Genomic DNA, 72,089 nt, shown 5'->3' on the forward strand with positions numbered 1-72,089 from the left:
ATACAGTTATACACACACAAGTTCACTTACTCATAAAAATACTACCACATTCTTACGCTCTTATACAATTACTGATACAAGCCCACACTCATCCATACAGCCACTCTCACAATCACACACTCTCACATATACCCAGTTATATACTCTTACACACATATACCCTGCCTTTCACATATGTAGTTACTCACACATGTACCACTGAGATATACATTCAATCACTAACACACCCATACATACACTCACCCAACAATACAATCCATCACAGATGCACTCTTAAAACCATGCACCCATAGAATCACCCACTCACACATCTATGCACAGAGTCACACACACCCTACCCACACAAACACTCAGGCACCCATACAGATACTCAGACAACCAATCAATAACCCATATAGACACTCATATAGCTATTCACAAAACCATGTAGCCACTTATACACCAACAGACAGACAGATACAGACATTCACACAGTTTAGTCACTAGTCTGCAGTAAGATACATTTAATGACTCACTTATAGAGTCAGTCACACACCTAGAAAATCATCCATTCACACACTTATACACCCACTCATTCTTCCATCGGTCTTTCCCTATATATATATTAAACATATTAAAACTCTACAGAAACACAGACTCACTGATGACGTCATCAGTGACGTCATCAGTGATGTCATTTGAGATGTCATCAGTGAGAGAGAGAGATAACAATGTTTATTTAGACCATAGTCTTTAAAACCATACACAGCATAAAATCCTCATAGTAATAAATTAACAAAATAGAACCACAATATATTTTATCACAATTTACAAAAGATATGTAGATCCCTAAAATTCTCATCCATAAAATTCTCACTTTTGGGAGGACATTATAAATCATCATCCCTTTTTTAGTTTCTCCTTTATAAAGTCATGTGTTGCTTTCAGGAACTTCCCTAAAGCAATTGTAGTATCTAGGGATGACAAATCCATAAAAAGACAAGCCGCTTGCGCACATGAGTTCACCCTATATTTTAAAAATATTGGTCGTAAAAATACTTTTCATATCGCTAAAATCAATGTGCAATCAAGCAATATATGCAAAATATCATTTCTTACCCCTATTCCACATTTACAAATACCATCCATTTGGATCAATGCTGCTTTTGTTTTTCCATCCGCCTTCCAAGGGTTAATACCCACTCGTACCCGTAAAATGTTGTGTCTTAACCATTTATTGGGCAAAAAGTCCAAATATGGGAACCGGTCCTCCCTTTCCCATGCACTCCTTACCCAATTAACTGAATTTTTCACCCTCAGATACTCAAGGTCTTGTGATCTAGAGAATTGTAGGCCTTGAACCCTAAGTATTTTCTTTGTAAAGAGTGTGTCCATGGATGGCTGCGAGAGACTCAACTTTAAATGCGCCGCTACGGACTGAAGGGTTTTCCTTACATCACATGCCCAACATAGGCTACTAGTTATAATTTCTTCTCTACACCATGTTGAGATCTTTTGCATACCCCCTAACTCCTGGCGGTTCCAAAATCTTAATAAGGACATTTTAGTCTTCACATTCCAGGCTATTAGCCCTACCTCTATTCTAATTGCTTGGATCATAGCACTACTTGGTAAGGACAGCAGCATTTTTATAGTCTTTCCTTCCTTCCTCACGATTCCAATTCCTTTTACCACTCAAATAGAACACTTCTGCTCCATACAGAACTTGCGGAGGGATCATGGCTTCAAATGCGTTTAACAAGGGTCTATGAGACATGTCGCTATATTCTTTATGAAATTTTTTCAGGCCACACACTGACGAGGAGGCTTTTGCAACTTGTGCCTCCAAGTGGGTATCCCACTTCAATGTACTGTCAAACCAAAGGCCTAGGTATTTATATTCACTTACAATTTCTAGTTTGTCTTGTACTAAAAACCAATTAAAATTTTTCTTTTTCTTTGCTCTTTTCCCAAACCGTAAGACCTTTGTTTTATCCATATTTACAATTAAAATCTTTTTAGCACAGTAATTTTTAAACACATTTAATTTTCTTTGAAGTCCCATTTCAGTTTGGTCAAGGATCACAAGATCGTCGGCATATAAAAGACAGGACACTTTATTTCTATTCATACGTGGACTCGCACTTTTGTCTATTTCCAGCGCTGCAGGGAGATCTGCCAGAAAAATAGAAAAAAGCAGGGGTGCCAGAATGCACCCCTGTCTAAGACCATTCTTTACAGGTATTTTATGAGTTAATGACCCATTTGAATCTCCAATGACCTGGGCCCAGTTATCACTGTGTAACTCTTTTAAAATATTCAAAATGCAAGCTGAAATGTCATAGTTTTCCAGTATTCCCCAGAGGCTATTACGATCCACAGAATCAAAAGCTGCCCGAAAATCAACAAAGCAACAAAACAATTTACCATTTAGTTCAATCAACTTCCCGGCCATTGCCCACAGTGCATATCAATGATCTATTGTAGAATGACCTTCTTTAAACCCTCCTTGTTCAACTGGAACAATAGGTCCCTCTTTAACCCAATCTTTTAATCTGCTTAAAATTATTTTTGCAAAAATCTTTTGTCCTATATCTAACAGGTTAATAAGTCTGTAGTTCTTAGGTGCGTATACATCCCCTTTCTTGTGAATTGGCCTGATTATTGCACCCTTCCAATTTGTGGGTATGTTCCCTGATTCCAAGATTACTAAAAACATTTTAGAGAAGAATTCTGCCCACCAGGACTGATTTGAATTTATTATCATAGCTGGGAGGTTGTCTGGGCCTGCTGCTCTTGTTAAATTCAACATCCTTATTGTGCTAAGAACATTTACTATTGAGCAGTCCGATTTTAAGTTCTCTACTAGGCCACTCCAAACCCTTGGTCTCTCCTCCTCGATTCCACTCCCCTGGGGGTATAATTCTTGTAAATAATCTTCCCATATCCCCCCTTCCACTACGCAACTCATTGGGGCAACAGAAGATTCTGTTGCTGATTTTATTAACAACCAAAACTGACGAATATTCTTAGATTCTATTGCCTCCAATAATTTTCCCCAGCATGATTCTTTATGGGCCCTTTTTGCATTATGGATTAATAAAATATATTCTTTCTTAATTTTGGCAAGATTTTCAGCCTTTGCCTGGTCACATTTTTTACGTAGACTACATTTTTCTCTTCTTAGTTCTTTTTTCCTATTTAAGCAATCTATATTAAACCAATTTCCTTGTTTGGCCTGCCTCCTTTCTTTATCCTTGGCTGCTCTTACATCTGTTCTTAATTTTATTGTTATACATTTAACTACTTGATCTATTTTATCAACATACCAAGATAAACTTTGGCCACTCACGCATCCTAGACTAACATTTTGTTGCAACCTAGTTAACCTTTCTATAAATACATCCGATAACCGAGTAGTTATCCGCCTCGGATATTCCATCTCTTGAAATATAACTTTATCACGAGTTGCCTGTGAGATTATTACCAGCTCTAATTCTATTAAATTATGGTCACTACAATCCGAAGGACTAATCCTAAAATCTGCTATTAATTCAAAGTTCCATGCCAACATGAAAACATAATCAATAGGGCAATTTTGAGACCCATATTTAAAAGTTTTCTTTGCCGGATAATCTTGGACTAGCCTACCATTTAGGCAAAATAGACTTTTTAATGCTAAATAGTTTCCCAGTTTTGCATCTTCTGTCGATATTTTATTTTCGGAAAACTCTGCTTTTTTTATATCATGTGAGTCCAAAATATATGTATACAACTGGTCTAACAGTTTTGGGTTTAATTTATGATTAAAATCTCCCACCAACAAAATTAAATCAGTCCCATACATATCACGGAATAAATCCAAATCATTCTTAACCCCTTCGATGCTGCGCAGATTCCGCCGCTGTGCTGGCGGAATCTTGCGCGGGCGTGGTCATGACGGAATGGTTCCGTCATGAGCACAGCTCAACCGTGGGTCATGACGGAACCATTCCGTCATGAGCACCGAAGGGGTTAAAATGTCCCAATTCACGCCCAAATTCTTCCTGTGAGCCCCATTGCATATAAACGTTTAGAATCAAAATATTTTCATATTTTTTGTCCATAAACATTGTCATCATCATCATCAGTCTTTATTCGATTTTAAAAGATCATAAAAGACACAAACATAAAACAAGGCATACCATCTGGTGCCCAATAAAGTTATTAAAATCCATCACTAAATACTTTAAAAAGTTTAAAAAAGCATTAAACAAGTCAGAAAGACTGGAGAATTGCAATTACATGGTTAAAAAAACAGCTAAATCTACTACAATGTATGGGAATATCAGTTAATAGATTCATGTCATAGTACAAGAGGAGAAACCCAAGCCCCATTGTTTGTGTGTTTTGATTAGAAGACTTCAGGTATTTGCTTAGTGGCTTTTTTCCTTAAAATCCACGCCCAACCCAGAAATTTGGCTAATGCTATAGAAATGATTGGTAAGGAGCTTGTGCGTAAAATTCTTAGTGCAACAGCACAACTCCTAGTACCTAGAGTCTTGCACATTGGAGTCAACCAGACTCGTCTTGGAGTAGCAAATACCGGGCAAACAAACAGGAAGTGGGCGGTTGATTCTACTTGTAACCCACAAGCGGGACATATTTCGTCGCATGCACTAGACCATCTTCCTGTCAGAGACCTAAGTGGTAAAGAACCAGCTCTAAACTGAAAATAGAGTTTCCTATCTCCAGGTTTAGTGACCAGATCCCAGTACGGTTCTAGAGCGGGTATAATTTTTGCCTCCAGATAACAACCAGACATCCCCGAGGAACTTGCTCTGCTTCATACATGATATTCAACTCTTTCCCAATATATCCACAGCCCCTCCATACCCAAGTCAATCAGGGTCTCATGGAGGTTCTTCAACCATCCGATCTTATGGAACACATCTAGTTTTATGATGTCCATGAGACCTTTGGCATAATGAGAAAGCTCAGGAGTAGTCCAGAGTCTCCGCCAATATAAAACCGGCCGAAGTTTTGCTAAATCCATTATGTCCTTCCTACCTAATTCATATCTTAGAGGTACCAAGGGGGTACTCTGGGGAAGACCAGTTATGCTACGAAAAAAATTATTTTCAGCTCTGGTTAAGGAAGTTAGCCGGTCAAACCCCCATAGCTCTGCCCCATACAACGCAGAACTTAGGGCCTTAGCCTCATAGACTTGGAGCACAGGTTTTATTGGTTTAGTAAAAGATTTTTTGTGCTCCCTAATTAGGGCTCCCGATATTTATCTAAATTTCAGGGCAGCCATCTCTATGTGCTTGCTCCATTTGTTATCTTTTGCTACGTGCATGCCTAGATAGACAAGGTTGTTAACCATTTCTAATGGTTGCCCGTTCATAAAAAACTTTTTCCCTCTGTAGGTTGGGTGTGGGTTAAAAACCATAAGTTTTGTTTTAGCTACATTTACCTCCAGACCATGCCCAAGATAAAAGTCTTCAAACACAAGCAAAGCTCTTTGCAAGCCACTCGGTGTTTTTGATACAATAAGCGTATCATCCGCAAACATCAATATTGGAATAGTAGTAACTCCAGCCAACTTTGGGGCATCTGTGTTGACGCTAAGCATACAATCGACTATCCCGTTAATATATAGTGAGAAGAGCGTGGGGGCCATGGAACAGCCTTGACGCACACCACGCTCTACCGGGAACTCAGGAGTAACATCACCAGGACCTCCCCACTGTATTTTGGCGAAATTAGTCTCATGTAGCCTCATTACCAGGGTCAGAATTTCTACGGGGAGACCTAATTTTTCTAACACTGCCCACAACCGTAGACGAGGCAAAAGATCAAAGGCAGCTCTCAAGTCCACAAAAGCGGCATAGAGACTGCCTTTCCCCAGGATAACTACCTTCCAGTGGAGTTGAACGAAATGAAAAACCTGATCCACTGTACTGGTTAGCTTGCGAAAGCCAGCTTGGAAAGGGGACAGGATCTTATTATCTTCAATCCACTCTAATATCTGGTTCAAAACCATCCTCCCTATGACCTTCTGAATTGAGTCTATCAAACTAATTGGCCTGTAGTTACCTGGGAGTATCTCCCTTCCTAAACACAGGGATTATGACTGCACCCCCCCATGATTTAGGGACTGGCGCACCTTCGGCCACAGCGTTTGCCAATAATGTAATGTACTTGCTCCAACTGGCTTTATAGTGGAGGAAGACGTCAAGTGGGATTACAAGCATATTGTGGTTTAAAATATTTTAACCATTCGTCTTGTGTAACATGGTTTGAGGGTCTATCAGGCAGCCCTCCTCTATCCCACTTGATAATATTCCAGAATAATCTGGAATCCCTAGCATAACATGCTCCCTTCAGATCTAGCCAGTAAAGCTCGTCTCATTTCTTTTTGGCCTGCCTTACACATTTTTTGTATGTTTGTCTAGCCTGTCGGACGCGATCATTATGTCCACTAGAAAGGGCTGCAGCCAAATCAGCTCTGGCTCTCCTACAATCGCCATCATGCCATCGTAACTGCTTAGGTCGTGCCTTTTTGTCTTTTCGTACTGATGTCATAAAATGCCAACTTATTCCCTCAAACAAGGTTTCATGAAATCCGGTAGCTAGAGCACTACCTGCTTCAGTGGCCAAAGCACCCTCAAGTTCCAGTATAGCTTTGGCTAACTCATTGTCTATATTAGCAGTGGCCCTATCATTAGTCTTGACCTCACGCCACTTGAGTCTGTGCATGTCATTAGAGGGGACAACTTCAGGTGGCTTGAATTCCGTCACCTCTTCTGTTTGGCCATTCTTCCACCACCAATGAGTTACGCATATGGGATTATGGTCGCTCTCAACTCTTGATTCGACCACCATGTCTTTTACAGATTGCCATAGCTTCATGCTACAAAGGACATAACCAATCCTACTTTTGTAGCTGCCATTGTCAAATGTATTGGCCCCTAACTTATCACCCGGCGTCCTGCCATTCAATGCCCTCAGCCCTCGCTCGTAACGAAGAGCATTAACCTGGACTACGGCCTCTGACCACCTTTTAACTGGTTCGAGGTCAAGTCCAGGTATATCCCAAAATTGATCTTCCTCAGGATCAAGACCCCAGTCAGATGCTGGATCCATGAGGGGTTCAAAAGTTACATTCAAATCCCCCGCGACGAGCATTCCCCTCTGGTCTATAAGGGAGTCCAAATTAGCCAGGACCCGTGATCTAGTCCCCTTGGTCCCTCTAAGATACAGATTATAAATATCCAGATCACCCAAAGGGCCAAGAAATAACCTGGGTAATTGAATATCAGGGGACCCAGTTGATATTTCAATAACCTTCTAAAATAAATCTTGGCGAACCCAAGTTGTTTGGCCACCCATAGGGCGCCCTTTAGGTCCCTTTATTGCTGGAACGTGTAGGTTCAGAGCATGAGCTGAGGCTCACAGGACCAAGTCTCCTGAAAAAGGCAGACATCGAAACTACCGATGAATTCAACCCATTCAGGAGAATCCATTTTTACCTTCAAGCCAGCTACATTCCAAGAAATCAAGGTACCAACCCCTGATCCAAACTTTTAAACCTGATGGAAAGTATTGGGGCTCACTTCATATTCCCTCAGGTTCTCCCTGTTCGAACTTAAATTTGGGACCCTTTTTAAGTTAGGCATCCGGGGTGGAACAGGATGGACTACATCTACTCCACCCATGGGCGCAACTCCAGCGGTAGTTGCATCCCTAGAGACTGTTAGAATCGGCCCCTCTATCACCGGTCAGGCCAAGTTAGCTGGATTACACATACCATTGTAATAATCAGAGGGGGGAATGATGAACCCAGAATTTGTTCCTCTCCTTACCCAGTCCTGTCTAGTTCTTCCGTCTGAATTAGGGGCTGAGTTATAAAAATAACTTAGATCATGCACCCCAATCCCCGACCAGTCCCCAGGGGATGGATGATCACAGATAAAGCGCACTATGCGCCTATCTTTAAAATTAACAATAATGGAATCACCCAAAACATCTTTTGGTCTGGATCCCACCCAGCTGACCCTTCTAACAAATAAGATCTTCCCATTCATGTTGTTGGGGATTGGTCTGTTCTTATTTAACCAGAATGTCACTTTGTTTGTAAGTTCTTGATAAGATTCGGGTTTGCTGCCTTTTAGTTCGGGAACATCAGTTAATACGGCAACATATGGAAGGGAATCTGGTGGAAGATGGATGTGAACCAAGGGAGATTTAGTAGATTTGTCATGAGTCTCCTTATTTACATCTTCTCTCACTCCCTTACTTTCCTTGCTAATAGCAGTACTACCCCCAGATTCGCAACTTTTTTGGCCTGCTCCTAAATTATTATGATTAGCGTTGGCTAGAACCTTATGTGGGACAGTTCCTAAAATAACCTTAGTTATCACAACAGGATCAGCAGTAGGAATAGGAACAGGAATCGTGGATTCACCAGAGGGCATGGAGTTAGATTTTGCTCTATCTTTTGTTGCTACTTTTATAACATTTTTTAGTGAGCAAAAATGATCAAGGATCGTTTGTTCTAGGCGTTCAATTCTTTCATTAACCAGCTTAACCCTTTCTAAGAGGGCTTAGCATAATTGGGATGCTACAGTGGGTGGGGGGGTTGGTTGGGGGGGTGTTCGCAAGTGGTATTGTGTATAGCAGAATACGTGATAGCAAACAGAATGTAATGTACAGTATGCCTACGGTAGGCACGGTTATTACCCTGCTAGAGAGAGGAATAGATGGCGGCTGAGGGTGGCAGCATCACATGGATAACCTGGAATGTCAGAGGCCTGAACAACCCAAAAAAAACTAGGGAGGTGCTGGCCTATTTGGATAGGCATAATGTGCAAGTGGCGTTCCTGCAGGAGACGCACATGACCAAGCAGGCAGCGGCTAAAGTGGCCACTAGATGGGCCGAGGTGACATGGTCGTCGTCATACTCCTCTTATGCGAGGGGTGTAATGATTTTGATAAAAAAGGGTCTACCCTTTGCGCTGGTGCACGTGGAAATTGGCGATAATGGCAGATATATTATTGTGCAAGGGAAGTTATGTGGGATGATGATGACTCTCATTAACATCTATGGTCGCAATATAGACGACCCTTATTTTTATGACGAAGTGTGGAACAAGGTCTATCGGCTGCAGCCGGCTCCAATAATATGTGGGGGTGATTTGAATGTGGTTCTAGACCTGTCCATGGATCGTCAGTCCAGTGTGGATCCCACGGATAAAAAAGCAGCGCAAGCTGTAAAGGATGGTATGCAAGAATTGGCTCTTATAGATATCTGGAGATTGAGACACCCTGGGGTGCGGGAGGGCACGTGTCACTCTTATGCACATCACTCTTGGTCTCGGCTAGACTACTGGCTGACTACCGCTGAGGTAAACTCGCTCATCACTAAGGTGTGTCACCTTCCGGGTACACTGTCTGACCACTCCCCTTCGCTGTTCCAGGTGGTCATACCCATGTACACACCACCGCAGTTTCAATGGTGACTGCAAGCTTCGGCCTTGCAGGACCAGGTGTTCAGAGAGGGGGTACGGGATGCCATTGTTAATTACTTTGATGAGAACGACGGCTCAGTAGACAGTGTGGGAACTTTGTGGGAAGCATTTAAAGTAACGATACGGGGTGTATGCATAGGGTTGCAGGCAGGGGTGCTGAAGTCACTTAGGGGGTCTATGAAACGCTTGGAGCATGAACTGATAGATCTTGAACGCCAATATGAAAGCACGGCGGATGTCACAACCCTAGCGTCAATTAGAACTAAGGTAACTGAGTATAATGATCTGGCGAGTTCGGAGGTTAAGCATATGTCCCGGCGCTGGACAGCCAGGTATTATGGGGAGGGTGGAAGACCGGGTAAGGCCCTAGCAGATAAACTGAAAGTGCCCGGGGCGAAAGCTACTGTTGTGCAATCTGTGGTGGAGGGGGCTAATAGACATTGCGATGGCGCAGGCGTCCTTGACACCTTTGTACGCTATTATACAGCTATGTATGAACATAGACAAACAGCGGATGAGGATGACATAGCGCAGTATCTGGAGGACATTGCGCTGGTCTGGCTTTCCAAAAGACAGCAGAATTTTTTAATGCACCCGCTCACGCCGGGCGAAATACGAGATGCGATTAATGCATTGCCCAATGGTAAGGCTATGGGCACCGATGGGCACCCAGCGGAGTTCTATAAGGAATATATTGATTTGCTGGTGCCACGGCTTCATACGATGTTTGAAGATGCGTATGAACAGCAGAAGCTGCCGGCTACGCTCCGAGAGGCTCTGATTGTAACGTTACTGAAGCCAGGAAAGGAGTCCGATGGATGTGAATCATATCGACCGTTGTCCCTAATGAATACGGATGTGAAAATATTAGCGAAAATCCTGGCGAACAGGTTGCAATTACTATTACCTGTTATGGTGCTCCCAGATCAATCCGGTTTCGTCCCTGCCCGCTCCACAGCTCACAACTTACGGACCCTGTTTGCAGTCCTACACCTCCTGGAGCCTACTCTGCCTGCAGTGGCGGTTCTGCTGGACGCCGCAAAGGCGTTCGATTCTATATCTTGGCGATACATGCTGGCGGTATTACATCGTATGGGGGTGCCTTTTATTTTTACCAACTGGGTCAAGCTGTTGTACACAGAACCGGTGGCACGAGTGCGGGTGAATGGCAGGACCTCTGATACGTTCCCGATTCAGCGTGGGACGCGGCAGGGTTGCCCCCTATCGCCACTGCTTTTTGCGGTGGTGTTGGAGCCGCTGGCCTGTATACTGTGGCAACGCCATGCGAGGGCGGCGCTACGCTTTCACCAGAGGCCATTGGCTGTATCCATGTATGCAGACGATATGGTTTTGTATGTGCGTGAGCCAGTGCTGTATTTGGAACAGCTCATTAGGGAATACGTACGATTTGAATGGTACTCTGGATTGGGGATAAACTGGAATAAATCGGTGGTGGTCTCTCTGACAGAGTGCACAACGCAATTCGAATTGGGGTTCCCATTGGGATGGAGGGAGGAACCAGTTAAATATCTAGGGGTGTGGGTTCACAGGGATCCGCAGAGGATTATTAGTGCAAACTATGGTACTGCGGTCGTCCGACTTGAGGAACAGATCACCAGATGGATACGCCTACCGTTGTCATTTGCTGACAGGGTGGCTCTCCTTAAGATGGTGGTTCTCCCAAGATTCTTATACCTGTTTGGCACCGTTCCCATCATATTAAGATCGCATTTCTTTCAGACGCTCCGTGGCTTACTGATTACGCTAGTTTGGGGGGGAAAGAAGCCGCGCGTTAAGTGGGACGTTCTGACACTGCCCTATGAGTCGGGAGGATTTAAGGTGCCGGATATGCACCTATACTACCTCTGCGCTCAAGCGCAGTATGCCTTTTATTGGCTAAATGCACCACCGTACACACCGCATGTAGCTGTTGAGGCGGGGCGGTGAAACCAATACCATTGCAAGCAATGATTGTCAACGACACCAAGGTGTTTGAAAAAGATGAAGTTGACACAGTACAATGTACAGCGCATGCTTGGAGGGAACTCGGGAAACGTGCCCGGAGGCTGCCGCTGTATGCTCTGGCGATGCCCCTTCTGCATCACGGGAAAATCTCGGTGACGGCTGAAGCGGGCTCCTTGAAAGTTTTGCAGAAGGTGGGTGCGCGCACCATGGGGGATATACATCCTGATGGCAAGTTTATTGACCTTAATGCATTTGTGGGGGGTGAGGACCGGCCCGCTATGGCGACGTTTGTATACTGCAGACTGAGAACCGCGCTTGTGGCACTGCACACGTGCTTCCCTGAGGAGCCTCCTACTCTGACGGCTTTGCAGTTGCTGTATACCTCGCAAATTAGAACTAAACTGGTTACTCGGCTGTACAACGCCTCGCAGACAGATGAGGCTGCTGTTACTCTGGGTCCCATGAATAGGTGGAATGATATCCTCTCACAGAAGCTTACTGAAGATGAATGGGTAGCATGTTGTAGGCTTACAGGACAACTTACAGCCAATGGTAACCTGCGGCTGATCCACTATAAATACATTCATCAGATGTATTATACACCAGTGCAACTTCATAAATATGGACTCCGGGATTCGCCTTGTTGTAGACGGTGTGGTGCAGATACGGCTGACTTTTGCCACTTGTCCTGGACCTGTCCAAAGGTATCTGATTTCTGGGGTAAAGTTACGGGGGCGGTGGCGGAAATGGTGGGTGAGCCTCTTGCATGTACTATGACCCTCTGTCTCCTGGGGAATGTGTTAAAGCTAAAACCTAGCAATCGTAAGCTAGCGGCCTTGGCGCTACTCTTGGCTAAACGTAGGGTCTCGATTCATTGGGATGGTAGGCCGGCGCCACAAGTAGTGCAGTGGCTCAGAGATATAGCATTTTGTCGGGACCAACTTCTATGTTATTGGGAGGAGCTGCCGCAAGTTTCGAGGCCACGAGACATCTGGGGACCTTTCACTGCTTACCTATTGGCTCACTCCACTGCTGAATAGTACTTACTGGGTGACTACTGGATTTGATATGTGCTTTCTTCCTCTGCCGTCTACTGCTATGCTGTACTTGACATTGTTGATATTGTACCAACTTCATGCTATGTGTTCTGCACTATGATACCCAGAGCCATCAGGCGCTGTTTATGTTTTTCTGTTAATGTGAAAACTTTATAAATAAAAAAAATAAAAAAACCCTTTCTAAGAGGGGGAGTATTAATGATCGCACCACCTGCTCAATCTGGGGGATCATTTCTCCTGTTTGAGGCTGGTCAGAGGAGCGATTATTTGCCCCGCCCAGAAACAGACGATCATCAGCTGGTACAGCACCGAGCACTTTGGATGTATTTTTCAGAATATTAGGAATTTTCGACTGCCTCCCACCTTGAGTATCCCCATCTCTTTTCCTCTTCAGGTTGGTAGATCTTTTTACTTTTTTACTAGCCCTTGTCTGGGGATAGGCTACCTCGGACTTTGAAGAACCCTCGATTATAGAAGCAGCCTCACCAAAGGCCTCCATGTTCTAGCCTGTAGAATAATAGGGCTACCCTCAACATCCCCCTGCTGAAACAAGTCGCTAGTACCATGCCCTGCTGACCTAATAGGGGATTTTACTAGAGCTAATGACCCGATGGATGAGCGTCTGGCATTCATAGGCTCGGTAGAAAGGCGCCGCTCAGTTATAGCGATTTCATGTTCTAGGACCGAAACAGCCCTAGTTATAAACTGATCTAAGGTACCAGATACTGTACCACCTCCCCTGTACGCTTCCCTTTCCCTATCATTTCTTAAAATACGCACCAAGGTCCAATGACGTGATTTTAAGTGCCTCCGGGCTTGGGAACAGTGGTACGGGGAAGCAGAGCAGACAGCAAAATGACCAACTATAGCAGCGGGAGGGAGGACCGTAATGACGAAAGGACACAGGCATCACTCAGTTAAGTTTTCCCCAACAGCAACACAACAGTACCTTGTTAGCACAGGCAAGGAGTCGACGTTGGGGGGGTAGCCCAGCCCTGCCTCTTCTTGTCGATGACGGGTGAAGGACGGGCACGCCCTTGGCCCGGGCTTCGCCCAGGCGAGCTCGCGCGCGTCCCGCGCTGCGGGAGGTGCTCCCAGCTTATGAGGGCTTCCAATGCCCTCAGGTGATGTCCGACGCGCTCGTAGCGGGAAGCCCTCTGGGATTTGTGGACCAAATTGGCCGCTGTTGGGATGTACGTCGTTACAACGCACACTTTTACAACACATTCACTTACAACGCATTTTTTACAACGCAACATCCACTACAACGCATGCCATTACATCGCAGGACACTACAACGCATTTTTAAAAACTACCTTTACAACGCATTCCATTACATCGCATACTACCTTTACAACGCATACCATTACAACGCATAATATTACATTGCATTTAAGGTAAGTATTGGATAGTATAGGGGTAAAAAATACTAATCTTACTCCAGGGGGTGCAACAGTAGGGTAATTGTTGGATAGTATAGGGGTAAAAATTACTATTCTTACTCCAGGGGGTGCAACAGTAGGGTAAGTGTTGGATAGTATAGGGGTAAAAATTACTATCCTAACTCCAGGGGGTGCAACAGTAGGGTAAGTGTTGGATAGTATAGGGGTAAAAATTACTATTCTAACTCCAGGGGGTGCAACAGTAGGGTAAGTGTTGGATAGTATAGGGGTAAAAATTACTATTCTAACTCCAAGGGGTGCAACAGTAGGGCAAGTGTTGGATAGTATAGGGGTAAAAATTACTATTCTAACTCCAGGGGGTGCAACAGTAGGGTAAGTGTTGGCTAGTATAGGGGTAAAATTACTATTCTTACTCCAGGGGGTGCAACAGTAGGGTAAGTGTTGGATAGTGTAGGGGTTTTAATATAATATTATGCATTGTAATGGTATGCGTTGTAAAGTTAGTATGCGATGTAATGGAATGCGTTGTAAAGGTAGTTTTTAAAAATGCGTTGTAGTGTCCTGCGATGTAATGGCATGCGTTGTAGTGGATGTTGCGTTGTAAAAAATGCGTTGTAAGTGTAGTGCGTTGTAAAAGTTGCGTTGTAAAGGTTGTTCCCCCGCTGTTGTAATGCCGTTCCCCTCACGGCTTGGAATTTAGCAGGCCCAGGCAGGTGATTAAAAGCAGGCGGCCGTTCCCCTCACGGCTTGGGATTTAGCAGGCCCAGGCAAGTGATTGAAGGTAGGCAGCCGTTCCCCTCACGGCAAGTGAAAAAATAAGAGTTTTGCGTCCCGTGCTGCGGGAGGCGCTCCCAGCTTATGAGGGCTTCCAACGCCCACAGGTGATGTCCGACACGCTCGTGGCGCGAAGCCCTCTGGGATTTGTGGTCCAAATTAGCCGCTGTTGTAATGCCGTTCCCCTCACGGCTTGGAATTTAGCAGGCCCAGGCAGGTGATTAAAAGCAGGCGGCCGTTCCCCTCATGGCTTGGGATTTAGCAGGCCCAGGCAAGTGATTGAAGATAGGCAGCCATTCCCCTCACGGCAAGTGAAAAAATACGAGTTTTGCATCCCGCGCTGCGGGAAGCGCTCCCAGCTTATGAGGGCTTCCAACGCCCTCAGGTGATATCCGACGCGCTCGTGGCGCGAAGCCCTCTGGGATTTGTGGTCCAAATTGGCTGCTGTTGTAATGCCGTTCCCCTCACGGCTTGGAATTTAGCAGGCCCAGGCAGGTGATTAAAAGCAGGCGGCCGTTCTCCTCACGGCTTGGGATTTAGCAGGCCCAGGCAATTGATTGAAGGTAGGCAGCCGTTCCCCTCACGGCAAGTGAAAAAATAAGAGTTTTGTGTCCCGCGCTGCGGGAGGCGCTCCCAGCTTATGAGGGCTTCCAACGCCCTCAGGTGATGTCCGACGCGCTCGTGGCGCGAAGCCCTCTGGGATTTGTGGTCCAAATTGGCTGCTGTTGTAATGCCGATCCCTTCACGGCTTGGAATTTAGAAGGCCCAGGCAGGTGATTAAAAGCAGGCGGCCGTTCCCCTCACGGCTTGGGATTTAGCAGGCCCAGGCAAGTGATTGAAGGTAGGCAGCCTTTCCCCTCACGGCAAGTGAAAAAATAAACATTGTCAATATCCTACAGGCCAAGAGCTACTTACATGTCACAGATAGCTGGGATACCCTTGTCACTAAATTAGTAGATAAGAAAATCAATAAGCCGCCTGCGCGCGGCCTGAACTGGATCTTTTCGCTGAACGATGGATTTGACGAAACCCTTCAACTACAGGGGGCTTTCCACAAAGCCAGGTCTCTTGTAAACAGATAATCTCATTATTTTTTGAGAGTTTTTTTAAAACTTCCTGTTTTGGCTGTGTTCCAAGACCATTTATGTTCCAAGAGACCAATTTTATGCCTTGTGGCTGCCCCATTACCTATTCTACATCGCTCAATTGCCCGGTAAATTCTGTTCCCTCCGCATAATACTTAGAAGGATCTGCTGGGCTTGTACTATAGCTCCAGTTCTCCCCGGCTTTCATCAAGTTTGAATTATTTATTACTATATTGAAGTTTTCCAACCCTTGGTCTTCTTCCTTTTCCGGTAGCTGTACTTGTCTCTTTACTAGGCCTGCATGAAAACGTAAGAAAGTTTTCTGTTGTGGAGCATTAACTTCTGGGGCGATTTCTTCTTTAGGCACTAGCCTGATCACTTCTTTTTGTATCTCCTTCTCTGCGTTTGTCACTGCTGCTTGGACCAGGTCGGAATAAAACTGTACCCTAGTGAATTACGTACCATCACAGGTTGCTTGAAAACCCACCTGCCGAAGATCCTTGGATCCTATTCCTTTTAAATTTAGGCAGTGGGCAAATGAGTTAAGTAGGTGGGATCCGTTTAAATAAGAGTTTTTCTTAGTTCTTTTCCCTCCCCTTTCCATTTTCACATTTTTCGAAGTATAACCACGTATTCCCTTTATCCTCCTCTCCTTCCAATCTAGATCCCCTCGGAGGCAATTGGGTATTAATTCTTGCCCCTTCCTCCGAGCTAATACCTCGTGATAACTTATCATTAGGTAAAGTCATAAGACCTGGTTTTCTTACTACCTTAAGAGGCATTTGTTTAGATTTTTAAACTCCTTATCCTGATGGTTTTGCTTCCTGTTACTGATCTACTTTTCTACTACCACCCTTGCTGATTTCTCTGCCCTTATTCTTGTCATTCCTATTTCTCTCACGACATTAAGGGGTTCAACCTTAGGTGTTTGATCATGTACTCCTAATTGATCATTCTTCTCCCTTCTCTTTTTCATTACTCTTATTTTATCCTTTCTTTGTACATTTCTTCCTACCATTCTTGCACGTTTCGACAAGCCATATCTTAAATGACCGCCCCTTCTCTTTACCAGCATCGGCCAACTTGAAACATAAACTTCGTGATTGGGGGTTGGTGATTCAACATTAGAGTTAATCAACGTCTCGGGGGGATCAACATTTCCAGTCTCCTCCCCCCCTCCCTCACCGGGGCTTTCAATACTGGGTCCAAACCAGGTCTTAACATTAATGGCATTTGCCCCCTAATACCATGTAATTCCCCCTCAATTTTAAAAAGTTGCGTTTTCTGAGTTTTTAAAATGTCGTGATTTAGCAAGGTCACTTCCAACAGGCCTTGGAGTGATTTTTGTAACATCAACATTAACTCCAGTATTGAAAAAGCTGGTGTTGCTGAAGTTTCTATATTTGACTCCAAGGGTTAATTTTCATCATTAATATCACCAGTACTGATCACATGCCCTGATCCCTTGGTTCCGTGTGAGACCGAACCATCGGTCCCATTTAATCTTCCATCTGTGATTAGGGCTGCTTCTTCATTTTTTCTTTGGACCGGACTTTCTACTTCATCAAACGACTGTAAAAGCGGTCTCGGGATGAGGAGAGTCGCGTTGACATTATTGCCCCCTTAAGTCCTATCAAAGACTGTACTGATTGATTAGCCAAATTTATCGAATCCATTGTATGTTCGTCGAATATTAGGGAGGACCCCCTTTTCCATAATTCATCCCCTTCTTCTGTAGCCGGGGATTTAGCCAGGGATTTATCCGGAGAAAAGACCCTTTTAAAGTACTTCCCAACAAATTCTTTAAAGGAGTTAGAAGCCATACCTCCCTTACTTCCTCCAAGTAGAATCTCTTTAGAAGCTTTTCCTTTTTTCTTTTGAACGCGTTTGGATTTCGGCTCTACCCCTGGGCCGATCATATTCCCCCCGAAGGTATTTTGATCTCCTGCAGTTGCCCTTTCTTTTTGCTTTGGGCCCAATACGCTTTTATTTCGCTGAGGGGCCATTTAAGCACTTCAAAATGAACTTTGATGCCCCAATATACCAAACACAGTCCAAACACAGTCCAGGTGTGGAGGGTGACCACAACTTACTATTAGTTACTTCCACTTGACAAGATTTTTTTTTTTCTCTCACTTTTTTTTTCTTCACTTACCTCTGTTGTGTCTTGTACTTGTGCCGTGCGCCGTGCCCTTCTTCACCTACTTCCAGCATCCAATATAGTCAGTCAAAAGATCCTTCTTGCACATCAGCTACAAATATTCAATTAAGTTGTATCATATGGAACATATGTAGAGTCTGATTCAGACCACTCCTCCAGAAGGCACCTTTCCTCCACCATACTTGAAATGATTAAAATGCGCTCTCACCTTCCCCCCCCTCGCCTCAATCTCCGCTAAGCGAGGGATCACACTACGCTTTGGTGGGGGGGGGATGAGTCAATGACGCCGTAGCCCAATAGGGGGGGATAACTCCACAATCAAAAATATATATCCACGCTCAATCGACGACGGTCTGCAGTCTTGTATACAAACACTTGCGAGCATACGGGCTCGCAAAGAACATGTTTGGCTCCGGCGTTTAGATTACCGGTTCCTGGCTCCAGCTCCAAGCTCCGACTCGCATCGACTCGCATCGACGGCATCAGGGTCACGTGATACGGCAATGATGGCAGTACGGCAACAACAGAGGGTGACGGCAGTACGCTCATCACAGTGATGTCATCAGTGATGTCACTGACCATGTCATGAGTGATGTAATATGTGACGTGATCAGCAGTGCATTGCGGGGGCGCGCGAGTTATAGTAAGCTGAACTAACTATAACGGGGGAATTTCTAGGGTTTTGTACAAGGGAAATGTCCAGCTAACTATAACACCCCTGAAACCTGTTTTTTTTCCAGTGAATTTCTAAGGTTTTTTAAATACCAATTCCTAACTATAACGTGCATGAAACCTATGGTTTTTTCAGTGAATTTCAAAGGTTTTTTAAATGCTAATTCCTATCTATAATTTTTCTCTAAAGCTATGATGTTTGATGATTTTCATTGAATTTCTAAATTTTTCAATTTCAGTGTGTCAATTCCTTTCATTATGTTTTTTAAAAATACTTATTTATCACTGTTCTTTTACCTTATTTTTTCAATTAATTCTTTTAAAAATTAATAAATATTTTTTTTTCTTGGGTTTAAAAAAAAAAATGTTAATGTTTTAAAATATAGTTTTATATTATTCAAAATATTTTGTAAACTATATTTTCAAACTTTCTTTTTTATTTATTTTTTCAATTTTTTTGGGATCCGCGCCCCCAACGCGTTAGGAATCGCGCACCCTGCGCGCATTTCGACGTTTAAAAAAAAAAAGGGGGCCCCAGGGGGTCCTTCTGGGACCCCCTAAGCAACACTAGAGGGTCAGAGTATTTCTACCCTGCCCCCTTTACATCTTTCACACACTTATTTACCTTACTTAATCAGCCTCGCTTCTACTGAGGCACAAAATGGCTGCAAACAGTTCCTGGTTTTGAATGTAGACAGACACTTGACAGCCAATTAGCATTCAGCGCGTGATCGGGAGGGTGCGCACTCGGTTAGGGGAGGGTGCGCTTCGGGTGTGCTTAGGGTGCGCGGATCCTCCAAGGCCATAGATATATTTATCTTTTTTACTCTAATTTTCTCAGGAACTACTGAACGGATTTACACCATTTATGCAAAAGGCATGAGTCTGAACTGAGGACTACCTCTTTGCCAAATTTGGTGTAATTCCCTTGAGCAGTTCGGGCTGTAGCTGCGTCAACTGGTCCTATGGGAAATAGTATGGGGAAAACGTGTTCTGGGACCCCCTTTTTTCTCGGCCCCTGCTTGACGAATCACCACGAAACTTTCAGGATAGGAGAGGACCGGAGCTGGCCGAAAGTTTGGAAAATTTCACAAAGATTCGTCAACCGGCGCCAGACTTATTGGGAATAGAATGTTGTGGATTTCCTATAGAAAATAGGACCTAACTATAACTACCTACTGGCGGTCGCCAGTAGGTAATATATATATCACCTGAAGGGGTAACTTTTGAAAACATATATATATATATATATATATATATGTTTTCAGAAGTTACCCCTTCAGGTGAAGGGCACACTCGGGATCGCTCCTCATTACAGGTAGGTTTTGCAGCCACAACCTCTTAACTTCGGCCAACGCGTTTCGGGCAGATACGCCCTTCTTCATGGGCCATAGGTCAAGATGACGACAAGGAAGCACTGCCAGTGAAATCCCTCTTTTATTTCAATCAGCATGTTCAATATCACCCAATGCATTCTGGGACTGGTAGTGCGGAAATGGCTAACCCATGTGGGCGTCGTCAAAGTCACTCCTTAAAACAATCAAAGTGGGATTACAATGTGCTGCCCGCCTCACTGTACAATATATTGTTTGGATTGCACAGTTTGAGTGGAGCGGGAGATGCCAAATATATTGTACAGTGAGGCGGGCAGCACATTGTAATCCCACTTTGATTGTTTTAAGGAGTGACTTTGACGACGCCCACATGGCTTAGCTATTTCCGCACTACCAGTCCCAGAATGCATTGGGTGATATTGAACATGCTGATTGAAATAAAAGAGGGATTTCACTGGCAGTTCTTCCTTGTCGTCATCTTCACCTATGGCCCATGAAGAAGGGCGTATCTGCCCGAAACGCGTTGGCCGAAGTTAAGAGGTTGTGGCTGCAAAACCTACCTGTAATGAGGAGCGATCCCGAGTGTGCCCTTCACCTGAAGGGGTACCTTTTGAAAACATATATATATATATATATCCAACTCTCCGACAGCACAAATCACGGGCACTCACGGGGGTTATCCTTTTCAAGATTTAATGGCACTAGTAACAAAACAAACGCGTTTCAGCGGGACGCCTTCCTCAGTGTTGGTGACCGCCACGTTGCACAGCCTCACTATATACATCGCCATAGTAATTGAAAGTCAGGCAGTGAAAGGTCAGGCAATATATATATATATATATATATATATATATATATATATATATATATATATATATATATATATATATATATATATATATATATATATATATATATATATATATATATATATATATATATATATATATATATATATATATATATATATATATATATATATATATATATATATATATATATATATATATATATATATATATATATATATTCACACAAGACCTCCAGGCACAGGAGCCCCAGACCCTTCAGGGCAGCCTCACATCAATGGTCCCGGAGAGACCCATCTTAATGAAACACATCACAGACAACAGGTGAGGCTCAATACCGGAGTTAAGGATTTAATTGCAGTTACAGCAACGCATTTAAACTCCGTCTCCTTACGCGTTTCAGCGACCTTTCGCCTTGCTCACAGGTTGGAGTATGTAAATCCCAAATGAAATCGTGCGCGCCTTTTCATTACAAAGTCACGTGACAGTTTAGTACACATCAAATCCCATAATGCCTTTCTTTCAGCCTGTACTGCAGGGGATTTGATAACCACCATCTGCCTTCGAAATTGAAAGTTAATGTTTGTGCTGGCATTGTATATAGTGGGATATTATCTTTACACTGTCAAATGCAATTAATGTCATGCTCAGTGCTCCGTACTTTCCGGTAACTGCAGCCAAAGCCTTTCCTCCAGCACGATCGAGGCGGGGGTCACCCACTTCGAATCCCTTCCAAAACCGCCGTAGATTTGCACCATTGGCTTGCCTAGGTTAGGCTCCCGGCGGTGAGTGGGTCGAGCTCCAGATTCAATATTCACACAAGACCTCCAGGCACAGGAGCCCCAGACCCTTCAGGGCAGCCTCACATCAATGGTCCCGGAGAGACCCATCTTAATGAAACACATCACAGACAACAGGTGAGGCTCAATACCGGAGTTAAGGATTTAATTGCAGGTACAGCAACGCATTTAAACTCCGTCTCCGTACGCGTTTCAGCGACCTTTCGCCTTGCTCACAGGTTGGAGTATGTAAATCCCAAATGAAATCGTGCGCGCCTTTTCATTACAAAGTCACGTGACAGTTTAGTACACATCAAATCCCATAATGCCTTTCTTTCAGCCTGTACTGCAGGGGATTTGATAACCACCATCTGCCTTCGAAATTGAAAGTTAATGTTTGTGTTGGCATTGTATATAGTGGGATATTATCTTTACACTGTCAAATGCAATTAATGTCATGCTCAGTGCTCCGTACTTTCCGGTAACTGCAGCCAAAGCCTTTCCTCCAGCACGATCGAGGCGGGGGTCACCCACTTCGAATCCCTTCCAAAACCGCCGTAGATTTGCACCATTGGCTTGCCTAGGTTAGGCTCCCGGCGGTGAGTGGGTCGAGCTCCAGATTCAATATTCACACAAGACCTCCAGGCACAGGAGCCCCAGACCCTTCAGGGCAGCCTCACATCAATGGTCCCGGAGAGACCCATCTTAATGAAACACATCACAGACAACAGGTGAGGCTCAATACCGGAGTTAAGGATTTAATTGCAGGTACAGCAACGCATTTAAACTCCGTCTCCTTACGCGTTTCAGCGACCTTTCGCCTTGCTCACAGGTTGGAGTATGTAAATCCCAAATGAAATCGTGCGCGCCTTTTCATTACAAAGTCACGTGACAGTTTAGTACACATCAAATCCCATAATGCCTTTCTTTCAGCCTGTACTGCAGGGGATTTGATAACCACCATCTGCCTTCGAAATTGAAAGTTAATGTTTGTGCTGGCATTGTATATAGTGGGATATTATCTTTACACTGTCAAATGCAATTAATGTCATGCTCAGTGCTCCGTACTTTCCGGTAACTGCAGCCAAAGCCTTTCCTCCAGCACGATCGAGGCGGGGGTCACCCACTTCGAATCCCTTCCAAAACCGCCGTAGATTTGCACCATTGGCTTGCCTAGGTTAGGCTCCCGGCGGTGAGGGGGTCGAGCTCCAGATTCAATATTCACACAAGACCTCCAGGCACAGGAGCCCCAGACCCTTCAGGGCAGCCTCACATCAATGGTCCCGGAGAGACCCATCTTAATGAAACACATCACAGACAACAGGTGAGGCTCAATACCGGAGTTAAGGATTTAATTGCAGGTACAGCAACGCATTTAAACTCCGTCTCCTTACGCGTTTCAGCGACCTTTCGCCTTGCTCACAGGTTGGAGTATGTAAATCCCAAATGAAATCGTGCGCGCCTTTTCATTACAAAGTCACGTGACAGTTTAGTACACATCAAATCCCATAATGCCTTTCTTTCAGCCTGTACTGCAGGGGATTTGATAACCACCATCTGCCTTCGAAATTGAAAGTTAATGTTTGTGCTGGCATTGTATATAGTGGGATATTATCTTTACACTGTCAAATGCAATTAATGTCATGCTCAGTGCTCCGTACTTTCCGGTAACTGCAGCCAAAGCCTTTCCTCCAGCACGATCGAGGCGGGGGTCACCCACTTCGAATCCCTTCCAAAACCGCCGTAGATTTGCACCATTGGCTTGCCTAGGTTAGGCTCCCGGCGGTGAGTGGGTCGAGCTCCAGATTCAATATTCACACAAGACCTCCAGGCACAGGAGCCCCAGACCCTTCAGGGCAGCCTCACATCAATGGTCCCGGAGAGACCCATCTTAATGAAACACATCACAGACAACAGGTGAGGCTCAATACCGGAGTTAAGGATTTAATTGCAGGTACAGCAACGCATTTAAACTCCGTCTCCTTACGCGTTTCAGCGACCTTTCGCCTTGCTCACAGGTTGGAGTATGTAAATCCCAAATGAAATCGTGCGCGCCTTTTCATTACAAAGTCACGTGACAGTTTAGTACACATCAAATCCCATAATGCCTTTCTTTCAGCCTGTACTGCAGGGGATTTGATAACCACCATCTGCCTTCGAAATTGAAAGTTAATGTTTGTGCTGGCATTGTATATAGTGGGATATTATCTTTACACTGTCAAATGCAATTAATGTCATGCTCAGTGCTCCGTACTTTCCGGTAACTGCAGCCAAAGCCTTTCCTCCAGCACGATCGAGGCGGGGGTCACCCACTTCGAATCCCTGTTTTAAGGAGTGACTTTGACGACGCCCACATGGGTTAGCTATTTCCGCACTACCAGTCCCAGAATGCATTGGGTGATATTGAACATGCTGATTGAAATAAAAGAGGGATTTCACTGGCAGTTCTTCCTTGTCGTCATCTTCACCTATGGCCCATGAAGAAGGGCGTATCTGCCCGAAACGCGTTGGCCGAAGTTAAGAGGTTGTGGCTGCAAAACCTACCTGTAATGAGGAGCGATCCCGAGTGTGCCCTTCACCTGAAGGGGTACCTTTTGAAAACATATATATATATATATATCCAACTCTCCGACAGCACAAATCACGGGCACTCACGGGGGTTATCCTTTTCAAGATTTAATGGCACTAGTAACAAAACAAACGCGTTTCAGCGGGACGCCTTCCTCAGTGTTGGTGACCGCCACGTTGCACAGCCTCACTATATACATCGCCATAGTAATTGAAAGTCAGGCAGTGAAAGGTCAGGCAATATATATATATATATATATATATATATATATATATATATTACCTACTGGCAGTCGCCAGTAGGTAGTTATAGTTAGGACCTATTTTCCATAGGAAATCCACAACATTCTATTCCCAATAACTTTGGCGCCGGTTGACGAATCTTCGCAAAATTTTCCAAACTTTTGGCCAGCTCCGGTCCGCTCCTATCCTGAAAGTCTCAGGTGATTCGTCAAGCGGGGGCCGAGAAAAATGGGGGGTCCCAAAACGCGTTTTCTCCATGCATTTTCCCATAGGACCTTTAGCCGCAGCTACAGTCCGAACTGCTGAACGGAATTACACCAAATTTGGCAAAGAGGTAGTCCTCAGTTCAGACTCATGCCTTTTGCTTAAATGGTGTCAATCTATTGAGTAGTTCCTGAGAAAATTACAGTTAAAAGTACATATATATCCATGCCTCGGAGGATCCGCGTACCCTATGTGCACCATGAGCGCACCCTCTGCGCACCCTACGTGCACCCTCCCGATCACGCTCTGAATGTTAATTGCCTGTCAAGTGGTTGTCAACATTCGAAACCAGGAACTGTTGGCAGCCATTTTGTGCTTCGGTAGAAGCAAGGCTGAAGAAGTCGGAATAAGTGTGTAAAACATATAAAGGGGGCAGGATAGAAATACTCTGACCCTCTAGACCTGCTTAGGGGGTCCCAGAAAGACTATCAGGGCCCCCCTTTTTTTTAAACGACAAAATGCGTGCTGGGTGCGCGGATCCATCCGTAAAAAAAAAAACGAAGCGCGGTCTCCCGTGCTTCTTTAATAATTAGCCCTCGGGGCCCCCTAGCCCTGGGGACCGCTACCCCCTGGGGCTACAAAATAAATGGGTAGTGGGCCTCAACGGCCCCCCCAAGTCCCGGGGACCACCACCCCCCGGTGCTTTATTTATTGAGGGAGGGGGGCTGCGTGGCTCCCCTCCTGGAGCCCTCAAGGGCCCTGGGGGGTGCTCTCTCTTACAAAATTCAAACCATATTGCTTTTCCACACGGGGAGCATGTCAGCAGCTCCCCATGTGGAAAAGCATGCTAGCTCCCGAAGGACGCGGCGAGCCGGCTGGGACCATGGGGGTGTTGAGGCTCCCCCCACGGTCCCCAATGATTTTTATCCCCGGGGATAATAAAAATTAATCGTGGGGGCTATTTTTTTTACGGTAAAATTAGGAGTCGCGCATCCAGCGCGGCTCTCAGTGCGGCCCCCTGGTGTGCACTTGTTGGGTGCACGACTCCTATCGCGTCGGGTGCACGATTCCTCTCGCATTGGGTGTGCGACTCCAAGCAAAAAAAAAAAGATTTTTTTTTAGATAAACATCAAGCTTATGTGTTTCGATCTTGAGTGGCTCTAAAAAGAGCCGTTGTGTTCATTGAGAGTTTTTGGTACTTATAAGTAAGTACCTATACAGAGTCTAAAGTTGTTGAGGAAGACTCTGTCACCATCTCTCCTATAGATGTCTTGCATATTAAAACACAGATTGTTTTTGTAATTGGACCCCATTCTATAGTCTCAGAGAAAAGCAGAAACAGATTTATTCACATGTTTCCTAGCTTTCTCACTCTGTGGACAAAAATGATTGGACCAGTTCCATTTCTGCCTTTGGCATATGTTAGAATAGACAAAGGCAGTTTGGGGGAAAAGTGAAATCAATTCTGCAAGGTGTCCTTGATAAGCATTTCCAGACCTACCCAAGTCAAAGTGCCTAGGTCATTGCCACCACAGTGCACAATTATGAGGTCAGGGTGTTGGAGAAGCAAAAAGGATTTTACCAATGGCGTCAACTGGTGCCACTTTAACCCTCTCTGTCCAATCCATTTAATGTCTACATTTGGCAAACCTGGGTCTTTGTGAATGCCTTTGTTTTCTGCATACCTTTGGCTCCAGAAGATATAGCTGTGTCCCACAATCCACACTCTAAGCATCTTGAAGGGAGGTCTGGATGCACTCAGATGGTCTCTGTAAATGAAATGGCAGTTTGAAAAGTTAGATTTTTCTAAAATGGTGGATAAGATGCAGTTTTGAAAAAAGAAAAGAAATGATTGGTTGTTTGACAACATTCTACTCTGAAAACTAGGGTGCATGTTTCTGTTTTTAAACGCATGATTCTTATTGGTTAACAAAAAATGATTGAAATGAACATTATATAGGATAAGCTGATATGTTGAAAGGTCAAGCACACTTACTGTTTCGATTAGCAACATTGTGAGCTGAACTTGTGACCTGTGTGCTCAGTTAAGTTTTCCATGAACTGTTTCTATGGTAACAGGCAGAAGGCAGATTGGGGGTAGGGTTCAAATTTATGTCATTTGGAAAGGGTTGAAATGTGTAACCAATAGAAATGTGTGTTTGATTTTGAATAAATGTGGGAAGGAATGTGATTTGGTGTTTACATGTATATGTGTGCAAAATGAGAGGGAAACATTGCCATTCTTTGGTTTTGCTGACAGGTGCACAGTGCAGAGATTCTGTATAAGAAAATCTGGTGTGTGACTGACATACTTCTTAATCTACAAAACAACTTGAAAGGTGAGTTTTTTATTGTGAGGGGGTGTATGTGGTCCATTTTGATTTTAATCACACTAATGTGTTTCTCCTGCTAAAGTGCAGGGAGTATATTTTTTGTGTGTAGAATCTTATTGTCAGTGTGTGTGCATTTACAAACCATCCTTTGATAAGCATTTGTGTTTCTCATGTGTTTGCAGACAGATAACTGCGCTGTTTTCATGTTTTGGTAGAATTAGAAACCAGTCATTGTTTATGTATTTGCAAAATGAGTCAAGTTTCTACACTAAAATGCAGTACTCCTTCTAGATTATGAAATGTGTTTTGGGAAAATGCAAGGGATAATGTTGTTTGTCTAGAATCACACAGTGAGTCTGTGTGCATTTAGGATTCATTTTGAGAGAAACATTTTGGTACTTATGTGTAGTTTAAAATGTTGTGCAATGGGAGCAGTCACCTTACATCTTGTAGACTAGTAAATGCAAGGGATAGTGTTGTTTGTTTAGAATCACACAGTGAGTCTGTGTGCATTTAGGAATCATTCTGACAGAAGCACTCTATACAAATGTGTAATAGAAATGTTTGTGGAATGTGTGCTGTCACCTTACGTCTTGTAGACTACTAAATGTGTTTTGTAAAATGCAAGGGATAGTGTTGCTTTTCTAGAATCACACTGTGAGTCTGTGTGCATTTGCGCAACCATTGTGAGAGAAGCATTTGGTTACATCAGGTATTTGCTGAGAGATAACTGTTTTAAAATTGGTCATGTTGTCAAGTTTTAGTAGCATTAGAAGCCAGTCATTGCTTATGCATTCACAAAATGAGTCAGGCTTTCATAGTAGTGTGCAGTATTGAAATATGTAGAATCTCTACAGTCACTTCACCCCTTCTACACTAGTGAATGTGTTTCGGTAAAGTACAAGGAATAGTGTTGTTTGTCTAGAATCACACTGTGAGTCTGTGTGCATTTGGGAACCAATGTGAGAGAAGCATTTGGGTGTTTCATGTTTTTGCAGACACATAAGTGCTTAAAAACCTATCCTGTTCTTACATTTTGGTAGAAATAGAAACCATTTATTGTTTATGTGTTTGTAAAATGAGTCAGGCTTATACACTAATGAGCAGTAGTAAAATATGTGGAATGTGTGCAGTCACATTACCTCTTCAAGAATATTAAATGTGTTTTTGTAAAATCCAAGGGATACTGTTTGTTTTCTAGAATCACACTGTGAGTCTGTGTGCATATAGAAACTGTACTAAGAGAAGGACTTGGGTATTTCATGTGTTTGCAGACACATACCTGCGTAAAAACCTATCCTGTTCTCCAACTTTGGTAGAATTAGAAACCAGTCATTGGTTAGGTATTTGTAAAAAGAGTCAGGGTTCTACAATTATGTGCAGTAGTACAATATGTGGATTGTGTGCACTCTGTTTACCAATTCCGGACAAGAAAATGTGATTTGTTAATATGCATGGGATAGTGTTTGTTGTCTAGAATCACACTGAGAGTCTGTATGCATTTAGGAACCATTTAGAGAGAAGGTTTTGGGTACTTTATGTCTTTGCATACACATAACTGCTTAAAAAACTCTAATCATTTAGTCAGTACTAGGCCTGGGCGAAGCACTACGCTACGCTCGCGTAGTTTGCGAAGTTCGCGCTACTTCGCACTACGCGAACTGCACGTAGCACAGTGCGAACACGCGTAGCGTAGTGTTGCGTAGTGCTGCGGTCATTGTTTGCTTGCTCGCGGTCCTCAACGTCAAGTTGGCGACCGCGAGCAAGCAAAATGACATCCTGGCGAGACTTTTTCCTTGTTCGCGATCGCGAGCATGGAAAATAAACCTCCCGGCGAGATTCCCAACGCGAGGAGGTCAGGTTTCTCATTGCGAGGGGTCGCGTATGCTCGCGACCGCTCGCGATGAGAAACTACCAGTTTGCGTTGAGAAAGCTGCCGCTCGAGTAAAAATCTACTCGAGCAGCAGAAAACTACAGCTCGCACTGTGCAAGATGCCATTTTCAATGATTGCACAGTGCCGGTTGCTTGTCCGCACTGTGCAATCATTGAAAACGACATCTTGCACAGTGCGCACATGTTACTACGCAGTTCGCGAAGTGCTACGCATAGCTCGCGTAGTGCGAACTTCACTTTGCGTAGCTTCGCGAAGTGCTACTTCGCGAACTACGCCCACCCTTAGTCAGTACCAAAGTACTCATACACTTATCCAGGCCTTTGCACATGGATTGATTCAAACGCCTATCCACTATGCATGCAGGCCTCTAACCACCTACACACTTATCTTTCACACCTTCAATACCCCAGTCAGTATTCATACAGTTCCCACAAACACCCTGTCACTCCCCTTACACTCCTCCAGTAACTCATTCAGCACCATGTACTAATCCATTTACTGCGCCAAAAAACAAACACTTATAAATTCCCCCAGGCACTCTCCTTGCAATAGTCTAATCATTCAGTCAGTACCCAAGTACTAATGGAGTGAGGCAGGCCTTAGCATATGGATTGATTCAAATGCCTATCCACTATGCATGCAGGACTCTAACCACCAACACAATTGTCTTTCACACCTTCAATTGCCTAGTCAGTATCTATACACCACAATAAACACCCTGTCACTCCCCTTGCACACCTCCAGTGACTCATCCAGCACCATGTACTAATCTATTCAGTGCGCCAAAACCCAAAAACTTAAAAGATTCACCCAGGCACTCTCCTTGCAGTACTCTAATGATTCAGTCAGTACCCAGGTACTCATGCAGTGAACCAGGCCTTAGCACATGGACTGCTTCAAACGTCTAAACACTATGCATGCAGGCCTCGAACCACCTACACATTTGTCTTTCACACCTTCAATACCCCAGACAGTATTCATACAGTTCCTGCAAACACCCTGTCACTCCCCTTACACTTCTCCAGTGACCTATTCAGCAGCATGTACTAATCCAATGACTGCCCCAAAACCCAACCACTTATAAATTCACCGAAGCACTCTCCTTGTAGTACTCTAATGAGTCAGTCAGTACCCAGGTACTAATGGAGCGAGGCAGGCCTTAGCACATGGATTGATTCAAACGCCTATTCACTATACATGCAGGCATCTAACCACCTACACAATTATATTTCAGACCTTCAATTGCCTAGTCAGTATCTATATTCTCCAATAAACACCCTGTCAGTTCCCCTTGCACACCTTCAGTGACTCATCCAGCACCTTGTACTAATCTAGTCACTGTGCCAAAACCCAAAAACTTAAAAGATTCACCCAGGCACTCTCCTTGCAGTACTCTAATTATTCAGTCAGTACCCAGGTACTCATGCAGTGACCCAGGCCTTAGCTCATGGACTGCTTCAAACGTCTGTCCAGAATGCATGCAGGCCTCTAACCACCTACGCACTTGTTTTTAACACCTTCAATATCCCAGTCAGTATTCATACAGTTCCCGCAAACACCCTGTCACTCCCCTTACACTTCTCCAGTGATTCATTCAGCACCATGTAGTAATCCATTCACTGTGCCAAAACCCAAACACTTATAAATTCACCCAGGCACTCTCCTTGAAATACTCTAAACATTCAGTCAGTACCCAAGTACTAATGGAGTGAGGCAGTCCTAAGCACATGGATTGATTCAAACGCCTATCCACTATGCATGCAGGCCTCTAACCGCCGACACAATTCTCTTTCACTCCTTCAATTGCCTAGTCAGTATCTATATTCTCCAATAAACACCCTGTCACTCCCCTTGCACACCTTCAGTGACTCATCCAGCACCTTCTACTAATCTATTCAGTGCGCCAAAACCCCAAAACTTAAAAGATTCACCCAGGCACTCTCTTTGCAGTACTCTAATGATTCAGTCAGTACCCAGGTACTCATGCAGTGACCTAGTCCTTAGCTCATGGACTGCTTCAAACGTCTGTCCAGTATGCATGCAGGCCTCTAACCACCTACGCACTAGTTTTTAACACCTTCATTACCCCAGTCAGTATTCATACAGTTACCGCAAACACCCTGTCACTCCCCTTACACTTCTCCAGTGACCCATTCAGCACCATGTACTAATCCATTCACTGCGCCAAAATCCAACCAGTGATAAATTCACCAAGGCACTCTTCTTGAAGTACTCTAATGATTCAGTCAGTACTGAGGTACTTATGTAGTGAACCTAGCCTTAGCATATGCACTGCTTCAAATGTCTATGCACTATGCATGCAGGCCTGAAACCACCTACACACTTGTCTTTCACGCCTTCAATTGACTAGTCAGTATCTATATACTTCAATAAACACCCTGTCACACACCTTGCACACCTCCAGTGACTCATCCAGCACCATGTACTAATCTATTCACTGCGCCAAAACCCAAAAACGTAAAACATTTCACCCAGGCACTCTCATTGCGGTACTCTAATGATTCAGTCAGTACCCAGATATTCATGCAGTGAATGAGGCCTTAGCACATATACTGCTTCAAATGTCTATCCACTATGCATGCAGGCCTCTAACCACCTACACACTTGTCTTTCACACCTTCAATACCTCAGGCAGTATTCATACAGTTCCTTCAAACACCCTGTCACTCCCCTTACACTTCTCCAGTGACCCATTCAACATCACATACTAATCCATTGACTGCACCAAAACCCAACCACTTATAAATTCACCGAGGCACTCTCCTTGTAGTACTCTAATGATTTAGTCAGTACCCAGGTACTTATGTAGTGAACACGGCCTTAGCACATGGACTACTTCAAACGTCTATCCACTATGCATGCAGGCCTCTAACCATCTACACAATTGTCTTTCACACCTTCAATTGCCCAGTCAGTATCTATATACTCCAATAAACACCCTGTCACTCCCCTTGCAAACTTCCAGTGACTCATCCAGCACCATGTACTAATCTACTCACTGCACCATAACCCAAAAATGTAAAAGATTCATCCAGGCACTCTCCTTGCAGTACTCTAATGTTTCAGTCAGTACCAGGTACTCATGCAGTGAACCATGCCTTTCCACAAGGACTGCTTCAAATAACTATCCACTATGCATGTAGTGGTCTAACCACTTTCACACTTGTGCTTCAGGCCTACAATTCCCCAGTCACTATGCATACACTCCAGCAAACACACTGTGACTGCTGTTGCAAACCCATAGTGAGTCTTTCAGTACCATGTAGTAATTTATTCAGTAAAGTAAAACTCAACCAACTATGAATTCACCCAGTGTCTCCCCTTATAGTACTATAATCATTCAGTCAGTAAGCATGTACTCATGCAGTGAGGCAGGCTTTAGGGCATGAACTGCTTCAAAGTAGTATGCACTATGCATGCAGTTGTCTAACCACCTTCACACTTGTGCTTCAGGCCTATAATTTCTTAGTCAGTATTTATATGAAATGTGTTTGTATGGTAATAGAAAAGTATAATTTATAAAGATATTCATATACATTTATTTTTGATTAATTTTTGCAGATACTGTTTATCACCATTAAAATAAAGTAATCATGCTGGACAAAGTAAGAAAAAGAAAAGAACAGAAAAAGGACAGTTACTTGAAGAAAAATCAACCACAAGTATTGGATAAACAACATAATGTGGCTAAAAAGATAAAATAGTCTGGTAAGATCACAAAGCAATTTATTAAAAATGTTTGTGGGCCCAGACAGAATGTACAGAATGCTGAAACCTCTGAGAATGCTTCAACTAGAAAAAATACTCAAAATAATAGGAAAAGCAAAAAAGCAAATGGACAGTCAAAGGACATGAAGTATGGTAAAAGAAGACACAATCAGTATTAAGAAATACGCAAAAAATTATTTTGCAAGAGAGTAGTACATAATTTGCTGAAAGATGTGAAGAAATATAAAAAGAGAGCTCTATTTTATAAAAAGAAGAAGCATATTGAAACCATTGTTGAAAAGGCTTTTGAAGTAAAAAGGAAACTATTCATTTTAGTATTAAACAGAATTCGATCACTAGATAAGCCAATCCATTTAATGAAGGCCAAAAGTAAGAGGAAAAGAGTAATTAACAGAACACATTTTTGTGATTTTGTTTGGGTGAATGGAAACACAGTTCAAGTTCAGAGCCTTTCTTTAATGAAGAGAGTTATTTACAGAGCAATAATTTATTGCATGCAGTTGACACCAGTGGTGGAGGTTATGAGGTTAGAAATGGTTGTCTAATTGACAAAGAGAAAATGGTTCAAAGAAATGCAGAAGAAGTGATAGCTGATGAAGTTCTAGGGAGATGTCCTAAAGACCCTGTGTACACTTGTGTTTGCAGTAGTATTTGTAGTGTACGACAAGAGTCTATTGATAAATTATGCAATTTCTTATGAGCATACAGTAAAAAAAGTGTTGCAAGGACTAGACCCTTGCAGAGTGAGAAAAAATACTGGTTTGCAAGGTCATTCTCTGGCTTGTCTTTCTAGGAAAGTTTGTCAAACTGTTTTTCACCATTTCAGGATGTTGGCAGTACATCATACTCAAATGCTGAAGTTAGTGAGAAGATTGTATTATGCAAAAAGTCCAGCACTAAAGGTAAATGAGTTGAACAGTGCTCTTTTGCGTAGATCAGTATCAGATGTGAAGAAGGTTTGTGATGATATTGAGTTTTGTTACTTTGGTCCTCAGCAAGAGAGTGCAGAAACTGACACATTAATAGAACAAAATGTAGAAGACAATGTAGAACCCATGATTACAAAAAATCTTGAAGATCAAATCACAAAGTTTAAGGTGATTTCAGGTGAAAGACCACATTTTTCTTGTATTTGTTGTCGGCAAACTCACTATAAAAATCAGAATAGGAGTGTCAATCTGTATTTAAAAAGTGAAACAGAAAATAATGATAAGTGGAAGGAATTTGCAACTTATTTTTTGGTAGAGGATAGTTTTGATTTGGGTTCTGACCAGCGTGTTTGCAAATATTGTTATAACAAATTAGATGAGAAAAAAATTCCTGCTAGGGCTGTTCATAATAATCTAGAGTTGGTTGCTATTCCTCCAGAGCTGATAGATTTAAATACCTATGAGTCTATTCTCATTCAATGTGTGCACCTGTTTCAGTCTATTGTTCGTATGGAGCCTAAAACAGGTAAATTGCCTCCATCAGATTTACAAAGAGGATTAAAAGGAAGAGTTGTGTATTTACCGTTAGATTTAAAGAAAAACATTGAAACTATTGGTGTAGACCGTGCAGAAAATGAACCACTAGTTATTCTTGTTAATGGTGTTCCTACTAAGAATAAGGAAATATGGCAAGAGTTAGTGGATGTTAGAAAAGTGCAAAAGGCAACATTGTATCTGATAAAAAATAATGAGTACTATAGAAATGTGTTTGTAGGAGAAGAAGAAATAGAGTTAGCAGAAGATACTGAAAATCAAGTGGACAAATTGAAAAAGTGGACATATCCAAATGTGAAGAAATCTATGAACATTACAGTGTACATCCACTTCATTCCAAAGAAGTGATGGGGAATACGATTGAGTTATTCCAAATGAAAAAAGCAAAAGGAAGTCCCATGAGTGTGTAGCAAGAGAGCTTGGAAGCTCGTTGTTTCCCGAAGTTGTTTCCAACAGGAAAAGATGGACGATATGATGAACGTCCTGTGCAGATTCCTGCATCTGAATATCGGACAACAAGATTATATGCAGAAGATCCAAGATTTCGACAATGTATCCCTTATATGTTTCATCTTCTGTTTGAAAGTGACTTGTCTGGACTTTCATATGCAGTAAATCACATTTTAAAAACTGGAGTGCATCTGCAAAATGTAACTGCAAAGGATTGTATGGATAAAGTGCATCAGAGAGATGATCATTTAGAATCTCAGTTGATTAATCTGATGGCATGTCAGCGTGGGACTAATGAATATTGGTACCGTTGTCATGGAGAACTGAAATGTATGCTACGGAACGTAGGAACTCCTACATGGTTCCTTACACTAAGCTGTGCTGAGTACGCTTGGGATGTTTTACTTGAATTTCTTCGAGAGGCAAATTCCAATATAACAGCAGCTATGATGTCTTTCATCTGCAATAAAAAGAATCCTCCTCTTGGAGAAGTTGTGGATTTCTTTTGGAGAAAGGAGTATCAAGCAAGAGGTGCTCCTCATATACATGTGTTGTTATGGATCAAGGACGCCCCCAAATATGGAACAGATTCAGATTATACTGTTTTGTCTTTCATTGAAGAATATGCCACATGTGCTGTACCCAATAGCAGAGAAAATAAAAACTTAAAACAACAAGTCTTACGATTCCAAAGCTATAGATGTGGAAAATACTGTCGACGAAAGTAAAAGTCTAAGGATAAGTTCTATACCAAATGTCGTTTTGCATTTCCACGTCCTGTATTATCCAAAGGAAGAGTGAACAGTTTTATGTCAGCTATGTGACATACCATCACAAGAAAGTCTCCGAAAAATACCTACAACTTAAGAAGAAGCGAAGTGTCAAAATACATAAATGTCTACAATCCAGTTATTTTATCCATGTGGAACGCAAACATGAATATTCAGTATGTTGCAGACAATTCCATTGCTGTTGTTTGATATGTAACGTTCTACATTACTAAATCAGAAAAGACGGAATTGAAAGAAATGTGGGAAAAGATTTCTCACGAGAAGACTCTAAGTAAGAAATTATACAGTTTCATTTTGAAGATGTTATCGCATCGAGAAATTGGAGCACATGAATGCTCAAATCGGTTATCATCTGCAAGTCTATACTCCAAAAGTAGAAGAATCATTTGGGTGAGTTTAGGTCTTGCAGCAATGCGAAATCGGGTACTGAAATATGTTCAAGAAATTGAATATTTAGCAGAAAAAGAACCAGAAAGTACAGATATTATGAAAACGAATATGTTGGACACATATTACCCAAACAGAAGTCATCATCTTGCGAACATGTGTCTCTATGAAGTGCTGCAAAACTACACTTTTAAACAGAATACTACAGAAAACATCAATGATGGAAAATATTAAGTCATTGTTTATGAAGGATGTTTGGTGAAACAAAGGAAAGGACATTTGATTAATCAGAGGAAGCTGAGTTGCGACATTGCTGATAAAAGGGAATTTTACTATTTAGCCCTTTTGCAAATGTTCAAACCGTTCAGGACTGGAATTACTTAGAGATTTTCAGAGCTATGAAGATTCATTTAATGCTTGTAAAGATAGCAAACAATGCAGTACTTTTGCAAATTATGTGAAAATGTTGAATGATGAAATTGATCAAGAAGCTACAATTGCAGCTACGATTGCTAGAGACAGTTCTCAAGACAGTGAAAGTTCTGCTGCACTGAGTCATGATCCACTAGGACAACCATTTGTTGAAAATGAAGCAGCGATTGCAATGAATGAGGTGGAAATAAAATATCCAACAAGATGCTCAGGAATTTCTAATGTATATGCTTACCGTTTTAGAAAATGAAGGTGTAGAAATAGAAAATATTTTTGGCCTTTGTTACAAATGGGAACATCATTGTGAAAATTATATGTATACATCTATCACTAATGTAGACACTGAAAGATTTCTATATTAAACATTACCAGACTGTAAATCAGTGTCTTTCAATAAATTAGTTAAAGCTGCAAATCAAAACATGGAGTGTAGTCAATGTAAATCAGAAATGTTATCAACATTATTTTTACAAAGATATGAACAATATATCATTTTAATGATGCAACGTTGTACAGCTGATGGAAGAACATTGGACACTTTAATAAAACATTTTGTAGCAACTCAACTATCAATATCAGGAAGGACTTTTGTAGCAGTTGCAATAATTTTCCATGATGGTCCTTCCACAACATCTGGACATTACACTGCCTATCTAAAATGTGACAAAGGCTGGACACTTTGTAATGATGCCCAGTTGGTTTTCAAACAATGTTTGCCTAGTGAATTACCAAATTCCTACCTAATATTTTTAAAGCCAAAGTTTTAGGAAGATAATTCAGCCTCTGAGGAATTTATTGTTATAATTTAATAGGATTACCATTGGGCAATTTACATTTACAATTTACAAAGGTGCAATACCATTTGGCCTCAAGGAAAGGTATATATTTGAACTATGGACTTTTTCTTACACATTGACTCGGTGGATATTTTAAAGCGACAACATTTACAGTGTTTATAAATTTAAGTTATAACATTTTCTTAGCAGTAAGCATTTTATATATGTGTGATTTGTATTTTCTGGTATTTTACTGAGAATAGATTGCTGTTTTTTTTAAACAATCTTTTTTCTGTTTTTTTTTGCCCTCTGGTATGTGATGAGTACGATTGAAATCCCTATTTCTAATGAAATTCAATATATTCTGAGAACAACAAAAAAAGCAAACAAATTACGTTGTTTAAATTATGCTGTGTTGTTAAAAATGTATTATTACATGTTATAACTATTTTTTCTTTTCTTTCACAGATCATAATTCTAAAATAAGCAATTTACCCAAATTTACATTACAAAAAACATCTGAAAAAAATGTGTACCACTTTTTATTTCTATTAATGTGAAGGTAAGTTTAACTAAGTATTAATATGCACAATGGGCAGATCTGCAAGAAGCTACAAAGTTTGAATATGTTTTTCAAAACACTCTGTTTATACCTATGTCGTTTTGGAATCTCCATGTCATAGGATATCATGTGACCTGCAAAAATACAGATTTGAGTGGTTCATAATATTTCCCATTGTACCTATTGAAGGACCGCAATGATTTCAATCATTCTTATTTGAGCATCTTTGCAGACTAAACTCTGTGCTTACCTCCTATCATTTGCAAGCAATTTTGCAAACAGAAATATGTCACTTTTTGTAACATAGTTATAGTGCAAGACACTCTTTCATATTTACAAAGAGAGGAAAAGGCACTCTGTGTACCTTTTCTTCTCCATGTAAATACGACCTCATCATACACACCACTTTGTGTTGAAAGGGCATTCTATAGGTGTTGCTGTGCGTGATTTCAAAGAACACTCATAGAACAAGACACATCTCCAGATTTATCATAGATCATAAATCTGGACATGTGTGTGAATGGTGCACCATCCTCCAATTGGTGTAGCAAGGCATAAAAAGGAGAATTGTTTTCACTTCTCCTCCTTTTTGTATCTTTCAATTAATGCTACAATGCTCAGCATACATTGAGGGAGAAAAATGCCTTTACTGATTGTTTTTGTGCAAGAAGGTGTGTCTTCCTGCACAAAAACAAACGCCACACAACACAGATATCCTTGCACCATGGTGCAAGGGTGCCTGTGTCACCACATGGCTGCAGTTTAAGCAGCCGTGCAGAGGGAAGCATAGACTTGCAACATATTTATGTACATATGTTGCATCCCTGTGCTTCGGAAGTACCACAGCACACTGCAGTTAAAGAGCTTACTGTGTGATGCTGCCGGACTTCCTCATAGTTCTGCACTTATACATTCACCATACACTACTAATGCATTTGTTCAGTCAATTATGCACTACACATACATTCATCAAAACTTTCACACACTAGCATACAAATATAGCTCTTTTTTAAACAGAGAAGTTAGTTCTGACAAGAACTTTTTTTTCCTTTTTTGTTTTGTATTTTTTGTATGCTTTTTTCAACAATTTTCTGATTTTGTTTTTAACAAAAAAAGGGAACAGGGTGAACAAAATAGTGAACCTCAGGGAAAAAAAATAAACAAAAGTTTAACACTGGTGGTTTTTCTGCGCTCTGCAGATAAGGTCAATGGACTGCTCTCCGTAGCAGAGCAGTTTGTTGCATTTAATGCAACTAATTTTAAGTTGTCAGAATTCGGGACGTATGTCCGGGTGACCGACAGATGGCGATGCCGCAGATTTACTTGCCACTGCTGGCGGACGGTTGTCACGCATTCTTCTGCACTCTTCCTTTGCCAGGTTGACGGGGTGCAGAGTCCTGAGGTGCTTCATCATACTTGCGGTCCCGCAAGAGTACTTCTTGGTTGGATCACCTCTCGACAGGACCCTCTGGCAGATTTTACACATGACTTTAGTTGCATTAGTATTAGTTTGTCCTTCAGGAAAGGAAAAACATTTCCAAACCACTGAGGTGTATCGTTCAGGGCGTGGAGGTTCAGGAAGAAACTCATCTTCTGAAGAATGTTCTGAATCAGATGGTGGCTGCTGTCCAGAAGCCATTGTCTTCAGATGGAAATGAATAGCAGCTGTGGAAATCTGCAAAAAAAGTTCTTCCGAGGTGTGAGATGTTCTTCCAAAGAAGCTCAAAGAAGAGAAATGTTATGAACCAATCAAATCTCTTTTTTTCAGGTCACATGGGGTCCGCGCACCCTGCGCATAGGCAGCAAGCACCCAGTGCGACTTTGCAAAATTGCATTAAAAACTAATATAGGTTTATTAAAAGTAAAAGTATATTATTTTTATGATTAGGTCAGATAATGTCTTGCCTTAATATTTATATTGAATACATATATATATATATCTTTTTCGACATTAAAATTTTTTGCGGGAGTCGCACACCTACCACGTCGAACACGTATATGATGAGTCGCGTATGCGCCTGGAGTTGCGTACCGGTCGCATAGCAATCGTGCAGGAAAATATGCACCCAATGCACACCCTTAGCGGATCCTACACAACAATCGTAAAATGGTGACTAGGTTCCGCGCAGGGATCGAGAAAGGTACGCATTGGGTGCGCGACTCCAAAAAATAATTGAAAAAATATATATATTAACAATATAGTTTAAAAAATATAAAAAAATAAATAGAAAATAGAGTTAAAAAATGTTTACAAACATTTTTTTTTTTAAATTCATTAAAAACGTAATATATATCTTTTTAAAAAATATGTAAATAAAAGAACTTTAAAAAATGATGAAAAACAGTATAAAAAACATAAATAAAGCAATTGATGCACTGAAAAATAAAGATTTAGAAATCCTATGAAATTCAGTAAAAAACCATAGGTTAGAGATAAGTTATAGATAGGAATTAGCATTTAAAAAACCTTTGAAATTCACTTAAAAAACCATAGGTTTCAGGTATGTTATAGTTAGGAATTAGCATTTAAAAAACCTTTGAATTTCACTGAAAAACCATACGTTTCAGGCACGTTATAGTTAAGGCTCTCTACTGCTTGGCGCTGCGCTGTTGGCATTTAGGCGCGCTACCATACTTTTAAATCACCCGTTTTTGTCTATAAGTTAATTTGTTTTAAAACTGTTTCCCCTGTTTTTAAAATACCTGGCCACTTACTCGCATTTAAATTGTGTTCCCCACCGCGGCTTCTGCGGGTCCCTCCCAACGCGTCTCCCGTTCTCGGGGAACTTCGTCGCCATCTTGGGTGTAGGTAGGGGTCGCAGTCAGGACACCAGCACAAGTTGCGCTCTAGCAGTCAGGTTGACTGGCTAGAGCCCTATTTTAGGCCGGACATGCAGGCGCGCAGCGTGTGCGCGCGGCGTGTGTGCCGCAGTGACGCCGGAGTCACGCCAGAGTCCAGCCCGTCTGCGCCCGTCCGCGCTGAGGACGGGCTGGAACGCTGGGTGGCAGGACATGCTGTTGGTGAACATACAGGGCGTAGGTATTCATTGCAAGATCTAATGGCTTTGAAGCCGCCTATACTGCCCTGTCACTATAGAAATGACCCGGAATCGTTGCAGACCTCTTCGGGTTGTCATTGCTTCCGGTCCTCCACCAGGCCGCTGGCTTCTGCTGATGCTGCCTCACTGCTAGGCCAGAGCAATAATCCAAAAACTAGGAGGGATAGGGGGTTTCTTATAAATGCGAGATCTCTGATTAAGAATAATCTCGCCTTTAAAGATTTTGTTCTGGCGAGAAAACCCGCCTGGGTTTTCATTACGGAAACCTGGGCCAAGGACTCCTCTGGACCTGATCTGGTAGAGGCGGTACCTGAAGGCTACACGCTGGTTAGGATGGACAGAGTGGGGCGTAGGGGGGGAGGGCTGGGCATCCTACATAGAGACTGTTTCTCCTGTCGCGTCACCCCACTGTCTGAATCGAAAGACTCCTTTCAGGCACTTCAGTTTTCCATCAATGGATCTTATGCTGTACCTTTTACAGGTCTCCTCATTTATAGACCACCGGGGACCAGAACAGATTTTGGCAATCATATGCTTAACATCTTAGAGGCACATTTTGGCCGTGAGCATTTTACTGTTCTGGGGGACCTAAATTTCCATTTGGAAAATATGGAATCAACTGACACACTTGCTTTACTGGATATTTTCGCTGGCTGTGGGTTGACACAGCTAGTTAAGGGTCCCTCCCATCAGGCAGGCCATACGTTAGATGGGGTTTTTTCCAATGACAGTCGGCTGACCACTGAGGCACCTATTCCTCTATCTTGGTCCGACCACTCTGCGATCCCCATAGAACTCGTGGTCGATACTGCTAGCTGTAAGGGCTCTGATTCAAGTAAAATGGAACTGAGACGCAACCTTAAAAACATTACCAATAGCCTGCTCGCCCCCTTTCTATCCAACTTGGTGATTTCTCCCGAGGAGGACGTCGGATCTGCAGTAACGAGGATGGACAGTGTCATTAGGACAGCGGTTGATGAATTGGCTCCAGCCTCACTACGTTACTCTGCGAGAAAAAGTCCTTCGGCCCCCTGGTTCACGGAACCACTAAGACTTCTTAGGCAGGGTTTACGGAGACAGGAACGTCTTTGGAGGACTAGCTGGGATTGGCGAGAGAGGGATAGACATAAAACTCTTCTAAGGAGCTATAAGAAGGAGGTGATAAGGACCAAACAGGAGTATTTTGCTACTGTTACCTCCTCTCTTTCCTCGCCGAAAGAGTTATTTAAGATCGTAGATACACTCACATCATTGAGAGTGCCGGATCCGGTTGTTAGCTCACAGCAGCTCTGCAATGATGTCGCCCAATTTTTCCAATCTAAAATTGTGGATATACACTCGGCCTTGGAGTCTCAGAGGTCAGTACTATCTACCCCTATCTGTCCATCAGCCTCATCGCCAAACTTATTGGAGGGGGTCTCCCAAGGGCGTTTGTCCAGCTTTCCGCCCCTCTCCCTCCAGGAAATCGAAGTCCTCCTGAATAAGACTAGGTCTGGGTCCCCCTTGGACCCCTGTCCGCTGAAACTCCTTAAACAATGCAAGGAGACTCTCTTACCTCCATTGCTAGCTATCATGAATAGGGCAATGGAGGAGGGGTTCTTTCCTTTACAATGGAAAAGAGCGGTGGTTAAACCACTGTTAAAAAAACCCACTCTAGATCCGGGGGTTCTTAAAAACTTTCGCCCCATTTCGCTGCTCCCAGCCCCGGCAAAGATGCTGGAAACCCATCTTAACCAGCATCTGGCATTCTTTCTGGAAACCTCTGGCCTTCTGGATCATTCGCAGCATGGATTTCGGAGAGAGCATAGTACGGAGTCGGCCCTTACCATCGTGCTCGACAACATCCGCACTAAGGTAGATAAGGGCCAGACCACTCTCCTTATCCTGTTAGATCTTACCGCTGCGTTTGATACCCTGTCTCCCTCAGTACTAACATCTAGGCTGAGGGAGATAGGGGTGGAGGGGCCCGCACTTAGTTTGCTGGCCTCTTTTCTCGGTCAAAGGGAACAGAGAGTCAAGCTGGGTGAGTTTCTATCTCCATCCCTTCCTGTGCATTGTGGGGTCCCTCAGGGTTCGGCATTAAGCCCGACCCTTTTTAACATCTATGTGACCCCTCTTGCCAGGCTTATTAGATCTTTTGGGATGGAGGTAGTCTCCTACGCCGATGATACGCAGATACTCATGTCCCTCGCCCAACCGGTCTCCTCCGCTGCCTCCAATTTTAGATCTTGTATGGAGGCAGTTGCTCAATGGATGGTCTGCAATTCATTGAAGCTTAATGGCGAAAAGACTGAAATTCTGATTTTCGGAGGAAAGCAGGATATCTGGTCGGCGAAATGGTGGCCTTCCACACTGGGCGTGTGTCCGACCCCCACGACCTTGGCCAGGAACTTGGGAGTCATGATTGACCCTTTGTTGGGAATGGACCAACAAGTAAAGAGGACTATCTCCACCTGCTGGGGTCTACTTAACATCCTGCGGAAAATTAAACACTACCTGTCCCCTCAGGCCAGAAAGCAAGTTGTAGTCGCACTAATAGGCTCAAGACTTGATTATTGTAATGTCCTATATCTAGGCATCAATAAGGGCCTGTTGATGCGACTCCAAATGGTGCAGAATGCCGCCGCCAAGTTCGTTTTGGACTTACCTAGGCGGGCCTCTGCCTCGGCGGCTAGAAAGACACTGCACTGGCTTCCAATTGAGGCCAGAATTTCTTTTAAGTCCCAGTGTTTGATCTACGGGGCCTTGGCCACCACAAGATCTGACGGGCTAAGGGACCTCTTGGTCCGCTATACCCCCACCAGATGTCTGCGTTCCGCAAATAAGCTCTTGTTAGCAGTTCCCCGTGCTCGTAGAGCTAGGTGGGGTGGGAGAGCATTTTCAATCTTGGCTCCTAAATTGTGGAACACTCTGCCGGCTGAGATAAAATCCCTTCCCTCAAAGCAACTCTTTAGGAGAGCCCTAAAGACATGGCTATTTGCCAAAGCCTATCCCCAGCCCTAGATTTGCCTTGTTATGATCTCTGTTTGCTAGGCGCCTTGATGCCTCCGGGCTGAGTTGCGCGTTTATAAATCTCATTTCATTCATTCATTCATTCAGGAATTAGCATTTAAAAAACCATAAAAATTCATTGAAAAAACCATAGGTTTCAGGGGCGTTATAGTTAGCTGGACATTTCCCTCGTACAAAACCATTGAAATTACCCCGTTATAGTTAGTTCAGCTAACTATAACTCGTGCCCCCGCAATGCACTGCTGATGACATCACATATTATATCACTCATGACATGGTCAGTGATATCACTGATGACATCTCAAATGACATCACTGATGACATCACTGATGACGTCATTCAGTGTCTGTCTGTTTCTGTAAAGTTTAATTTTGTTTCATATATATGCCAAGCTGTATTGGGAAATGAGTGGGTGTATAAGTGTCTGTATGGAGGATTTAGTAGGTGCGTGACTGACTGTATAAGTGAGTGATTAAACGTTTCTTACTGAATGCATGGGTTAGTGACTAAACTGTGTGAATGTCTGTATGCGTCTGTCTGTTGGTGTATAAGCGGATGCATGGTTTTGTGAATAGGTACATGAATGTCTATATAAGTTATTGATTGGTTGTCTGAGTATCTGTATGGGTGCCTGAGTGTTTGTGTGGACGGGATGTGTGTCACTCTGTGCATAGATGTGTCAGTGGGTGATTCACTGGGTGCATGGTTTCAACATTAGGTCTGTAATGGACTGTATGGGTGGGTGAATATGTGTATGGTTGTGTTAGTGTGTGAGTCTGGTGCTGTGGTCGCTGCCACGGACTTGGGGTGACTGCCATTCAGGACTCAGGACACAGTTACACACATGGGAGTGGCTTGTGTTAAAGAGGGTTATTAGTACTAGGTGTCGCCGGCCTTGCATATCGAAATATGCCTCACAAATCGAAGGGAGTATGTTGCCTGGTTGCTGCCTCGGACTTGGGCTCACTGCCATTCAGGACTCAAGACACAGTTACACATGTGGGATCGGCTTCTGTTAAAGAGGGTTAGTGGCACCAGAAGTATTGAGAGTTTATGAGCCTGTGAAGATGCTTGGTGTGGACGGGCCGCACTGGGAGCAATGTGTCTTGGCTGTAGGACAGCATCATGTGGAATCACGACTCTATCTGAATTGTGAGGCCTGCTGATCATAGTTTTGGCCAGAAGTAGTGGTGAGCAAGGGCCCACAGCCACTACATACATTGGTGGCGTCACCGGCCTGCGTAGTGCAGGTTCAGTGGCACCACTTGTCGCCAGCCTTCAATATGAAAATACTCCTCACTAATCGAAGGGAGTGTGGAGGTGTGGTCGCTGTCATGAAGTTTTGGGTCACTGCATATGGAAATATGTCTAACAGATCAAAGAGAGTTTGCTGCTGTGGTGGCTGCCATGGACTTGGGGTCACTGCCATTCAGGACTCAGGACACAGTTACACATGTGGGATTGGCTTGTGTTGGACAGTGTAAGTTGGCACCATGTGTCCAAAATTCAAATTGCGAGGTCTGCTGCCCGCAGTGTAGACTGCTGAGTGTTCGTTTGTACTTGAAAATGAATTTGGTGATTGTACTAAAGGTATAACTGATATAAAAAATGTTCAAGACAAAAGGATACTAAAAGGATATGATGTAGATTTGAGGCCTGTAATAGTTACTTGCCTAGTGACTCTGTAGTTAATGAATGAAGAAATGATTTGCATTGGGAGCCCTAGTGAGTGCAGTGTAGGCGTATGATGAAAAGATGAAATAAGTATAGAATACACTGACGAAGTGTTGTATTTTCTGAGTACAATCTTGTTGTTAGAAATTAGCATTTAAAAATGGAATTGCGAGCTGTACCGCCTGCAGTGTAGACTGCTATTCCATTTTAGTTTTCATTTGAAGATTAATTTGGTCATTGTAGTAAAGGTATAACTGATATAAAAAAACTTCTTGAAGCAATGACACTAAAAGGATAATATGTAGGGTGTAGGACTGTTTTACTTGCCTACTGGAGTCTGTAGTTGCATATGGAAATATCCCTCACTGATGAAAGGGAGTGTGGTGGTACAGATTTGGGGTGACGGCTATTCAGGACTCAGGACACAGTTACACATGTGGGATCGACTTGTGTTGAACAGAGTTATTGGCACCACGTGTCGCCACCGTTGCATATGGAAATATGTCTAACTGATCAAAGAGAGTATGCTGCTGTGGTTGCTGCCACGGACTTGGGGTGACTGCCATTCAGGACTCAGGACACAGTTACACATGTGGGATCGACTTGTCTTGAACAGGGTTAGTGGTAATACATCTACATTCCTAGTTTGAATTTTATAATGAGTACATCGGCAATAAATATAAACATAGTTGGGATTTTCAATAGAAACTACTTTAAACTTTGTTATTTCTTTTTCAAACTTCACAACAGTATTATCTTCCATTTGTTGATCAACTTCCAGACATATCCAACTTTTATTTTCTGTACAGTTCTCTTGACTAGCAAAGAAACATAAGTCTATATCATCAAAAATTTGTTTTATAACATTTATATTAAAACTCGATTTCATGAAACCCTAGACTTATCCAGATGGTTCCTGCTGACTTTGAATATAAACTTGCAGATGTCTATCGATCCGAAAATTGGTAGGATCCAATTTCTCGATGTGAAAGTATCTTCAAACTGAAGCTGTACATTGTTTTCCTAAGTGTCCTCTCCTGTGAAATTTCTTCCCACATTTCTTTCAATTCTGTCTTCTCAGAGTTGGTAATATATGAAGTGACATAGTGAAAAACAGCAATTGAGTTATGTGCATCATATTGTATGTTCATATTTTCATTTCACATCTTCAAAATCTCCGTATTGTAATCATTATTGTACTTCGATGCTTCTGTTATTTTTAAATTATAATTATTTGTGGGTGATTTTCGAGTGATGGTATGTCTCATTGCTGACATAAAACTGTTCACTCTTCCTTTGGAAATTACTGGACATGGAAAGGGTTCAGTGGCACGACGTGTCGCCGGTCTTCCATGTGGAAATACCCCTTGGTGGTAAAAGGGAGTCTGGTGCTGTGGTTGATGCCATTGACGACTCAGGACACAGTTACATAAGTGGGATCGGCTTGTGTTGAAGACGGTTAGTGGTACCATTTGTCGCCGGTCACCCACACTGTAGGGTAGAGGTAGTGGTGAGCTAGGGTCCACAGCCACGTACATAGGTTGGTGGCCCCACCTGCCTGTGTAGTGCAGGTTCAGTGGCACCAAGTGTTGCCGGCCTTCCATATGGAAATACCCCTCACTGATCAAAGGGAGTCTGGTGCTGTGGTCGCTGCCAATCAGGACTCAGGACACAGTTACACATGTGGGTTCGGCTTGTGTTGAAGATAGTTAGTGGTACCATTTGTCGCCGGTCAACCAAAGTTTAGGGCAGAGGTAGCGGTGAGCTAGGGTCCACAGCCACGTGCATACGTTGGTGACCCAAACACACCTTGTGTAGTACAGGTTCAGTGGCACCACGTGTCGCCGGTCTTCCATGTGGAAATACTCCTCGGTGATCGAAGGGAGTCTGGTGCTGTGGTCGCTGTTATTGAGGACTCAGGACACAGTTACACATGTGGGATCAGCTTGTGTTGAACAGGGTTTGTTGGCACCATGTGTCGCCGGTCTTCCACAGTATAGGCCAGAGGCAGCAGTCAGCAAAGGCCCACAGGCATGTGACCTTGACTTGAGCTGCACAGATTGGGAACATTTGGTCTTCTTAAGACATTTTAGTCTCTTACACAATTTGCGTCCCTACTAATGTTGAATTGTGAAGCATGTAACTCCAGTGTAGGGCGGAGGCAGTGGTCAGGATGGGTGCACAGGCACGTGGCGTTGAGTTGAGCTGCACAGTTAGTGGCACCTGGAGTACTCAGCATGTGCGCACCCTGCGATGAGATGTGGTCCCGGCGGGCCGCACTGGGAGCAATGTGTTTTGTCTGAAGAATTCTGCGTTGATAAGGCCACGTGGCGATGACTTATGGTGTAGTGAGTTAGTAGCAACTAAAGCACACAGCATGTGCGCACCCTGCGATGATGCGTGGTCTGGGTGGGCCACACTGGGAGCAGCGTGTCTTGTAAACTGGACTGCAATATCTGCAATCACCCCTACATCTGAATTGTGAGCCATGCTGTCCGTAGTGCAGATCGAAGGCAGTAGTCGGTACAGATATAAGTCTGCGGTGCTGTGCCGCTGGGTTTGCAGGGGCCCAGTGTCAAGGAGTCCCACGGTTATGGTGGCTGCCACATGCCAGGGTGATGGCTGCCGTTCTGACAGACTCATTGGTCTTCCCACAAGTGAACCACACCTAGGACCTGGTCTATTTATTCATACTCCTATGCTGGAGTGGCATACATTAGAGCAACCCACTCCCCTTCTGCTTCCAGGGGGTGTATCAAGTGTTATATTAGGTTCTGATCAGGTGCATTTGATTTTCACGTGGATGATGTCATCAGTGATGTCATCAGTGATGTCATTTGAGATGTCGTCAGTGATGTCATCAGTGATGTCACCGACCATGTCATGAGTGATGTAATATGTGATGTCATCAGCAGTGCATTGCGGGGGCACGAGTTATAGTTAGCTCAACTAACTATAACAGGCGAATTCCTCTGGTTTTATATGAGTCAGATGTCCAGTGAATTTCTAAGGTTTTTTTAAAATGCTAATTCCTAACTATAACGTCCCTGAAACCTATGTTTTTTCAGTGAATTTCTAAGGTTTTTTAAAAATGCTAATTCCTAACTATAACGTCCCTGAAACCTATGGTTTTTTCTGTGAAAAAAATAAATAAATATATATATATATGTATTATCTACTGGCGGTCGCCAGTAGATAGTTATAGTTAGGACCTAGTTCCCATAGAAAATCTGAAAATTCTATTTTGAATAACTTTGGCGCCGGTTGATGAATCCTTGCGAAATTTTCAAAACTAATGGGGCACTCCGCTCAGCTCCTACCCTGAAAGTCTCGTCAAGCGGGGGCTGAGAAAAAAGGGGGGTCCCGAAACGCGTTTTCCCCATGCATTTTCCCATAGGACCTTTAGTCGAAGGTACAGCCCGAACGGCTGAATAGAATTACTTGAAATTTGGCAAAGAGGTAGTCCTCAGGTCAGGGATGTGCCTTTTGCATATATGGTGTCAATCTGTTCAGTAGTTTCTGAGAAAATTGCAGTTAAAAATACATAAATATCTATAGCCGCGCGCGAGCGTAATTCTGATTGGTGGTTAGATGTCAGTCAACATTCGAATCAGTCGAAATCAGGAAGTGTCGGACGCCATTTTGTATGTGGCAGTGAAAAACAAAGGTGGAGAACGTGAAAAGGGGGCAGGGTAGAGAGTTCCTGACCCCCTAGCCTTTGTCAGGGGGTCCCTGAAGGACCCCGAAGGGTGAACAAAAACATGTGCATTTTTTTTTCAAAAAATCGTGGGGTGTCCGCACGGTGCGCGCACCGTGCGCGCACCATGCGCGCACGGTGAAAAACCCTTAAAAAAAAAAACATTTTAAACGAGCCATTCCATATTACAGGATACAGTCAATCTATAACTATATACATAAGTAGTTTATTGTAAAATAAATATATAAAAAATATAATAATACATACATAAATTAGTATTTAAAAAACCTTACAAATTCACTAAAAAAAAACATAGGTTTCACACACGTTATAGTTAGAAATTAGCATTTAAAAAACCTTGCAAATTCACTTAAAAAACCATAGGTTTCACACATGTTATAGTTAGCTGGACATTTCACTCGTAAAAAACCATTGAAATTCCCCCGTTATAGTTAGTTCAGCTAAATATAACTCGCGCGACCGCAATCCACTGCTGATGATGTCACATATTACATCACTGTATTCACTAAGATAATGTTAATAAGTCAGTTATACAATTAATTTTACAAAAAAAAACATCCATTTAGACACTTATTTACCCATTTATTCTTCCATTAACCTTTAGATATACATATATAAAAAATATTTATTTTTTAGAAAGACACATATTCACTGGATGATGTCATCAGTGATGTCATCAGTGATGTCATTTGAGATGTCATCAGTGATGTCATGAGTGATATCACTGACCATGTCATGAGTGATGTAATATGTGACGTCATCAGCAGTGGATTGCGGTCACGCGAGTTATATTTAGCTGAACTAACTATAAAGGGGGAATTTCAATGGTTTTTTACGAGTGAAATGTCCAGCTAACTATAACATGTGTGAAACCTATGTTTTTTTCAGTGAAAATATATATATACACATCTGTGTGTATATAAATATACAAAGAGTCCCAGTGTCCTCTATGGTGGGACCCTTCAAATTTGGTGCACATAAAAGTGAGGCACCCGTAATATCACAATCAAACTTTAGAAGAGAAGCCATTCACAATGCAAATACCCCTATAGGCAATTATGAGCATTGCTAAATCATTTAATCCAGTAGGACACCAAACAAATGCAACCCTTTTTGGAATTTCAGCATCTCACATGCCTTGGTCATAGTTTGAGCATATCTGTAAAACGGATAATAGAAATAGTCAAAAGGGTAAACATAAGCAAGGGGCTGGGACATCAACAAGAGTGTAGTTGTTAATGAGAATGGCAGCCATTGCAGAGTGACTGAATTGCACCCGTGTACATTGGTAAGGACATTCTGGTTTATGATCGCTGGGAATCAAGCAGATAATAATAATCAATAAATGATAGTAAATATGTTCAAGAATTCTCGTGCATAACAGAAGTAATAAAATCTACAATGAACAGTGCTGGTCCCATGTTAAGTCATAATAAGAGCGCTACTAGTGCTATTAGAAGCGGCCATTGCAGAGTGCAGTAAATAACGGCAATATATTGTAAAACACCGACCGATGTCTCACATTAATGTAACTAAAGTAGTTTCACCAAATCAAAAAAGAGAATGGGAAAATGAAGATACAGTTAGGTATTAAGGTGAATACTGCATGATCAACAGAGAGACAGACAAGTACGCCAATCCAATTATCCATAGTCACACTCCAAAGTGTGTGCCCAAGTGGGCATAAAGTAATCAAAGGCATTTAATCAAAGTTGTAAAAGCAGTGTACATATCAATGGATCGAAGTTGTACTTCCAATGTTCGACCCAAAGTGAGACGTAAGGTCGCACTGAATGAATTAAGAGGGACACAACTGGGATATTCCTAACACAATAATTCAACCTATATGCTACCCAATTGTACACAAACTAATTGCACATGGAACATCAAAATTATGCCCCAGTGGGCCTGTGCAAACAAAATAATATTAAATGAAATGGACAGTGGGGAACGTACTGCACAAACCCGCTCTGTGACCTTATTATGTTCACCGCCCTTCAACTCATACAATTATTTTTGCAGTATTCAGAAGAAATTAAGGTGAAGCGAAGAAAGAAGAAATACAAGGAAAGGAAAACTGAAAATGTTGTCTTAGCACATTGGTTCCCATAGATGTAGAGTAGCTGAGAAGAAATTAGCATGGCCCACAATCATAACAAATAGATGTAATTCCATTAGGTGACACTTCTTGCAGTGCTACCTGCAACCCTGTGCGAATGATAAAAACAAGTGAAAACATCTCATTAAAATCAAAGAAAGTGAGGTGGCATAAAAAACAAAGAACATTAGTAACCAAATTGATATGCAGTTGATAATCAAGATACATAGATATATCATGCTATATGACAAAGATAGTTTTTTAAGGGATGAACAGCTGAAAGTATAACAATGACATCCTTACCAAATCCTCTAGGCTACTAAACAAGTATTAGGGGACCTGTACTGTATGGATGCAACCAGGGGAAACAACTGTTAGGGCACTGCACTGTATGGACACAACCATGGGACACACCAGGCCCAACAAGAAGTGGAAGTACGTTTAACATCAGTCACCCAGATATACAGGCAATACCTCATCTGTGTTGAGGCCATTGGGAATTTTGGTGTTGAGTTCAAGAATAAATCTCAATTCTAGTCATCTCAAAGTCTGTGTGTAAATGCCACCCCTGGGACACAGGGGTACCCTGTCCAAGTAAAAAAAATTGAGATGTCCACTGTTGCTTTCATGGTGTGTGGCAAAATGATGTGCTACCGCGTACTTATTGTCTAAGTTACATATAGCCTTCATATGTTCCAATACTCACGTTTTCACTGGGTGAATTGTATTACCCATGTACTGTTTGTTGCAAGGGCACATGAGGGCTATACACAGAAATTTGACTGACCGTTCAGAAACTCCTCAATTTCTTTGATAGTTCCTGATAGCGGGACAGTGTAAGGTTTGACATTCTTGCTGAGCTTACACGCTTTTCGCTTAGTACAAGTGTAAAAGCTTTTGGGGCCTCAACTGAGACTGGTGCTCTCAGATACTACCGCCTATCTGCTCAATTTATCATTGAGCGTCCAACCCCTTCTAAAGTTGATGTTGTGTCATTCTTTGATAAAATCACAGATAGTCTCTTCAGTGGACAGAATGCCCCAAAGCTTGTTCGAAATGTTCCTGATCACTCGCGACTTACCATTGAAGGTAGTTATGAATCTGGCCTGGTTAGAGTCCTGGGATATAGTGTCTGTCCTAATGACCAATAAATACTCTCTCTGAACCATCTGCGCCTTGGCCAGGGCAGATTGCAGTACTTTGTCATTAACCTCTTCGGTGCCCATGACGAGCTGGACTCGTCATGGGCCGCGGTTGCGCTGTGCCCATGACGAGTCCAGCTCGTCATAAACCCCGCCCGCTAATGTAACGGCCGGCACAGGGTGGGGAAAGGGGCGGGCACTGAAGGGGTTAAACCCCGTAACTTGAAACGAGCTGTCATGATTTTACATTTAGCGTGGAAAGCCTCATCTGTGCTACAGTTTCTGTGCACCCACAAAAACTCCTCATATGGCATACTATTGAGGAGGCTGACTGGGTGATTGCTTTGTGTGTGAAGGAGAGTATTACCCACGGTGCTATTCCTGAAAAGTTCAGAGATTATCTTTCTGTTGTTCACCATTACACTGTTGTCCTGGAAATCTACACAGCTCTCACTCATGGTCCATTCAAATTTCAAGTTCACCTCGTTGCCATTGAGTATAGCAATAGAGTCTGACACCTGTTCTCTACTTCCCTTCCATATCAAGAACAGGTTCTCAATATACCACTTCCAGAGAATGACATGAGTGTTAAAGTCATCAATGGCTCTGGACACCATCTGCTCCCACCCCCCCCTAAAGAAGTTGGTGTAACTAGGAGAAAAACAAGTGCCCATCTCTGTACCCTGTACCATTCTAAACAGTTTTTTGTCAACCCCAAAATAATTATTCTCTAGGTACAACCTTATCATTGTCAAAATCATCAACGCATGGAAAAAGAGGGATATGGAATGTGCTCTGAGAAAGTGCCTGTAAGCTTCAATACCATCCCTATGTATTATCTTTGTATACAAGCTGCTGGCATCAAGTGTAATTAGTAGATAGTCTTCCTCCTTGGAGATATCATAGAATATCCTGAGAAAGTCGACTCTCATGGATGTCAGATGGAAGGTCACAAAAGTGCAAAGGTAGAAATAAATGTATTTCAATGTGTTTTCTGAGAGTGACGCACAAGATAACACTATGGGTCTGCCTGGTGGATTACTGGGGTTCTTGTGTATTTTGGGCAGTACGTAAAATTTGCATTTTGTAATATTTAACATTCCAAAGTTCTACTTCATTTTTAGTAATCGTATCATTCAATTGGTGGAATACCTCCTATAAATAAGCAGACAATTGAAGAACTACCACATTGCCACCCTTATCTGACTGTCAGATGACAATGTTGTGGTCCTCTTGAGGTCTGTCACCACCAATCTTTCTTCTTTACTAAGATTATCCCTGGGCCATTTTTGGTGTTCAGCCAAAGTCTTGAAGTTCCAGATCCACAAGGCCTCTAAAGTTTTAATGACATCATGGGGGAGAATGGGGTTAAAAATTGATCTAGGTTTGAAATCACTGGGATTGTTGGACCGCAAGTCAATGCCCACATTGTCCAGATTTAAATTTTCATCTCCATTGTCATTTACATTGGACTCTAACTCGGCAAGGGTAAAGAGTAAATCATAATCACCCATGTCCAGGTTACAATCAGCAAGGTTTAGTGCTAAAGTTAGGCTAAACTTTGGTCTTATCCTTTAGAGCACACAACTTGCGCAGCTTGAGCTTCATGGTGAAATGGAATAGGTCTACCCTGCTTTTGGCAAAGTCAAATTCATCCACTGGACAGAATGAAAGACCTAACTTTAATACCTTTACTTCAATGGGAGATAATGAGCAATGAGAAAGATTTCCTACATTATTTAGTCCATTGTCCCATTCTGTCCCTTTGTCATCATTCCCATGAGTGTTGTAGCTGTTCTGTCTGTAGCCTCCTGTCCTTGTCTTTTTAATCCTCTGCCTCTGCCATGTCATCCTCTTTCTCATCCTCTGCCCAGGTACTTCTTCCAATGTTGTGAGTTTCTCTCCTGTTGGGCCAAATGGAGTTCTTTCCAAAAATGTGTTGGTTTGTGTGGTTGAGTCTCCTGTTGAGCATTTGAACTACTGTGTGATACTTCATTCTCACTGATTTCTCTGGTTGAAGCTCCCACATCAGTGTAGGTGTCGCTTTCAAGTGTGGCTAGGTTCTGATATGCTTTCTAATTTCTCCTAATGTTATTGTAATTACGGCTAAAGGTTATTTTTTAAGCTGAATCTCTTCTTTGTGCTTGTAACTCTCATAGGATATCTTCCATTTTCTTATTAAACACCTCAGTGGTTTCTTTAGTATTTAAAACCAAAGGTTACTGGGACATTATAGTTAGACTCATATTACCGGTGAAATTAAGCAGTTATTGTTACCTGAGGTAACTATAACTGACCCCCGCAATGCACCGCTTATGACCTATGACCTCACATATTACATCACTCACAACATGGTAGGTGACATCACTGATGACATCCGAGTGATATCTGAGCTTAACTATAACATCCCTGTAACCTTTAGTTTTTTCAATGAATTTCTAAGGTTTTCAAATTCTATTTCCTAACTTTAATGTCCCTGTAACCTTTGTTTTTTTAATGTGAATTTCTATGGATTTTTAAATAGTCATGTTTTCAGAGAGGTAGAGAAAGGGGGCAGGCCTCTGACCAGCTCTCAGAAATCCTGCTGTTTCAGACGTACTGGAGATAACAGGAGGGCTTCCGGGCCCCCAAGAACACTCAGCATCCATTAGGACTCATCCCTTAATCAGCAATGCACTAGGAGGCTCATTTGCAGAGTGGTGGAGAAAGGGGACATGGCCTCCAAAGACCTATCAGCCATTCTGCTGTGTGAGACTTATTGGACGTAACAGGGTGGCATCTTGGCTCCAAGGATACTGTAGAGCCAAGAGGACATCATCCCCCAAACAGTAGTGCTCCTGAAGGCATGTTTGCTGAGTGGTGGAGAAAGGGGACATGGTTCTGAAGTCCTCTCAGCAGGCATGCACTGTGGGACTTACTGGAGGTAGCAGGAGAGCATATTGGCCCTGAAGGATCCTTGAAATCCAAGGGGGCCTAATCCCTCAAACAGCAGTGAGCCATGAGTCACATTTACAGAGTGGTGAAGAAAGGGGACATGGCCTCTAAAGACCTCTCAGAAATCCCGCTATGTGGGACTTACTGGAGGTAACAGGAGGGCTTGTTGGCCCCCAATGACCCTCTAGAGCCAATGGGACTTCATTCCTGAACAAGCAGTGAACCAAGAGGCATGTTATCAGAGTGGTGGAGAAAAGGTGGCATAGCCTCTGAAAACCTCCAAGCTTCCCGCGGTAGGGGACTTACTGGAGGTAACAAGAAGGGCTTGTTGGCCCCAAGAACCTTCAGCATCCAAGGTGTATTCATCCTTCAACCAGCAGTGCACCAGGAGACACTTTTGCAAAGTGATGGAGAAAGGGGCATGTCCTCCATAGACCTCTCAGCAATCCTGCTGTGTGAGACGTAGTGGTAGTAACTGGAGGGCTTGTTGGCCACATACGACCATCTGGAGCCAAGTGGACTTTATCCCCCAAGCAGTTGTGGGCCAAGAGGTGCATTTGCAGAGTGGCACTGAAAGGGGGCAGGTCCTCTGGCAAATTACCGGTCCACTTTGAAAAATATTAATAGAGAAGGGGCCCACATGGACCTCCTTTTCAGGCTGATATTGGTCCCATGGACCCCCTCCCCCAGAGCCCCGCCTTTAAAAAAAAAGTACTTTAAAAATTAAAGGAAGGGGAGGAAAGCGGCCTCCCTCTCGGACTGATTTTGGCCCCAGGGACCCCATCCCCCAGGGCTCTGGCTTTTTGTTTTATACATAAGTGGAGTGGGGAAGCACTGCCCCACTCATGGGCCAATTTTTGCCTCATGGATCCCATCTCCCGGGGCCTGGCCTCTCTTCTGGGTGCCCTAGTCCCACCCAGGACACTCATTTACTTTTGTGGGGGACAGCGGGGGGTGCCTTAAGGCCACCATGGTCTCTTCCGTCTCCATGCCTGAGGCAACATGCAGCTCACTTTTTGTTAAAGCAATTCTGCTCCTCATCCAGCAAGCAGGAGCATGTCCACCCCTCCTTTCTTCAATTTTGCCCTGGGGAAAATATATTTATACACTGCAAAAAAACACCAGTTTCATGGACATTATACATATATATGTATCTATTACCTACTGGCAGTCGCCAGTAGGTAGTTATAGTTAGGACCTAGTTTCCATAGGAAAAGCGTTTTTTGATTTGCCAATATCTTTGGCGCCGGTTGACGAATCTTTGCAAATTTTCAAAATTAATAGGGCACTCCGCTCAGCTCCTGTCTCGAAAGTTTCAGGGTGATTCTTCAAGCAAGGGCCAAGAAAAGAGGGGGTCGCCAACACATTGTCTCTATGTTAATTTACATAGGAGACTATAGACAAATTTACTACCCCAACTGCTGAAAGGAATTGCACCGAATTTGACATGTGTGTACTTTGGCAAAACGGTAGGTCTTGGTCTAGAAAGCACGCTTTTTTTTAAATGTTGTAAATCCATTCAGTAGTTGGACTGCCATTCCCCAGGGCCCGCTCCTGTAATTTCCCAGGGTGCCCACCCCCGGTACATTGCTGTTTGCAATGAGAGGGTGGGAGCCGTGCGGCTCTTGCCCTGTCATTGCATACACTGCTTTGCTTCTTGGAAGCAAGAGCAGCTCTTGCTTCTAAAAGCAAAGCAGTATTGCTTTTGGCCAAGAGGAGCTGCATGTTAGCAGCTCCCTTTTCCCAGAAGCAATGCGTTCTCCCACAGGAGGCAGGGTGCCGGCAGGGACTATGGGGGTATTGGGGCTCCCCCACTGTCCCCAAAGTATGGCCAGGCCCCGGGGGATGGGGTCCCCATGTCTAGATGTGGCCTCGGAGGGCAGCAACTTGGGCTCCCTCCCCTTTTGTATTTAAAAAATAATTGGCCTGAGGAGGGGGCCACGCAGCCCCATTCTAAAATCAAATAAAAGGATGGCCAGGCCCTGGGGATGGGGTCTCAAGGCCCAATAGTGGCCCAGGGAAGGGGGGCCAACGCGCCGCCCCTTCCCTGTTAATATTTAAGTAAAATATTTTAAAAACGAGGCCATGCCACGGGGGGATGGGATCCCCGGGGCTGAAATTGGCCTTGCGAGAGGGGCTGAGCGGCCGCCTTGCTGTTTTTTTTAAATGGGTCAGGCCCTGGCATCTCCCAGAGACCCCCAGCAGCGAAGGAGACTTTTATCCCTATTCAAGAGCATGCCAGGGAGTGTGTTTGCAGAGTAGTGGGGAAAAGGGGCGTGGTCTGCTATGACAATTTAGCAATCCCGCTGTGTGGGACTAACTGGAGGTAATAGAAGGTGTAGTTTGCCCCAAAGGTTGTCCTTGGGGGTCAAATACCTCTCTTATTACCTCCACTAAGTCCCAAAAAACAGAGATTGCTAAGAGGTATTCAGAGGCCATGCCCCCCCTTTCTCCACCACTCTACAAACATGCCTCCAGGCACAGTACTGGTTGGGGATGAAGTTCACTTTATGCCTGAGGGACTTTGGGGGCCAAGAAGCCCTCCTGGAACCTCCTGTAAGTCCTACGCAGCGGAATTCCTAAGCGCTGGTCTGAGGCCCAGACCCCTTTCTGCACCACTCTGCAAACGTGACTACCAGTTAAAGAAGCATTTGTAATGTAATAGGTCTCGAATTTGCGAGAGTTAAAGCTATTGGCGTTGTAAATGTAAAAGATTTTTACTAATGTTTTGGGGTGTAGAATGGATGTACATTGTGTGTAGTGGAATTATGTGGTATGTTGTGCAGTGAAATTATGTGAATAGAAAGTATGTGGTATTTAGTGTATAGGAATTTTGTGGAGTGGGATTACAGTGTGGTGGAAGGTACTTTGCAAAGCTGGAATGGTCACGTGTTACTTATTGCAAAATGTAGGTGTTAAACAGATACTAATGGTGCACAAACCTCTCTTCTTTTTGTGCATCTCTTGCCTCTTTTTGCATTTCTCTTGCTTCTTTCTGCACCTTTCTTCCTCTTTCCACACTTCACCATCTTCTTTCTGCACTTCACTTGCCCCTTTCTTCACCCCATTTGCCTCTTTCAGCACCTCTGTTGCTTTTTTCGGCACCCCACTTGCCTCTTTCAGCACCTCTGTTGCTTTTTTCGGCACCCCACTTGTCTCTTTCAGCACCTCTGTTGCTTTTTTCGGCACCTCACTTGCCTCTTTCTGCACTTTTATTGCTTCTTTCTACACCTCTCTTGCCTCTTTTCTTGCGTCTTTGTGCATTTCTCTTTCCTGTTTCTGCAGTTCCCTTGCCTCATTCTGCACCTCTCTTGCCTCTTTCTGAACCTCACTTGCCTCTTTCTGGACCTCATTCTCTTCTTTCTGCACCTCCCTTGCCTCTTTCTGCACTTCTTTTGCCTCTTTCTGCACTTATCTTTCTGGTGTAAGTTGGGGGATTAAGTCCTCTTGCCTCCTTAGGATCTCTGGGGGCCAACCTACCCACCAAGTACCTCCAGTAAGCACCAAACAGCTGGATTGCTGGTACCTGGTGGGCTAGTAGGGCCCCCGGGACCCTCAGGAATGAAGGGGACTTAACCCCCCAACTTAGAACACACCCGGGGGCGCATTTGCAGAGTGGTGCACGGGACAAGGCCTCCGGCGAGATGCCGGCTTTTCTTTTGAAAAAATATGTTTAAAAGAGGGGCTGTGTGGCCCCCCAACTTTTAGTATTTTTGGGCTCTGGTGACCCCATCCCTCTGGGCCTGAGCACTTTTTTTAAATGAAAAAAATAGTGGCCTCCCGTCCCAACGCCACTATTGGCCCCCGGGTGCTCATCCCCCAGGGCATTGCCTCTTTTATTTATTTTTTAATTTAAAGAGTGTAGGAGGGGGGCCGTGTGGCCCCCTTCCCTTGGTCACTTCTAGCCTCAGGGACCCCATCCCACAGGGCCTGGCCTTCCTTAAAAAAAAAAAAAAAAGATAAATTAAAGGGGAGGGGGGCTGAGTGGCCTCCCTCCCAGGTCACTTCCGACCCTAAGGACCCCATCCCCCAGGGCCAGTCCTCAAGTTGGGGACCGTGGGGGAGCCCTAATGTCCCCACGGTCCCAGCCTGCTCCCCGCCTCCTGCGGGAGCCAGCATTACTTTTGGGCAAGGGAAGCTGCTTCCATGCAGCTCTCCTTGCCCAAAAGTAATTCTGCTTTGCTTCTTGAAAGCAAGAGCAAGCTTCCTGCTCTCGCTTCTAAGAAGGAACGCAGTGTTTGCTATGGCTGGGCGGGATCCATGCTCCTGCCCTGCCATAGCAAATGATAATGTCCCAGGGGTGGGCACCCTGGGACATTGCGGGAGCAGGCCCTTGTGGGTAGTGGTCCCCAAGGTCATCGAGGGCTACAGGAGGGGGGCCGCGCGGCCTACCTCCCAACAGATTTAAGTCCCGAGGCGGTAGTGGTAGGAGGAGGTGGTGGTCCACAGGGCTCGGGGAGGCCACGAGGCCCCCACAAAAATGTAAATGCCCTGGGGAGGTGGTGGTCCCCTGGTCAGTGTGGGGTGCTTGAGCCCCCCACACAAAGTTTTTAATTGTAGACCTGGGGAGGTAGCCATCCCCGGGGCTGAGGGGGACACATGGTCCCCCGCATTCAAAGCATATAGCCCGGGAGGTGGTGGTCCCCAGGACTTGGGGGGCCAGAGAGGCCCACTACCTAAAATCCTAAATGCCCCAGGGAGGTGGTGGTGCAGGTGTCTTGGGGGACAGGAGCCCCCCACACATTTTAAATAAAAAGCCCCGGGCAGGTGGTGGTCCTCGGGGATGCGGGGGCTGTGTGCCCCCCTCATATCATTATCGAAGCCAAGGGAAGGTGGTGGTCCCAGGGGCTGCGGGGGCCCCACAGCCCCCACTAATTAATTGGACATTGCCCCGGGACCTGGCCTACCTGGGGGCTGATAGAAAATGATGCGTGGGAGCCCGTGCTTAATTTCTTTTTCTGAGGGATTCACACAATCAGCCCTGGGGGTCCTTGTGGCACCCTCTGACCAGGCCAAGAGGGTCGGAATGTTTCTACCCTGCCCACATTTCTTGATTTTTAATGTTTTTTGTACTGTTTTCTTGTGAATCGGTTACTGGCTTGGAGTGTTGACAGCCAATCAGAATTAAGCTCATGCTTGGGAGGGTTCGCGAACCCTCCTCGGTGCACAAATATATAATTTTTTTTTTATTTCTCAGCAACTACTGAACGGATTTACGCCATTTAAAAAAAAGGTCGCTTTCTCAACCAAGAATTACCTTTTTACCAAATTTGTTGTAATTCCGTTCAGCAGATCTGGCTGTAGCAGTGTCTAAATTTCCTATGGATATGAACATGGGAAAAACGCGATTTGCGACCCCCTTTATTCTCTGCCCCCACTTGACGAATCACCCCGAAACTCTCAAGACAGGAGCTGACCTGAGTGAACCATTAGTTTTGAAACTCGCAAAGAATTATCAAAGAGCGCCAAAGATATTGGCGAAAGAAAAAAACCCCTGTGGTGTGTTTTAAGTTGATAGATTAAGTCCCATTGAATCCAAAGGGTCCCAGGGGGCCAACTAGCCCACCAGGTACGTCCAGTAAGTGCCACAGAGTTGAGTTGCAGAGAGGTGTAAAAAGGGGCGTGGCCTCGGACCACCTCTCTGCAACTCAGCTCTGTGGCACTTACTGGAGGTATCAGGTGGGCTAGTTGGCCCCTGGGACCCTTTGGATTCAAGGGGACTTAATCCCCCAACTTAAAACACACCACAGGGCGTTTTTTCTTTTGCCAATATCTTTGGCGCTCTTTGATGATCAGGGACCCTCAGGATTCAAGGGGAATTAATCCCCCAAAATAAAACCCGCCAGGGGGCGCATTTGCACAGTGGTGAAGGGAGGGGGCGTGGCCTGATATGACATGTGTGTACTTATGCAATCACTCTACCAAAACCCAAACACTTATAAATTAACCATGCACTCTCCTTGGATCACTCTAATCATCCAGTCACTACCCATGCACTCATGCAATGACTCATGCACTAACTCATGCACTGCTAAAATCCTCTGAGCACTACCCATGCAGTCCAGCCATCGCCCTGTCAGTACCCATGCACTCTTTCAATCACCCAGCCACCACCATGTACTTATCCAATCACTCCACCAAAACCCAAGCACTTATAAATTCACCATGCACTCTCCTTGCAGTACTCTAATCTTCCAGTCAGTACCCATGTACTCATGGGATGACCCAGACACTAACACATGCACTACTACAATCCCCTGTGCACTACCCATGCAGACCTCTAACCACCTACACAGCAGTGATTCACTCCTCCAATTATCCAGGTTGTACCCATGCACTCCAGAAATCCCTCTGTCACTACCCATGCACTCCTCAAATCAGCCATCCAGCATCATGTACTTATCCAATCACTCCGCCAAAACCCAATCAGTTATAAAATCACCATGCACTGTCCTTGCAGCACTCCAATCATCCAGTCACTACCCATGTACTCATGCAGTGACCCAGGCACAAACTCAAGGCAAATACAGAGGAGGTCATGCTAATTACAGGGGTATCCCAACACATAGTGTTCCCTAGTGTATGCAGGTGTTTTTACTGTATTCTAAGTGTCTTTTAGCATAGCACTGGCTCCGGTCCTGGTTAGTCAGAGTCAGTTACCACCAGTAACCATCACTAAAAAGTTGGGGGGCACATGAGGACTTTCTGCTCCTCTCTTGCTTCTTCCTGCAGTTTTCTTCATCTTTCTGGACTTCTTTTGCCTCTGTCTGCATTTGTCTTGCTTCTTTCTGAGCTTTTCTTCCTCTCACTTCACATGTCCTAACTTTGTAGGCATAGTTAGAAATTAGCATTTAAAAAAACCATTGAAATTCACTGAAAAAAACATAGGTTTCAGGCATGTTATAGTTAGAAATTAGCATTTAAAAAACCATTGAAATTAACTGAAAAAACCATGAGTTTCAGGCACGCTATAGTTAGAAATTAGCATTTAAAAAACCTTAGAAATTCACTGAAAAAAACATAGGTTTCAGAGACGTTACAGTTAGTTGGACATTTCACTTGTACAAAACCATAGAAATTCCCATGTTATAGTTCGTTCAGCTAACTATAACTTGCGCCCCCGCAATGCACTGCTGATGATGTCACATATTACATCATTCATGACATGGTCAGTGACATCATTGATGACATCACTGATGACATCTCAAATGACATCACTGATGACATCACTGATGACATCATCCATGTGAAAATCTGATGCACCTCCTCACACTCTAATATAACCTTTGATACACCCACTGTAAAATACAGACTACCATTTTCGAAACCATCAACACACCATTACCAGTTACTACATACGCACTCACTGATTCCTAGGTCTACACACACATCTACTCATTCACCCATGCACCCATGCAATCACTCATACATACAGTAACTTATCAATACAACACTATCATATGCACTCATACACCTATACAGACACTCACACAGCACCAATCATTCATGGAGTTACTCACACACCTAGTCAGTCATGCAAAGAATCAATCACACTTACATTTACTGACCTATAGAGTTATACACACAACAGATCACTTATTCAAACAGAAACAACACATAATTACTCTCTTATACAATCACTGATACACGTAAACACTCATCTATACAGCCACTCTCACAATCACTGACTCTCACATATGGTCATTTATATACTCCAACTCTCACAGACACTGCCTTTTACATATGTAATTACTTGGACATGTACCACTGAGACATCCATTCACTCAATAACACACCCATACACACACTGACCCACCCGTACAGCTTTTTCCACATGTACTATTGAACCCGTACAGCCAATGAATCAATCACTCAAACATGTATGCACAGAGTCAGACCCTTCCCACGTACCCATACACACACTCAGGCACCCATACAAATACTATGGCAACCAATCAATAACCCCTATAGACACTCATGTAGCTACTAACCAACCCATGGAGCAGTTTATACAACAGCAGACAGACTGATACAGACATTCACACAGTTTAGTCACTAATCCATGTATTCAATAAGACACATGTAATAGCTCACTTAAACAGTCAGTGACGCACCTACTAAATCCTCCATTCAGACACTTACACACCCACTCATTCTTCATTACACCTTGGCATATATATAATACATATTTAAACTTTATAGAAACACACAATCACTGGATGATGTAATCAGTGAATTCATCAGTGATGTCATTTGAGATGTCATCAGTGATGTCACTGACCATGTCATGAATGATGTAATATGTGACATCATCAGCAGTGCATTGCGGAGGCGCAAGTTATAGTTAGCTGAACTAACTAAAACGGGGGAATTTCTATTGTTTTGTACGAGTGAAATGTCCAACTAACTATAACGTCTCTGAAGCCTATGTTTTTTTCAATGAATCTCCAAGGTTTTTTAAATTTCTAACTATAACGTGCCTGAAACCTATGTTTTTTTCAGTGAATATATATATATTCACTGAAAAAAACATAGGTTTAAGGGGTGTTATAGTTAGCTGGACATTTCCCTCGTACAAAACCCTAGAAATTCCCCTGTTATAGTAAGTTCAACTAACTATAACTTGCACCCCGCAATACACTGCTGATGACGTCACATATTACATCACTCATGACATGGTCAGTGACATCACTGATGACATCACTGATGACATCTCAAATGACATCACTGATGACATCACTGATGACATCATCCATGTGATAAATTAGAGCATCTTCTCACACCCTAATATAACCTTTGATACATCGACTAAAAATTTCAGACGGCCATTTTGACAACCATAGATACTCCAATACCAATAACTACTCACCCACTCATTGACTCTTAGGTCTACATACATCTCCACTCACTCACCTGTACAGTCACTCATACTTACAGTCACTCTGTGCATTTATACACCTATATAGACACTCACACTCCGCCAATCATCCATTGAGGTACTGACACATCTAGTCAGTCATGCAAATAATTAATCACAGTAAAATGTACTCACCTATACAGTTAAAAACACTCAAGTTCACCTACTCATAAAAATACTAACAAATTCTGTGTCTTCCTGCAGAAAAACAAACAGCACATGACACAGATATCCTTGCACTATGGCGCATACAGCCACTCCCAAAATCACACACTCTCACATATAGATAGTTATATACTCTTACACACATATGCACTGCGTTTCACATATGTAGTTAGTGACACATGTATAACTGAGATATACATTCAATCACTAACACACCCATACATACACTCACCCAACCATACAGTCCATCACAGATGCACGTTTAAAACCATGCACTCACTGAATCACCCACTCACACATCTAGTCACAGAGTCATACACACCCTACCCACACAAACACTCAGGCACCCATACAGATACTCAGACAACCAATCAATAACCCATATAGACACTCATATAGCTATTCACAAAACCATGCAGCCACTTATACACCAACACACAGACACATAGAGACATTCACACAGTTTAGTCACTAGTCTGCAGTAAGATACATTTAATGACTCACTTATAGAGTCAGTTTCGCACCTAGAAAATCATCCATTCACACACTTGTACACCCACTTATTTTTCAACAGACCTTTCCCTTTATATATTAAACATATTAAAACTGTTCAGAAACACATACTCAATGGATGATGTCCTCAGTGATGTCATTTGAGATGTCATCAGTGATGTCATCAGTGATGTCACTGACCATGTCATGAGTGATGTAATATGTGACGTCATCAGCAGTGCATTGCGGGGGCGCGAGTTATAGTTAGCTGAACTAACTGTAACAGGGGAATTTCTAGGGTTTTGTACGAGGGAAATGTCCAGCTAACTATAACATCCCTGAAACCTATGGTTTCTTCAGTGAATTTCAAAGGTTTTTTAAATGCCAATTCCTAACTATGAACTCAAAAAAGAGAAGAAACTCACAAAGTAAACTTTCAAGAATGATCCAAGTTCATTTTTAGTACTTTTTTTAACAAAGATAAATTTGTATTTTCAATATTTTCAATATTTTCATCCGGTAAAGTAGTGAAACAATACACTGTACATTTCATATACGGCAACATAGAACTACTGTCTTATTTACGATCTCATTAGCAGTAGTCGATGACATTATTTACAAACAAATCAAAGCCAATCACACATTTGGCTATGTGTTGAACTTAATCTATATAAACAGAAAGATTTTACACGGCTTCAAATGCCTGTTGATTATGTAAAAAAATGTCACAGCGTCGACGTTTCGGTCTCACTCTTGAAGAACAATCACAGAGACCATCCTCAGGACCGGAGTTGCACCATGAATCTATTAAAATATATACATATATTCTATTAATATATTTAATTAATATATTTGAGTTCATAAGTTTGTATTGAATATACACAAAAGGAAAGCAGGTGTGATCTTTTCTAACCACCCGAAGTGGAGTGCCAATTTGGAAGAGCCCAACACCTATATACCAAACCAAGAAAACAAACTCCCGTGAATGGTAAAGATCATAACCACCAAATATGGTACCAACAAACTCACTGTATTGAAAATCCAGTCTGTTCTAGAATTGAACAGTATTTGAACTGCGTTCTGTGGTGAAAAAACATATACATTGGATTCAACAACCACGAGAGACAACAATAACCAAAAAACCTATTGACTAACGTATTGTATAAACAAACATACCGGCTGCTACTCGCCGACAAGAAGGCAACACTCGTCTCTCCCGTTGAAATCTGGGAAAATAACAATACCAATACTTCAGCCACCAGTTCTACTACACCCGTATAGGTGTATAACGATAGCCTGAGCTATGTCGCTATTTACTTACTTCTTAACGTTCAAATCCCACAGCTTTGAATTCTGTGTCTCACTCACCAAATCAGTCGAGCCCCGAACGCACTTTGGCTCCGAGATTATAAACAAACAGCATGTCGGTCTCAGCATGGTAAAACAAATGGTAAAACAAATCAGCCATCTTTGAATGGTATGTATTCTAATCAAACGGAACCTTCCTGGTCGTACATAGGTACACAACGAGGGACCAAATAGGCGGAGCGCTATTAAATGTAGATATTTGAAATCTTAAGTGTATTATATGTACATAGTATTAGTGTACTAAAAACTCAGTGTACTAAAAAATCAACAGTGACTACCGGGACTGCATAATGTGTCGGCCATCTTGGGACAGTATCAATAACTATCTCAGTACAATAGTGAGAGCCAAAGTTAAAGCTAGTCACTATAACAAGCAGGAATACCAGGACTACATAATGTGTCGGCCATCTTGGGACAGTATCGGTTACTAACTCAGTACAATAGTGGGAGTCAAAGATCAAGCTAGTCACGTTTAACAAATGGGAGCCATAATTATAAAGTTGACAAGGTTTGCCATTCTACAAAGGAATTTAGTCCCCTTTCCACTGTTTTAGCAGACCAAATCCACCGGTTTTCCTTTAGTGTTAACAAGCGATCTATATTTAGCCTGCGTTTATTCATTTTCACAGTCTCAAGTACAAACCATTTCATGTCAGAGGGCATATGTTCCTTTGTTAGATAGTGTTCAACCATTGGTGCAGTTTCAATCCTGCATCTAATGCGTGATTGGTGTTGGATAATTCGTTTTTTTATCTCCTGTGTAGTTTTTTCAATATAGAACAACCCACATGGGCACTCTATACAATAGATGACATTTCTCGTAAGGCAATTTGAGTGTTGTCGTAGTATCCACTCTTTCCCATTCAATATACATGATTTAACTACTGATGTGGTTGGACAGGCAGAGCAATGACCACAGGGATAGTGGCCCATGATCGGAGGTAAACCCCATAAGTTGGTCAACGTGTTCGGGCTAGGTTCTTTGTATGCTTTCACAAGGTAATCCCTTAGATTTCTTGCCCTCTTAAATGCAAAACGAGGTAATGCCATTTGTGGTTCTGCCTTCTGGATCAAGTGCCAATTTTTGGTCACTATCTTTTTGATCGAATTTGATTCAGTTCCAAATGTTGTAACACACGTAATCAACTCTTGTTTAGGTGTAGGCTCATCCTTATTGTGTAACAGTGCCTCACGATCGTAATACCAGGCCCTTTTTAAGGAGCGTTTGACCAACCTATATGGGTAGCCTCTCATGACAAATTTTGTCCGTAGAATTTTTGCCTCTTTGAAGTAATCCTCCCGTCTGGTACAGTTGCGTTTAATACGTAAAAACTGACCAAACGGGAGATTATCCCATAGATTGCGTGGGTGATGACTTGTGTATTTAAGTAATGTGTTCCTTGAAGTGGGTTTTGTGAAGAGGCTTAACGAAAGCTTGCCAGCATCATTCCAGATCCGAAGGTCTAGAAAATTGATTGATTGGTCATCATGCTCCATAGTAAATTGTAAATGGCTATTTTGTTGGTTTAGCCAGAGATGAAATTCTTGTAAACTTGTGATTGAACCCTCCCAGACAAGAAATACATTGTCTATGTATCTAAGATACTTTTTTATCTGATCTTGAGAGGGATTGTTGTTATAGATCACTTCTTCCTCAAATGCTGCCACATAGAGATTCGCTATATCTGGGGCAAAAATTGCCCCCATTGCGACTCCCTTTATTTGGCCATAGAAATCACCATTGAAAAGGAAGTAATTCTGCTCCAATGCAATTCTCGCGCACTTTGTGATGAAATCAGAGGGTACCTGGTGGGGGCGTGATCTCTGTTCTAATATGTCACTGATCACTGATAAAGCCTCCCCTTGCGGTATGCTTGTATACAAGCTTTCTATATTCATTGTGACAAGGATATTCTGTTCTTTATTGAATAACTGTCCCTCCAGTCCCATAATCACATGAGTGCTATCTCTGGTATAAGATTTGGTCAGAGGCACAAAAGGTTTTATAAAAAAGTCAACATATTCTGCTAATGGTTGTAGAATGGATTGACAACCTGCCACAATTGGTCTACCAGGTGGTTTTTTGTCATCTTTGTGGATTTTCGGTAGCGTATAAAACGCTGGTATCGGATAGTTACTTTTATTTAGATATTCAAATTCTTTGTTATTAAGCCATAAACCTTCACGCCCACAACTAGTAAGATCAAGAATCTCTTTTCGATTCCTATCTGTGGGATCTCGCACTAACTTCACATAATGGGTGGTATTACTCAGCTGTCTTAGGGCCTCAGTATCATAGTCAATCTTATCTTGTATGATGATACTTCCACTCTTGTCAGCAGGTTTGATAATAATATCATCCCTACTGGCAAGGGTTTTAAGAGTAGAATGCTCCTCCTTTGAGAAAATATATTTCACATATTGTTTATTCTTGAACATCTGTTCGATCTCCATAAGTACCACATTTTCAAACGTGACCAATTCCTTTGGGATCAGGTTAGTACACTGAGTTTTTAGTACACTAATACTATGTACATATAATACACTTAAGATTTCAAATATCTACATTTAATAGCGCTCCGCCTATTTGGTCCCTCGTTGTGTACCTATGTACGACCAGGAAGGTTCCGTTTGATTAGAATACATACCATTCAAAGATGGCCGATTTGTTTTACCATTTGTTTTACCATGCTGAGACCGACATGCTGTTGGTTTATAATCTCGGAGCCAACGTGCGTTCGGGGCTCGACTGATTGGGTGAGTGAGACACAGAATTCAAAGCTGTGGGATTTGAACGTTAAGAAGTAAGTAAATACCGACATAGCTCAGGCTATCGTTATACACCTATACGGGTGTAGTAGAACTGGTGGCTGAAGTATTGGTATTGTTATTTTCCCAGATTTCAACGGGAGAGACGAGTGTTGCCTTCTTGTCGGCGAGTAGCAGCCGGTATGTTTGTTTATACAATACGTTAGTCAATAGGTTTTAGTAGTTATTGTTGTCTCTCGTGGTTGTTGAATCCAATGTATATGTTTTTTCACCACAGAACGCAGTTCAAATACTGTTCAATTCTAGAACAGACTGGATTTTCAATACAGTGAGTTTGTTGGTACCATATTTGGTGGTTATGATCTTTACCATTCACGGGAGTTTGTTTTCTTGGTTTGGTATATAGGTGTTGGGCTCTTCCAAATTGGCACTCCACTTCGGGTGGTTAGAACAGATCACACCTGCTTTCCTTTTGTGTATATTCAATACAAACTTATGAACTCAAATATATTAATTAAATATATTAATAGAATAAATGTATATATTTTAATAGATTCATGGTGCAACTCCGGTCCTGAGGATGGTCTCTGTGATTGTTCTTCAAGAGTGAGACCGAAACGTCGACGCTGTGACATTTTTTTACATAATCAACAGGCATTTGAAGCCGTGTAAAATCTTTCTGTTTATATGGATTAAGTTCAACACATAGCCAAATGTGTGATTGGCTTTGATTTGTTTGTAAATAATGTCATCGACTACTGCTAATGAGATCGTAAATAAGACAGTAGTTCTATGTTGCCGTATATGAAATGTAAAGTGTATTGTTTCACTACTTTACCGGATGAAAATATTGAAAATATTGAAAATACAAATTTATCTTTGTTAACAAAAGTACTAAAAATGAACTTGGATCATTCTTGAAAGTTTACTTTGTGAGTTTCTTCTCTTTTTTGAGTTCAAAGAAATTAAGATCACTATTGTGACTGCCTAATTAATTAATCTCAATAGAATAAATCCTCAAGGTTATTTTTGTTATTTGACTGATCTACCCAATTCCTTGGGGAATAGTGGGTTGCCCTATTGTGATTACCAATTCCTAACTATAACGTGCATGAAACCTATGGTTTTTTCAGTGAATTTCAAAGGTTTTTTTAAATGCTAATTCCTAACTATATCAGGCCTGAAACCTATGTTTTTTTCAGTGAATTTCAAAGGTTTTTTAAATGATTATTCCTATCTATAACTTATCTCTGAAGATATCATGTTTTATGATTTTGATTGGATTTCTATATTTTTCAAATTCAGTGTGTCATTTCATTATTTACATTTTGTTTAAAATACTTTTTTATCACCGTTTTTTTAACTTATTTTTTCAATTAATACTTTTAAAAATTAAAAAATAATATTTGAACCTAATGGGTTTTTCAAACATATTTTTTTATATTTGTCAAAATATTTTTTCAACTATATGTGCAAAACTTTATTTTATATATTTTTTTCCATGTTTTTGGATCCGCGCACCCACCGCGAGAAGATCCGTGCACCAAATGCGATAGGATGCGCGCACCGTGCGCGCATTTTGCCGTTTTTTTCTTTAAAAAGGGGGCCCCAGGGGGTCCTTCTGGGACCCCCTAAGCACCTCTAGAGGGTCAGAGTATTTCCACTCTGCCCCCTTTATATGTTTTACACACTTATTCCCCTTACTTAATCAGCCTCGCTTCTACCGAGGCAGAAAATTGCCGCCAACAGTTCCTTGTTTCGAATCTAGAGAGTCACTCGACAGCCAATTAGCATTCAGCGCGCGATCGGGAGGGTGCGCGCTTGGTTCGGGGAGGGTGCGCTTACGGTGCGGGTACGGTCCGCGGATCCTCCGCGGCCATAGATATCACTAACTTTTTTTCCCTAATTTTCTCAGGAACTACTGAACAGATTCACACCATATATGCAAAAGGCACGAGTCCAAACTGAGGACTACCTCTTTGCCAAATTTGATGTCATTCCGTTCAGCGGTTCGGGCTGTAGCTGCGTTTTGGGACCCCCCTTTTTTCTCGGCCCCCGCTTGACGGATCACCACAAAACTTTCATCGTAGGAGCGTAGCAGAGCTGGCCAAAAGTTTCTAAAATTTCACGAGGATTCGTCAACCGGTGCCAACGTTATTCCAAATAGAATGTTGCGGTTTTCCTAACTATAACTATCTACAGGCGACCGCCAGTAGATAATATATATATATATATATACCAAGGTGTATTGATGAAACGGGGAACAAACTTTACAATGCAACTTTTACAACGCACTACACTTACAACGCAATTTTTACAACGCAACATCCACTACAACGCATTTCATTACATCGCATGACACTACAACGCATTTTTAAAAACTACCTTTACAACGCATTCCATTACATCGCATACTACCTTTACAACGCATACCATTACAACGCATAATGTTAAATTGCATTTAAGGTAAGTAAGTATTTAAGGTAAGTATTGGATAGTATAGGGTGCAACAGTAGGGTAAGTGTTGGAGTTAGAATAGTAATTTTTAACCCCTACACTATCCAACACTTACCCTACTGTTGCACCCCCTGGAGTTAGAATAGTAATTTTTACCCCTATACTATCCAACACTTACCCTACTGTTGCACCCCCTGGAGTTAGAATAGTAGTTTTTACCCCTATACTATCCAAAACTTACCTTAAATGCAATTTACCTTTATGCGTTTTAATGGTATGCGTTGTAAAGGTAGTATGCGATGTAATGGAATGCGTTATAAAGGTAGTTTTTAAAAATGCGTTGTAGTGTCATGCGATGTAATGGAATGCGTTGTAGTGGATGTTGCGTTGTAAAAATTGCGTTGTAAGTGCATGCGTTGTAAAAGTATGCGTTGTAACGTCATACATCCTGATGAAACAGTGTGTGTATGAGTGCCTGAATGGATGATTTAGTGGGTGCATGACTTACTGTATAAGTGAGTGATTAGGTGTCTCAATGAATCAATGAATGTATGGGCGAGTGACTTGTTGTGTGAATGTCTGTATCTATCTCTCACTTGGTGTCTGAGTGGTTGAATAGATGTGTGTGTGCGTATGAGAGTTTTTGTATGGGTGAGTGATTGGTTGTCTGAATATATGTATGGGTGTCTCAATGTCTGTGTGGGCGGGTGAGGGTGTGCCTAACTGCATGTATGGATGAGTGCGTGGGTGAGTCAGTGGCTCTAAGGGTTATTGAGTGTGTGTGTAAGGGGCTGTATGGGTGACTGATTGTGTGTATGGCTGTGTTAGTGAACAAATGGATTTGTCAGTTGTATATGGGTCAGTACCTGCATATGTGG

This window comes from Triturus cristatus, chromosome 8 (assembly GCF_964204655.1).
Source record: "Triturus cristatus chromosome 8, aTriCri1.1, whole genome shotgun sequence".
Lineage (NCBI taxonomy): Eukaryota > Metazoa > Chordata > Amphibia > Caudata > Salamandridae > Triturus > Triturus cristatus.